Source organism: Diabrotica virgifera, chromosome 3 (assembly GCF_917563875.1).
Source record: "Diabrotica virgifera virgifera chromosome 3, PGI_DIABVI_V3a".
NCBI classification, from domain to species: domain Eukaryota; kingdom Metazoa; phylum Arthropoda; class Insecta; order Coleoptera; family Chrysomelidae; genus Diabrotica; species Diabrotica virgifera.
Window position 1 is genome coordinate 46,521,231 of NC_065445.1, and position 72,089 is coordinate 46,593,319.

Below are 72,089 nucleotides of genomic sequence, written 5' to 3' on the forward strand. Positions count from 1 at the left end.
ACGAAAATTCCGTACCCCTAATTATGAGTGATCAGTTTTTGGCGCCGTATCTCGCTTAGATTAAATGCAACCGACATTTAACAGTGCTCATTTGAAAGTTCCTTTTAAGCACAAAATGTTGTTAGCGTTATATATATGTAAAATCGATCATTTTTCTTTTATTTTAAGTTACAAAAAAACCATTCAAGCTCCAAGAATTGAAAATCACAACTCCAGCTCTTTTTAGCAATATTAACTTTGTTGGTTGCAGTTCTGAAAAATGGTATTGAACTACTCCTGTATCACTCCCTTAAATTTTGCAACCAGGATATTCTCCTGCATCCCACATTTCTCTTTCCCGACATTTTTCTTTTGGATTGTGAGACTTAGCAGGAGTACTTTTCCCCTCTTATTATGTGGCCTAGATATTCCAGTTATCTTGTTTGTATGGTTTTTATGACTTCGCATTCCTTCCCTCTCTTCAGCAAAACATCTTAATTTGTTACTCTCTCTTCATGGTATTTTCCCTATTCTACTATACTATATCAACACATCTCGAATGCCTCAATGTTTTTGATGTTTATCTCTTTTAGTGCCCAAGCTTCCATGCCGTACATCAGAGACAACGGAGAAAACATATCACCTTAACAATCTCGTTCTCAATTTCAAATTTATGTCTTGGCAGCATAGGAACATTTTCATTTTGATAAATGATTGTCTTCTATTCGCCACTTAATTTCTCTTGTTTGGTCATTCGTATCAGTGAAACAAACCCTTAAATATTTGTAGGACGTAACTCTTTCAACTTGAATATTATTTATGATTAACTTCACATTGGTGTATAGCTTCTTTGTTACAATCATAAATTTAGTCTTTTTGATGTTCAGTTTTAAACCATACTTGTTGGTATGAGTGTTTATGTTTTCCAGCAAATACTGTAAATTTGCTAGGTTATCTGTTATTATTAGCGTGTCATCAGTGTTTAATTCTCCGTTAATGTTCAATACCTAAAATTGGCAATTAGGATCCGCCTACTTCGCTGCTACGTGTTTTCGGTATTACTTTATGGTGTCGAGTACTGGAATGCGAATAAAATCGATCTAAATCACCTCGAGGCTTTTGAAATGTGGTGCTATAGAGGAATTTTAGGTTTCATGGGTGGAGAAGGTTCGAAACTCCACAATATTAGAACGTCTCAGCAAGACTACTGAGATTATAAAAAGCATCAAGAAAAGAAAGCTCGAGTATTTCGGATATGTAATGAGAGGTTCCAAATATAGGTTGCTGCAAAAATATTATGCAGGCAAGATAGCAGGCAAATGCAGTCCAGGACGAAGAAGAACCTCATGGTTGAAGAACTTGCGAGATTGGTATGGCGTTGATACAAGCATGCTATTTAGGATGGCAGTGAATAAAATTAAGATAGCTATGATGGTAACCAACGTGCTGAAAGGACGTGGTACATGAAGAAAAAGTTATTGTTCATACCAATGTTTTGCTCTAGGAGCGCTTCCTGACATATTGTTTCGCTCTATATTTATTAGTAGTGGAAAAAGCACACAACCCTGACGTACACCTCGATGAATCTCAATTTCTTCGGTTAACTCATTGTCAACCTTGATTTTGCTGTTTGCCCCCAGTACAACCTAGATATGATGTTAATGTCACGACTGTCGATGTTTTAGCTTTTTAAGATTTCATACTGTTTTTTATACTGTGAATGCCTTCTCAAAATCTATGAGACCTAAATAGAATTCTTGGTTTACATCCAAACATCTCTGCATTAACACACTCAGACCAAAAAAAGCTCCTCCCCGTCATTAATGATTCCCTTGAAAATGTCCCTAAACGATAGTGATATTATTTTCTCCATATTATTACCATTTTCTCGTAAACAACTATTTCCAGCAGCGGTAGCACAAACAAGATTAAATAAATTAGTACCGCCCCTGACCTTAACTTGAAGTGGTCGCTTCCTACACACCCTGTTGCGAAACATCATATCACAGTTATTATCTTATACAGGGGCGGCGCGTGGGGTAGCACAGAAGAGAGATGCCGCTCAGGTAAATCATTGTTTACTGAAGTGGTTTATCTTTTATCTTATACTTTTTTCGAAAATGGTCTGAAATGTGTTGGATTTATTTATTTATGCGAGTTCTTCTCTTACAATGGTATATTGCACCCACGGGTCTGCTGACGTTAAACACGTGTATTATTTTAAGACGTTTATACTTGCAGCAAGCCTATATGTAGTTATTACGAAAATATGTAATACGAATACATTTTAAACCGATATTTTATACTGAATTTCCTACATGTCCGATAATGAATTAATTTAATAAATACTCTGGTTTATTAAGTAAAAATATTTCCTGAAATCATTAGCCTTATCTTTGGCTCTCTCTCCCCCTAATTAGCGTCCGATTCGCTAATTTCATTTCTTTACAAAAATGTCCATCTTGGGTCTTACAAATAACAATCGTCTTTACCGAGATGTCTTGTCTTAGCGTCTCCCCCAGGACTTTTGGGGATGGAAAAAACCTACCGGTTATAACTTAAAACCGGTTTTTTTACTACGCAATAATCGGTTTTACCGGTTGTTTTTTTTGTCCCGGTTATAATCGGTTTTTTCATTTTAAAGTAATAACGGATGAAAAACCGGATAAGTGGAAAAAATAATGAATTCAGAAAAAAAATGGGAAAATTTTTAATTCCACACGCACGAATGAGAAATTTTAAGCTGACCGAAACCGATTTGACAACGTTAATGACTGATTTTTATACTGATATGAATTGACATCGATCAAAATGGAGTATCGCAAACTAAAGCTCAATATAAATGTAACCTATTGGGTATTGGCTATTGAGTAAAAAACCGAAAACCGGTTTTTGGAATAACCGGTTTTTTGACCGGTTATAACCGCCAGGTTAAACTGTAGGTGAAAAAAAAAACGGTATAACCCAAAACCGGTGTTTTGTCAACAACCGCCATCCCTACTTTTAGGTTTTCGTTTTCTATTCCCGACAACGACTTGCAAATCGCCCATTCTTTGTATGTAAAATTATCGTCTCAACTTTGAGCAGGTCCGAACCAACTTTTGCATTACTTCCATTTTTGCATTAACTTATGCCACTTCAATATTATCATTCTTAATTTTATCCTTTTCTGTCACTCCGCCCATCCATTCAAGCATTATCATTTCTACCACATGTGTTCGTTTTCTCTATTTTTTTAACTGCCCAAAATTCCGTTATCCAGTTTCTTACATCATAGCTAGTCTGATAGCAGTTTTTCTTTTGATTTTATTGGAATTTTCTGTTATACAACACACCGCTCGCTTCCTTTCACTTCATAAATCGCGCCCAAACCCTACTTCATGCAACTTATAATCATACCTTCTTTACAATTTTAATGTATTGTTATGTTCTACTTTCTATTACTTTTATTTTAATTGAGTATTTATTTAATTAATTATTGAATTGACACAAATCATACATAAACAATTAATAAAAAACCTCAGGGTGCCTTTTTGTCATAAAAATTAACTAAAATTAGCTTAGGTTATACTTATCCTTTCTCGTGGCTTCAGTATCTCTTAGTTGATCCTTATCGGGATAAAATAGGAAAAGGAAATAAATAGAAAAATCATAACTAAGCACATACAAATACTTTATTATCAAAAGCAATGCTCTGAAAATCTATCAATTAAATCCTGTGGGCATAATTGTCCAAATGAAACTTTTACCATATAATTAATCTAATTTAAACAAATATTTATCGCTTTGTTCCTGATACCATTTATAAAATAAGCTAAACAAACAAATTTAGGTATTTGCAAAACTACTTATACTTCCTATTAAATTATTGAAATGTTGGAACCTTAATTCATATGCTTTTACGCAAATATTTTAACTTCTGATTATAAAGAACATCTTTCACATAAGTTATTGACAGACCTTTTTGACTCACACACAATGATGTCTCCTCTTGACCCAAACAGCTCTTCCTTGTTGATTATGTTAGGCTACCAATCAAAGCCCTCTCCGTTCTCAGCATCAATCCAGCAGCATACCAGCAACTATTTCTCCGAAATACAAGCCAGGCCGCTTTTGACCAGTACTCGTTCAATAAACTCCAATACTCTCTCCTCTCTTTCTCTCAATAATAATCTCCTGAGACGCAAGTATCTTTTTTACTTGGTGTCACAAATAATTTTAATAACGATAATTCTTGTAACTTACTCTCCTGGACTTTACAGAATCAAAGAGGTATTTCTTCTCGATTTGATTTGTCTCTCGTTCCACTTTTCAGCTACTCTCCACTAACAAACAAACCACTAGTACTTGCTTCTGAACTATACGCTAAAACTTTCGACTGCCTTTCTCGGATACCGACCACACAATAATCTTTCTTTTCCAAACTGTCGGAACATTCAAAACCTCTCTTTTCCCCTTCCAAATTGCCAAGCCAATCAGAAACATTTCTCTTTTCCATTCGAAAAACCCAGGCATTCTTTCAAACAATACTTCTACTGAAACTAATCACTTTTCGGAAATTATACAAAAATTCTTGTGTTTAAACAAACAGACTTGAAATTCCAAATCTCTTTACCTTTATTTTTCTAAAAACTAATAATTAAAATTACCTGTGGGTTTTACCTTTCCCGTAACAAACAATCTTTTTTAAATTATAATCCGAAATAAATTGTTTTTCACTTCACTTATTTACAAATGTCTTTAATTCTTCAGGAAAAACTCATTAAGGAGAAACCCACTGCTTAAAAGCTACCTTCTAATAACTAGTTACAAATCAATATACAGGGTGTATCAAATTTATGTGCCCGCGTTAAATTAAAAAAAATTAATTTTTATTCTATCTTTGATTGATAAATTGATACAAAATAGTATATTATGTAAAACAGTAGGAGTAACAATACATTATACTGCTTTCTTATACCCCTAACAATATCTATCCCTTCTTATATTCCAATATAATTTTTTTATTATTTTGATGTCAGGGGTATCAACGTTCTTTGTTTTTAGAATGTTAATAGACTTGTCGTGTGGGATCCTGTCGAAAGGATTTGCAAATCATTGAAGAATCTCACTAGTACACAAGAAAAAGTATAAGATGATAGCTACTAGAATAGTAGTAAGCGAAACCAGATAGCCAGACCAGAAACCTTGAATGAAGCTGTGTGCCAGAAAATCATCTGTGAGGCTATAAATTTTATAACTCTTTATGATGCACTATGGAGTAATACATGAGGATTTTTTCGCAGGATTATTTGATAAAAATACTTACAATTTACTGGTCATATTGTCCGATACATTTTTGGGTACTCCAGTTGTCGGACGCACCTAAGTTTAGAAACCTCTATATTTACGAAACGCCTCCCTCCCGAAAATATTCCGAAATAGAAAAGTTATCCACCTCGACATGAATAACTGAATAAAAAAAGAATGTGTGTGTACTTTGTACGCAGGTAAGAAGTTATAATTCTATTATATGATTTCAACGAAATCAATATATTTACTTTAAACAATTTTTTTTGTATTGTATTTAAATATTAAACTAATCTTAGAAAGAACTAAAGGAATATCAAAAATTAAAAAAAAGGATATGAAATGTCCCGGATTTTAAAGCGGGACCTCTCGATCTCTAGGCAAGTGCTCTACCGATGAGCTACCAACGTTGTGTATACATACGATCATTTCTCGGACATAATTACAATCACGATGATAAATAGATCAATTGAATGAATATTTTCAATAATACTTATATTATCTTACTCCCGAGGAAGACAAATCAAAAGACACAAAAATTATAATTAATATATTTACTAAAAACACTAATACATTTTTTTCATACCTTACTTGCGCTGATACATATCTAACTTGAAAGATTAGCAACGAACTCCATACTGTCTGTGTGCGCATGCTCCCAGAATAATAAAAATTTACTCTCAATCGCGCCTAAAGAAGTATAACTTCTAAAAGTGTTATCATCATCGTTCCTTAACCTCTTGCATCCACTGTCGGATATAGGTATCCTCCATATTCTTCCATTGTTCTCTATTTGTGCCTTCGGTATTCAATTCCTCACTGTTTTTCTCCAAGAAGTCATCCATCCATCTTTTTGGTGGTCTAGATGTCTTTTATCTTCTCTAGGTCTCCATTTTATGAGACTTTTGGTCTATCATTTAAACGTGCTACATGTCCAGCCCATCTCCATTTGGCTTGTGCAATTTTTTATATGAGATCGGTCATTTTGGTACTCTCTCACACTATTCTATTTGGTACCATATCTCTTCTTGTTGTTCCCAACATTGCTCTTTTCATTTTTCTTTGGGTTATTCTCAATTTATTCGCAGAATGTTTAGTCAAAGTTATGGTTTTGGAACCACATGTTATTGCCGGCAGTATGCATTGGTTTTAAACTTTTTTCTTCAAGCAAATCTTGCATCTTGCCAAATGCTGCCCATCCCAAGCCTACACGACGCTGGATCTCACAAGTTTGATTGTTTTTCCTATTCTAATTTCATGCTCTAAATAGATATAGCTAAAAACCGGATGTACTTTGTACCTACCTACTCTCGTAACATCACTTGGAACTAAATTGGCCATGTATTTTGTTTTTTGAAAGTTTATGTTCAGGCCTACTTGTTCTATTGTCTGTTTTAGTACTTTCATTATTTTGTGAGCTTCATTTAAACTCTCGGCTATAATGAAAATGTCATCTGCAAAGCGCAAGTGGCTCAGATATTCACCATCAATATTTATTCCGCTTTTAGCCCAATCCAGTTTTTTAAATGCATATTCCAGAGCTGCAGTAAATAGTTGGGGGAAGACTGTCTAATTTCTCGCTCAATTCTATATTTAACGGGGAAGTCATGAAGTTTAGCAGATGCTGTTGCGTTGTTGTATAATATGTTTTATCAAACTTGCGCATCTATAGTCTATTCGGCTTTGTTCCAATGCTCTTAATACCGCCGGTAATTCCACCCAATTAACAGTAGTAATTGCACAAGAGATCTAAAATTATTGAATTTTTCCCGAGTGTCACTTTGACAGTTTTAATTTCACGAGCCGAACGCGAGTGAAATTATTTCAAAGTGTCACGATGGCAAAAATTATATATTAATTTTGAAGATCGAGTGCAATTTGTTGCGATTATTTCATGATTAAAACTGTTCAAAACCAAAATTTTATTGTAATTTATTTATGTAAGTACAGATTACTACAATTAAACACACAGTTGTTATAAATATTTCACGGTTGAAAGTCATCACTTTTATAATTTTTAAAACATTAATGCTTATTAATGTCACTGAATGTATTTATTCGTAGCAACGAAGGGCATCTGACGTAATATACTTGACGACGGGAAATTATCAAAAATTATCGATTTAATTTAGATTTATGTAGCTTCCTATTGGTCAGAATCTCCTATGAATGAAATAATCAAAAAAAGTGTCATGAGGGAGGTAATACATTTTTTTAAATGTGATCTCAAGGTCTAATAATAACTTAAGTTAATATATTAACCAAAAAATTCACAATAAATTATCATTTTTTGTAACACTAATTTTGATTATTTTATTATTAATAATAATAATATGGATAAATGTTTATCCTTACATTTCATGATCCCACTTCACATTGCATAAACGTAAAAACCCCTGAAGGATTCATGTAATTAACATTTATCTTCGCACATGTAAACACTTTCATAAACACTAGTATAAACAAAGCAAGTAGCGAACATCTTATTTAAGGCCGCTATAACCCTAACATAAACATAAAAACGTTTAAAAGTAACTGAGGTGTAATTTCATTATGTACAGTATGTAATTTACCTAACTTATCTGTGTATTTCTTACTCTCCGCTCTCTAATGTGATATAATATCGGTTATTTTAAATACGTTCTGCTTACCATGCAAATTTAATCATGGTCTTCGTAAATGTAGAAGCTGTTTTTCGTTTTCCTGAATTATGTGAGAGGTTACTCTGTAATTATCAAGTAAAGTCGACGTGCACCTGATGTATTAAGATGTTTAATTTATAAAATCGAGAAAAACGAGGAGAAATCATGCTAAATCCTTATATTTATATGTGAAGCAATTATCAGCCGCTTTATATATGTAATCAGATATACAATAAGTATAGATAATGAGTGATCCATACATAGTACACCACAAACTTTTATGTGAAACATCTGACGAAACACAATTATTAAACAACGAGTTAAATTTTTAAAAATTAAAAAAAAAATAGAATAGTAATTAGAAAATAGTTGCTAACAATCACCTCTTTGAAGGTTAATGTAAAAAAAAGAAGAAGGCAATACGCAAATGTTCATGTTAAATGTCCTTAAAACTAAACTTTTCACTAGCTCCTAGATGAGAAACCAAAGAGGAAGTGTTTTAGTGGAGTTACAGTGGAGTTGCAATAGGTTCAAATAACTATGAAAAGTTTTATTGCAAAAAATTTGCAACCAAAAATACCAATCGACGTGTTCAAGCATTTTTTTTTCAACAAGGCTCTATTTACTGATATCGTATTTATTCCATTTGGTTGTTCCATGTCGACCTACGGAAAGCCTACGATAGCGTTCCACTGAAGAAGCTGTGGCAATCAATGGAGAGCACGAATATTAATATAGAACTAATAAAAGCCGTCAAATGCTATATAGTCCTGTCGCCAGGGGGGGTACAACGGCCTCCTTAATTCAGATGGACTTACCCAAGTTTTTTTTATATATTTTGACCCGCAGAATACGAATTTTTTGGGTAACAGTTGATCCGGATGTCGATAAGATTGTTGTAGACAAAGAACTTGAGGAATTACATAACAGCGATTTCTCGCAAAACAAAACATCTTTTTGTATTTTTTGGGTCATCTTAAGCAAAAAATATTCCTACAAGTTTTTTCGTAGAATGCATAGTTTTCGATATAACCGCGGTTGAACTTTCAAAAAATCGAAAAATTGTAATTTTTGAACCCGAATAACTTTTGATTAAAAAATAAAGTAGCAATTCTGCTTACCGCATTTGAAAGTTTAAGTCAAATTATATCGGTTTTGAGTATTTGCATTGCTAGAAATTTATTATTTTATTGTTAAACAAAGCTATAAACACCTAGTATGTGAGTGATGTTTTCAATGATTTCTCATTTAAAATCGAACGAGTAGGTAGAGTAGCTACGAGTGCAAGCGAGGCAATTTCTACGTAGCATGCGTTAAAACGCATGTATTAGGCACGGGAAACACTATGTGTTTATAGATTAGTTTAACAATAAAAAAATAAATTTTTGGCAATGCAAATAATCAAAACCGATATAATTTGACTTAAACTTTCAAATGCGGTAAGCAGAATTGCTACTTTATTTTTAATCAAAAGTTATTCGGGTTCAAAAATTGCAATTTTTCGATTTTTTGAAAGTTCAACCGCGGTTATCTCGAAAACTATGCATTCTACGAAAAAACTTGTAGGAATATTTTTTGCTTAAAATGACCCAAAAAATACAAAAAGATGTTTTGTTCTGCGAGAAATCGCTGTTATGTAATTCCTCAAGTTCTTTGTCTATAACAATCTTATCGACATCCGGATCAACTGTTACCCAAAAAATTCGTATTCTACGGGTCAAAATATATAAAAAAAACTTGGGTAAGTCCATCTGAATTAAGGAGGCCGTTGTACCCCCCCTGGCGACAGGACTAATACAATCAACCCATAATAAAAATAAGGACACAAATAACAACAGGATTTGTAACATCAAAAGGATTAAAGGAAGGATGTTGCCTGTCCCGCACTTTATTTAAAATATACCTCGTACGTGCTTTAAAAAGATGGAAACAAAAATTTAGAACAATGGGGATAATACTCACCAACACTATGGTATATACGCTCAAATTTGCAGACGATCAAGTATTAATGGCTCCAGATTATGACGATTTAAACTATATGGCACGAAAATTAATTGAAGAGTGTGATAGATGGGGGTCTAGAAGTAAATAAAAAGAAAACCGAATACTTGTGCATTGGAGGAGAACAAAAAGGACTATGGCTACAAATATATAGGTATCAATATTTCGCATGATGTTACATTAGACAAAGCCATAAAAGAAAGAAATACGTCAGGTAGAACAGTCATCACAATGTTAAACAGCATTTTATTGTACCAATCCATTCGCAAAGAAAATTAAAATATGATATATGAGACTATAGTGAAAGTAAGTAGGGAGGTATACAGTTGTGAGGTATAGCCACTTGAGAAAAAAAGGACATATACAGGGTGTTAGTAAATAAGTATTAAAATCTTTAAGGAGTAATTCTACATGGAAAAATAATGACAGTTTGCTCGATAAACGTATGTCCGCAAATGCTTCGTTTCCAAGATACGGGGTGTTGAAATTTTTTCTTCAAACTGCGAATTTCTTTATTGCTCTAAGGCCTTTAATGCTATGAAAATTAAATTTGGTGGATTACAAGAGGTAGTTATTGCGCATTTTTTGGCAAACAAATAACAATTTGGTATGGTCTAAATTTTTTTAAAGAAACAAATAGTACGCCACTGAGATATTTCAAATTAAAAATTATTTTTGTATTCCAAGTTTAATTTATGATAAAGAACCTTTCCTGTCTTTTTTCATATGGTGCACCGTTTTTATGTAAAAAAATAAAACATCTTCGCGCCTAATTTTCATTTCGTAGCACATTATCAAGAACTCTCCTATATAATAATGCCAAACTAGAACAATAACACAAAATATTTCTAAAAAGATTTTAACTATGTGCAAAGATACAAGAAATGTTCAAAATTACCTCCTTTGGTGACACAGTAATTTTATATTCACCATTTGCGCGCGTACGGGTAATGGCCCGAATTTTTTAAAGAAAAAAATAGTACGTCACAGAAATATGTCAAACTAGAAATAATTTTTGAATTTCTCGTTTAATTTACGACAAAAAATTGTTTTTGTCTTTTTTTCATAGGAGGTGCCGTTTTTATGCAAAAGAATAAAATATCTTAACGTTTACAAAGTATTGGAAATAAGTTCTATGCATGGAATCTACCTCAAATAATTTAAAAGCGTTAAGATGTTTTATTTTTTTGTATAAAAACGATTTCAAAACGAGGAATTCCAAAATGATTTTTAATTTGACTTTTCTCAGCGGCGTACTATTTTTTTTTTCTTTAAAAAATTCAGACCATTACCTGTACTTGCCAATGGTGAATATAAAATTATTCTGTCACCTTTAAAGGAGGTAATTTTGAACATTTGTTGTAGCTTTGCACCTAGTTAAAATCTTTTTAGTAATATTTTCTGTTATTGTTCTACTTTGATATTATTATATTGGAGAGTTCTTGATAATGTATTAAGAAATGAAAAATACGCTCGAAGGTGTTTTATTTTTTCGCATAAAAAAGGTGCACCATAGGAAAAAAAATACAAGAAATGCTCTTTTCATAAATTAAACGTGGAATACAAAAATAATTTTTAATTTGAAATATCTCAGTGGCGTACCATTTTTTTCTTTAAAAAAATCAGACCATTTCATATCTCAATCTGTCTTGGAGCAATAAAAAAATTGGCAGTTTGAAATAAGAATTTCAACACCCTATATCTCGGAAACAAAAGTATTTGCGGGCACACGTTTATAGAGCAAACTGCCATTATTTTTTCATGTAAAATTATCCCTTAAAAGGGATACTTATTTACGAACACCCTGTATACAAATAATGGATGAACAACAAATAAAAAAGGAAATACTAAAATGACCACCAGAAGAAAAGCCCGAGAAAAAGTTAGAGCGAAGGAATAGACAAAGAGCTGAGAGAATGAGACATAGAAGAGAACCTATGGAACAACGTTAGACAACGTTATAAACCGACATCTAGTAGTAGGATGCTCCATCCTGTATAACGATTTGTTCATACGCTTCTTGATAACAACCAGAACTCCAAATCAGGTTTTAGATGAAACTTATTTGATGCCCTACTAATCATATAACCAAGGATTATTTATTTAGTGTTTTTAGAAAATTTTCAAATTACTTGATAATCGCACCATATCTACATCTCCATCTCGTTTAAACAACCCCGAGCATACATTACGTGCTATAGATGAGTTGTATTTAACCATAATCCCGCACGTTAATGTCTTAAACGATTTATGCCCCATAAAAACTTCGTGGAGTTTAATAGAGGCATTAAATACATTGTGTCTTTTATATTCCTAAATAATAGTTGGGTTGTTTATCTATCACCTACAGCAAACTATCAATATTTCATGTAATGTGCCATGGTCTGTATGGAACTAATACTCCATGGCTAAGAATACAACACGTATGATTAGAGTTTATTCGTATTTGAATTGTTGCTGAAGCTTTATATAAAACAATGTAAGCTGTAAGCTAAAACAATTAAACGATTAAAAACTACGTTTATAAACGGTACCTGTCTAAATAAACAGTAAAATTTAAAGAGCTGAAGAATTCTTTACGAAAGTTGCATTTACTATATTGTTCTAAGCTGTACTTTGTTGTCAGCTTTAATTAAAAAGAGTGAAAATAAAACACAGTATTTATGACAGATTGTCAGGAAAATAATAGGTACTGAAAGTGCAAATTATTTAAAAATACCAGGAGCCTCCAGCACACTAAGTAATGTTTTGAATAATAATAAAATTTGAATAATGTTAAATAACTCACTGTAATAATAGTCTGTGTGTGTGTTTATGTTTTATTGGCACTGGTTTAAGCAACCAACTGGCCAGTCAATGATAATAATAGTCTAAGATACGATATAAGGTCGATTTGCACCGATCTGTTTAATGGATAAAAATTATTGGATATGTCACTATTGGATAAAATTATGTACATAATTTAGCATATTAACAATTACAAAAAACAAGTGTTGCCCGATCTAATCTTGTTTAGAGGCGGCTTTACCTATTGTGCAGGGTGTGCGTTGCACACGGGCGCCGGGATGTTGGGGGCGCCGAGCACCAAAGAGCAGGTCCTATACTTTGTTTCAACATAAAATATGCTTTAAAACGATTAATAAAAAATTTCATTGGCACTTAAGCGCGATTTATAGATTGCCACTCGCCCTTCTGTCCGTCCAACGGACAGGTGGCAACATTTTGCTTGGTTTGAAGACATACCGACAATTGATTCCGAAATCGGTTCTGGAATCTACATGCTTGGGACTTTCTGGCCATTTTCAAAGGCGTTTTTACACGTGTCGCGGGGTATTACCTATTAGATACCGCAATTACTAAGTTTGAAAAACGCTTCGAAATTTTAAAGCAGAATAATGACACTTTTTTGTTCCGTCAAAAATTAACACGCTAGAAGAATTTAGAGCTAGACACAAAAAGAGCATAGAGTCTCTTCAGACGTAGACAGGTTTGAGCTCTTTAATGAAATATAATTATTACCACTGTTTATTGATGATTCTACCATGGGCGCCCATATAAAAATTTGTAGGATTACAATATATAGTTTGAAGCACCCGACAAGCCAGGGGACCCACGGCCCCCCTACCCCTGTGTATGGGCGCCTATGGATTCTACTACACCTTTGGACATTTTAAATTATTTGTATACAAATAAATTACTTTCAGTGCTCCCAATTTTGTTCACTGCCCATGTGTATGGGCGCCTATGGATTCTACTACACCTTTGGACATTTTAAATTACTTGTATACAAATAAATTAGTTTCAGTGCTCCCAATTTTGTTCACTGTTCTTAGAATTTACCTCACATTGCCAGTGACAGTAGCGCAGAGTTAAAGATCATTTTCTAAATTGAGAATAATTAAAAATTATCTAAGGTCAACATTGTCGCAAAGTCTATTGACAAATTTATCACTATTAGTAAGTATTGAACATGAAATAAAAATTGAAGTAAGTGATATTATTCAAGATTTTGCTAATTCAAAAACACGAAAAGTATCCTTTTTATAATTATATGTTGTAGTATGTGCATCCTGTAATAATTCGTTAATAAATTATTATTTTTTTAAATAATCACAAAGTTGTACTTTTTTATTCATCTAACCAATTCCTTCATAAAAGTACTATTTACTCGTGTACCCAAACCTGTCAAATTTCCTCAACCAATTTTAAACTTTACCTCATAAATAAAAAAGTTCATTTTTAATTAAATATTTTTAACAGATTTGGGTAGGTTGTTCTGACGCCGTGAATCGCTATTGGCTCCCGACATAAATTAGTATTGCACTATTTGCATCTGGATTTTTGTTTACATTATAAGCGTACCTAATATCCTCTAATACCTTATGTACTAGTACTAGGTAGGAACCTATTCGACTATTCCATTTTGACTGCGCGTCTACCAAAGGGCGCCAGGGCATCGACTGCACACGGGCGCTACATGGGCTAGAGCCGCCTCTGATCTTGTTCTAACTATAATTAATTAATAATAAAAAAATTACATTTTTTTATAAATTAAAATAAAAATATTTCGACCCGGGCAGATATTATTTCAGATATTTTTTAGGTCATTCTAAACAAAAAACGGAGTTCTGTAATTTTTCACTAAAGTTGATCGTTTTCTAGTTATAAAAAATTTAAAACTGAAAAAAGAACGAAAGATGACGATTTTCAAGGCTCAAAAACATATTGGGAGACTATAAAATATCAAAGTAAGTTATCAATCGAAGTAGCACAGAAAACGACAATAAATCGACGCTGCCAAGCCAAAACGGCATAAACGCCAAAATGGCCACTTTTTAGTTAGCTGCACTAAAAAATAGGATTTTAATTTCCGCACCAGACAGTCAACGCGGAATAACCGCAGAAAAAGTGAAATGGGTGTAATATAGGTTTAAAATTTTTATAAACGCCAGTCTAGTCACGCACGTGAACACCGACGTGAACACCGATTGACATAATCGCCAGTGCCCGTAAGATTATCATTGTGTATATTTCGGTCCAGTAATAATACTAAAGGTATGTATTTTTACAATTTTTATGGATAAGTAAAATGGGATTATCTACCTTTGCAATATTTTCAATTTGTATTGATTTTTGAAGCGTAAACACACTGAATTTCTTTAAAAACTATGAGGCGTTTATGCCAAAACCACATATTTACATCGTGGTTGACACAAGTGCCATTCCTCAATGGTATTCTTATGCAGGTTTCTTATTAAAAAATTGCGCAAATAAAAAGTTTATTTTAAAATATTCTATTGTAACTTTGTACTAGTGTGATGAACAATTCATTTTGTATTACAGCATATAGTTCAAATAAATTTTATATAGCTAAAAATGGCGATCGATTTTTGGCGTTTATGCCATTTTTTTGTTGCACATGAATAGCAGAAGTAAAAAAAGAATGGCCTTACCAAATGAAAATAATAAAACATATACCGAATCAGTACAAAATGATATACTGACTGACAATAATCCCCCTATATTTCCCTTAGAGGTTTATGACAGTTATAATGCCAACATTGCCGAAGCTTTTAGCAATGACATTATCATCTTTGAGGAACCACCAGACGTTGCAGTAGAAGAAGAAATATTTAGTCACGATCTCACATCATGTTTCAACTTAGCAGCAGATAATGGTTTGGATGCCGGTATAAGTAGTGATCAAAATAAGGAAAATACAAGCAATCAAATCAATAAGGATGTTTAACCAAATATTGACAGTGATTATGAATTCGAATCCACTACTTATTATTAGATATCCACTTTTAAGTATTTCATATTTACTTTTAAGTATTTCATCCTAGCACCAAAACATGTTTAAAGAATTTAAGGTTTTGTTTTTAACTTAGAATGTATTTTTGATTAATAAAAAATAAACCCTATCAAAAATCTTCGTAATTTCATCATTTTTCTTGTTGGCATAAACGACAATTTTTGATTTTCGTTTCTTTTTTCATTAATGGCATATATCCCTTTTAAGCGCCATATTGACTAACCTTACAACGATGCGATCGACACAAACGCCAGAGGTAAGTTTGGCATATTCACCAATGTTATATCTTGATTGGACATAAGCGCAATTTTATAGTTTTTAATTTATTTCAGACAGTATTTTCAGCCACATTAATGTTCACAATATATTAAAATTTGAAAAAAAAATCACCAATTTTTTTGAATCACTGTGCAGATAAGCAGAATTGGTAAAAATAAAAATAAAATAAGTTTTTTGTGTTTCCTGAAAAATCTAGTTAATGTCGTTTATGCCGTTTTGGCTTGACATCGTCGAAATATCGTCTCCGTACCACCAGATTGACAACAGGTGGAATACTTTCTTTGGTTACACCTCCTGAGATTTTCAAAATTTATAAATCAAACAGGATGCCGAGGAAATTAAGATGAGAGAATTTTAAATAATTCACAACTCATCTGCTCAGCGTGGTAAGTTCCAACAAGAAAGATTCCTTAATAGTTCAGAGAAATAAGGAAAAAAAATATCATGTTGGTGACACAACCCCCTCCAGGCCGAAACCAAATCTTTTGAGTAGTATGGACATCTATATTAATAACATATATGTTTCCTGCATCCGATTTTGATGATATACATAGTTATAAACAAATGAAGATCAAAACACGGTAAATTTTCGCTTTTTCCGCCTATAACCAAAAAATTAAGTCTTTTAAACAAATTTGAGAGTAAGAAACTCATAAATTATATAAAAAGCTTCAATATGGCCTTCGCTGAATATGTCTATCCTTATTGGTTGCTTAGAAAATTGCAAAATAAATCATAAATTTTGAGTTTTTATGAATATTCATCACTTACGTAAAGATTAATTTAGAACGTTCTTATTACACGAAATGCTGAGACTTCGGTTGCTTAAATCACACCCTAAATTTCAAAGCAATTGGTCAAATAGTTTAAAAGGTATTTAATTTGTTTTTCCCAAATTAATTTTTTTTGCAACGCTATAAGTCAGAAAATGATGACGTTACACTAATACTTTGGATGGTTTATGAAAGAAGAAGATTTATACTATTAACTCAATAAAAAAAAATGACAAAAATAATTCTAAATACTGCAAAATTATTTTGCAAAAACATGTGAATTAAAAAAAAGGGGGGCTAACTTCGTCCCTAATTATCTTAAGACAATTGTTTTCTTTCTAAATGTGTATAAAAATTCAGTCTTTCCAAATATGAAAAAATATTTTTTTTACGGGTAACGGTTAAAAAGTTATTCTAATTGTTTATAAGTAAGCAAAAAATCGACGTGGTTTGCAAAATAATTTTACACTGTTTAAAATTACTTTTTGTCATTTTTTTTTAATTAAGTCAATAGTATAAATGTTCTTCCATAAACTGTCAGAAGCCTTACTGTAACCTCATAATTTTCTGACTTACTCAAAAAAAATGAATTTGGGATAAACAAATTAAATATCATTTAAACTATTTGACCAATTGCTTTGAAATTTAAAATATAATTTAAGCACCAGAAGTCTCAGTAATTCGTGTAATAAGAAGGTTCTAAGTTAATTTTTACATAAGTTATGAATATTTATATAAACTCAAAATTTATGATTTATTTTGCAATTTTCTAGGCAACCAATAAGGATAGACATATTCAGCGATATTGAAATTTTTTAGACGATTTATGAGTTTCTTACTCTCAAATTTGTTTAAAATGCTTATCTTTTTGGTTATAGACGAAAAAAGCGAAAATTTACCGTTTTTTGATCTTCATTTGTTTATAACTATGTATATCATCAAAATTGGCTGCAGGAAACATAGATGTCCATTAGGGTGGAGTGAAAATGAGATATATATTTTTTTTCAAAATTTCATTTTGCAATACCCGCAAAAAGTTGCCTTATAATATCCTAAAAATAAAAGGTAAATGATGTTTTTAATTATTTTAACATCTTTGGCCCTCTACTATCCCTTAAAGGGGTAATAATTTTTTTTTCAAAATTTCACTTTGCAATACCCGCAAAAAGTTGCCTTATAATATCCTAAAAATAAAAGGTAAATGATGTTTTGAATTATTTTAACATCTTGGGCCCTCTACCATCCCTTAAAGGAGTAATAATTTTTTTTTCAAAATTTCACTTTGCCATACCCGCAAAAAGTTACCTTATATTATCCTAAAAATAAAAGGTAAATGATGTTTTGAAATATTTTAACATATTTGGCCCTCTACCGCCCGTTGAAATGGTATTAGGGCATTTAATATGTTTCCAAAGTTTCAATTTGGAACTATTACATAATATATGTCATATAAGATAAAAAGTAAAGTAGAAAAAGGATTTATTATTATACTAAAAAACCATACAAACACAGCAGAGACGGACATTTGAACAATAATACTTTTTAAATAAAGAGCTGTAATAGCCATTATAGTCAGTTATAGCCACCATTCAATCACTACATCACCTTATAATCTTTTTTCGTTTCGAACGAGGGCATGGTGCTCCTAGATTTAATTTTTGCTCTTATGAAGCCATCTCTAGCCGATTCACCAATCACCGACATAGACGCTTCAGTCACCATCTTAACACACCGTTCCACTGCCTGAGTATGACAGGGGAACTGAACGAAGTCCAAATCTGCCTCGGTATTATTGATGCATTGTTGGAGTGTTTGATTCAAAACGCCAGCTAAAATTGGAGGTGGGGTTACTTCACACGTCTGCCAGTTGATAACATCAATGTAGTCTAAGACATGGAAGTTCAGTTGTGGAATATGGAATTCTCTGACTTCTGTGGGAACAGAGACCATTTCTCTAGCTTTCAAAATTCTTCGCAAAGCTAGTTCTCTGATATACCTTCGTTCATCAGTTAGCATGGCTCATAGCACGTTTTCGGGGTGGCAATAATAAGCATTCCGTTGAATGACAGGATCAATAATATTTTTAAGATCATCACTTAAATAACGAGATGATGATATTATCTTAAATATATGCCTTGCTTCATTCGCGCACGAAGGTTCTTTCTTTATCTGGAACCAAACTGGGGTATATTCCTTTACTATGTACTCAGCCAGAATTTTTAAATTTGCAGATGGACTTTCGGTCGCAATATAAAGTCTTAGCATTCTGTTTGCGGCTGTAAGCCATCTAGCGTGTGATAGTTTTCCTGGATTGCGAGTACTTAGATTTAAGGAGCACTGACCAGCCGAAATTGCAAGACATATTTCGTACATGTATTTCTGGTCGGTACTCAGATCACTATATTCCAATTCGGGCACAATGCAAGTAATTGCCTCAAATTGTACAGGCGGCAGTGCCTCGCAGTTTTCAAGCAATTTACCTATAGGTCCCTAATACTCACGAGGACCGCTTGTTGCACCATCAAGGAATGCGAATAAGTGACGCAGAGGCAGCTCATTCGCATGCAGTAGGCAGATTATCCATTGCAAAGGACGTCCCAATTTATTCTGTAAATTCGCAATAACACCGTTTTTTCTTCCGGTATTTATGGCTGTACCATCACAACCAACAGCTAAAACTTCGTTGAAGTTTAATCCATTTTTAATACAAAAATCATAGATTGCTGTCGCTATGTGCATCCCAGTTCCAGAACTCGGCGTCACATGTCCCAAATAAAGAGAATTTGGTTCTTCTATCATAGATATATGTTCTTCGCTGATCGTTTTTTTATGATATCTGTCGCCAACTATTTCCTGTGAGAGCGTTTTGTCTTTTCTGCCATCAAAAAATATACTTTTCAAGCCTCCTCCACTTCCATTTTGCAAATTTATGAGTAATGCACGTGTTTTCTGGCGCTCTCTTCGAACCTTGCTCCTATCAACAACTTTAGAACAATCATCCATTGTTACAATACCGATGTCCTGTAACGTTGCTGAAGCAATTGCTGCAGCACATCTATCAGAAATACCATATTGGTCACAGACCCGTGAGAGTGTTGGAAGTGTGAACCTTATTTGTCCAACTTCTGATGTTGATGGCTCCGTTGCAGAGAATGTATCATTACTACTTTTTTTGAGTTCTGGAACTGCAACAATGTTAATAAATTGACCCTCATTACCATCGTCAATACTATCATCCATTATTTTAGCACTTTGACTACAGTCCCCTTCTTGCCATTGACGAAAGCGTTCTTCACGTTCGATTTCTGCTTTGTGTCTTTCAAGTTTCTTTCTTAATTTATTAGTCTCAATTATATCGACAGTTCCAATCCCCATTTTTCTATTTGATCTCTGGTCCAAAAGGAAAGACCGTTCTTCAGTTGGAACCTTACGTGACTTGACACAACAACAAGAAGTAATTATTGGGCATTTACAGGCTTCGATATCAAACAGCTTCGTTGATTCGTGTTTAAAAGTTTTTACTTTTATGGTGTAGTTTTCATTACGTTTTTTTTTTTTTGTGGATATCTGATAAGGCTACGATATGTATTATAATGCTTACCAATCAGTTGACGGATACGTTCGTGTGATACTGTGGGAATCGAAGCTCTTTGCCAAATTTCTTCTATTTGATGTCCTAACTGTTTGGATATTTCCGAAACGCTTGGCTCTTGGCCGGATCGTTCATGGATTAATTTATGTTTAATATACAAATAACCTTTTATAGTGTCTCCAATAGTTGGCAAAACGGTACTTTTAAGTTCTGAAGGGGCACCAAAAATGGGACATTCACTTGTACTTCTGGTTACAACTCTTCCAGTCACACCGTCAGCCATTATTACCAACGCTGTAATTAAAATATTCTACTAATATTGCAAAACAGAGCATTAAAAAAAATAATACCTGTTGCTAGGCAGGATAATCGCTGTAATTCTTCAAATGTCACTTGTGAATTAATAATGAAACGAAAGTCTAATATAAACACCAAAATATCCAAAAAGAGGTTAAATAGTGGCACTTCGTACTTACTAAACACAAATAACAGACACCATGTAACGCGTTCGAATATTAAAATCGTATGAAGGCAGAATCAGGTGATCAGATGATTCTGCATCATAACAATAAGACCGCCCTCCCTCCTTACTTAGCTACGGTGTTGTTTCCTTGGCAACGGCACGATCGTAGGGTCTATTTAGAAAATTATCGTAGTTATGTATTCCATAGGCGTAGTATGCAAATTAATTAATTAGGAAACAAATTATAAATTTTTTGCCTTGCTCAAAACAAACGATTTTTTTCATTTTTGGAGAAAAACAAGCGTTGGTAGAGGGCCCAAGCAGTTGTTCGAATTTGTTCATATTTTGCAAGTGCTTTTTACTTATCAATAGGCAACTTTTGGCGGGTATTGCGAAACAAGATTTTAACTTTCATGTTTTCGCTCCACCCTAATGTCCATACTACTCAAAAAATTTGGTTTCGGTCTGGAGGGGGATGTGTCACGAGGAAAATCTTATTTCTTTGGACTATAATACTCCTACAAAAGAGTAAATGAATTAAACATGTATAAACATTTTCAATTTCTTTGCAACACGAAAATGCAGCAGCTGCATAATACTCTGGTTAAATCGGAGAGTGCAGGAAGAGTCTATACCGGTTTCGGAGGTCTTTTCCCCCTCATCAGTAGTCCCATATCCTCTTCTCTCCGACTTATCCACGTATCATACTTTGGGCCTTTCCGAATTGCAAAGAAAGAAATGTCACGGATGAACTAGAGCCATCTACTGAAAAACAAAGTAAGTTATCAATCGAAGTAGCACAGAAAACGACAATAAATATCGTCTCCATACCGTCTCCATACAAAGAACTGGTCGAAATACTACATTCTACGCTTTTCGTTGTGTACTCCATGACACGATAAATATATGTATAGGTACACCAAATTTTTTTTTTTTTTTAGTTCCACACCCACTGTTTAAAATCCCCACTAAAATGACCACTGAAGTTCAAAATTATTTCTTGATAAACTAGAACCTCTATAGATTTGCGGCATGTATATTTTACCAACGCTTCCCATTCTTCGTGTAATCGTTTCTGCCCTTTTCCGATTAAAGATGAATAACAACCTACTAAATAAAGCATCTCTGCAACGAGGCCACGGCGGCGTCTTCCACTTTTTTCAGGAGCTGTGTCCTTTTTTCTCTGAATCCAATAAGGACATATTATGTAAAACTTCATTATATTGCCCCTACGATTTACCAGAGCTGCCTCGTTTTTGCACTAATCTATAGACGCCTTTTACTCTGGGCTAATTAGCAAAATACAAGGAAAAGTTATTTACCAACAATTTTATTGCTGGAATCGAATCTTATTATTGTATGTATTAATAATATAGATATGCAAAGTCCGCAGATAGTGTGCTACTTTTTTTATAAACAAAATGGCGCCCGAAAATCGTGTTTTTTTCAATTTTTGCTCTATAACTCCAAAGATTTTAACTTTATGCCAAAAACACTCAAATAAAAATTCACCGCAATTAAATTCTGCATAGAGGCGTGTTTTTCCCGATTCACTTCGCCGAAAACTTTCACCGTAAAAAGCGGGTTTTTCCAACAAAATCTTTAATTTTCAACTAAAATTTTAGATAAGTAATTGTTAATCAATAATTAAATAACTTGGTTATGTAAAAGCCCTTTTTGTATAGATTATAATTCCAGAAGCAGATGGAAATTGAATGAACGGTTTAGTAACAATTGACATGTTAATTAAAAATTTACGGTCGCTATAATAACGACAATAATTATGACGCATAAGAATAACTATGACTTTTTCATAAAAAGACACTATACCTATCTAATGCACTTTACAGAATTGAAATTGGACTATTTAGGCGGCCTCAGGAATATTTTAAAATTATAAACAATTTTTTGGCTTATAAACAATTAGAATATCTCAGGAAATATTAAACCAAATTAAATTCTAAAAACGGCATTAGAAAAACAGCGGTAGGTAGCTTCTTTTAAAAGAAAAAATGTTTAATTATGATGAGCAGTTCCTGAGATACAGCCAGTCAAAGTTGACCAGAATTAACGGCAAAGATATAAACAATAGGATCATAATTTTCAAACCGTCACCTTTTTATTTTTGTCCTCTTCCTTCACACCAATTTTCATATCCTTAAAATACTCATAACATATATTATTATAATAAAAACTATCGATAGTACGTGTGAAAATTGTCAAAAGTAGCAAAATTCCAATCAAAAATATGGTTGAAGAAACTGTAACCCTCAAAGTTCAAAATCGGTATACGTTAAAAAATGCATTTTCTCGGCTTCCCATGGAGCAATTTCCTTCACTCTTTTTTGTTCCCAAGTAACTCGAGTAGAGCCATCGAACTAACGCATTACTAAATGTCAGATTTGCTTTTGTTTTGTTATAATAGATTAATTTATTTATAACAACAGAAAACTACATATTTTTTCCAGTTGTAGGCTTTTTTTTACATAAACTTACTACAAGTATACCTTTTAAAGTTAAAAACATAAATGTTCTCATTTGAAAGCTGTATAATTATTTAAACAATTTTTATTTAAACAAATTAAAATTTTGTGTTATAATAAATAAATTAATTAATTATAACAAAACAAAAGCAAGTCTGACATTTAATAATGCGTTAGTTCGATGGCTCTACTCGAGTTACTTGGGAACAAAAAAAGAATGAAGGAAATTGCTGCACGGAAAGCCGAGAAAATGCATTTTTTTAACGTATACCGATTTTGAACTTTGAGGGTTACATTTTCTCCAACCTAATTTTTGATTGGAATTTTGCTATTTTTGGCAATTTTCACACTTATTATCGATAGTTTTTATTATAATAATATATGTTATGAATATTTTAAGGATATGAAAATTGGTGTGGAGAAAGGGGAAAAAAATAAAAAGGTGATGGTTTGAAAATTATGATCCTATTGTTTATATATTTGCCGTAAATTTCGGTCAACTTTGACCGGTTGTATCTCAGGAACTACTCATCATAATTAAACATTTTTTCTTTTAAAAGAAGCTTCCTGTCGCTGTTTTTCGAATGCCGTTTTTATAATTTAATTTAGTTTAATATTTCCCGAGATATTCTATTTGTTTATAGGCCAAAAAATTGTTTATAATTTTAAAATATTCCTGAGGCCGCCTAAATAGTCCAATTTCAATTCTGTAAAGTAAATTAGATAGGCATAGTGTCTTTTTATGAAAAAATCATAGTTATTCGTATGCATCATAATTATTGTTGTTATTATAGCGACCGTAAATTTTTAATTAACAATTCAATTGTTGCTAAACTGTTTATTTAATTTCCATCGGCTTCTGGAATTATAATCTATACAAAAGGGGCTTTTTCATTACCAAGTTATTTAATTATTAATTAACAATTACTTATCTAAAATTTTAGTTGAATATTAAAGATTTTGTTGGAAAAACCCGCTTTTTACGAGGAGAGTTTTCGTCGAAGTGAATCGGGAAAAGCAAGTCTCTACGTAGAATTTAATTGCGGTGAATTTTTATTTGAGTGTTTTTGGTGTAAAGTTAAAATCTTTGGAGTTATAGAGCAAATATTGAAAAAAACACGATTTTCGGGCGCCATTTTGTTTATAAAAAAAGTAGCACACTATCTGCGGACTTTGCATACCTATATTATTAATACATACAATAATAAGATTCGATTCCAGCAATAAAATTGCTGGTAAATAACTTTTCCCAAAAATGGCCTATTCTCCGATAATGAGCCCAGACTATTTGAATTAGGAGATTAAATATACTTATTTTTTTTGTTTTAATTTTATTTGTGCTGTGTTTACACCTATGTAAGATTTACAGAAATGTATCAAGTATGACGTATTTAAATCCGCTAATTTGAAAATTGTCCAAAATAGGCTACTAGTCATAGACGGAAACTTTGCTGGTGGCAAGTATTTAGGTTTTCTAAAAATAACCAGTTCATTCCTGCTGTGCTTCAACGGATGGCCAGTACCACAACATTGTTGGTTTCAACAAGATGGGCGCTTCTCCACTACCTATTATCGAGGGGTTAGCAATTTTTTAATGCGAATTTTCCAGATTAATGGATTGAACGTAGAGGATTCATAGAGTGGCCTACCCGTTCTCCAGACCATAATCCGTTAGATGTTTTTTTTGGGGTTATCTAAAATCACGTGTTTACATTAGGCGATCAACTTGTTTACAGGATTGAAAACAAAGAATTATTGATGAATGTAAACTGATACGTAGAGAAGTGTTAGAAAGATTAACTTTCGAATTTAATAATAAGCTTACACATTGTCATAAGATAAACGTAGAGCATTTTAAACATTTAAAGGGATTTTTTTTTAAATTAATATTGTCATTCTTCATAGTAAATAAATTTACGTATTCTTTAGCTGTAAAGTGATTTATTTCTTGTTTTAACAAAATTTTTCTACCAAATTTTATTTGTATGAATTGGAGTAACAAGATCTTTTAAAATCTGCAAAAAATTTAGAAGGTGTCCTATTTAAACTAAATAAGTTTGGGCTATCTCTGGCGAAACCGTAAATGGAGTAGTAACAAAGAATGTATCGTTAGATACGTTATGTATCATTGTACTTGCATGTACAGTTTCGTGAATGGCGCCTTTTTTGTTTCAAATATATTTGGTTTGCTCCATATTTTATAGGGACTCTGTATATATAAAGGTGCATAATTTAAGGTCACAAAACATGCATAAATAATAATTATTTAAACTGACAAATGAAGATAATTGAGCAAAGAAATCAGAGAAAACGGCAACGTAATATCCGTAAATATTGTATAATTAGATAGTTTTCACTGCCTGCATTACTTACTTGCCATATTTACAAAATCTACGCCTACCATTCTTTTCTCAAATCTACAGTGCTTTAAAATACGCATTATAATGAAACTGTTTCTATATTCGAATAAATAGTTACTTCCAGACAGAGGTTCAATTTTGTCGGTAAGATTATTAATTAATATCTCCTAGGTGGGTGTATCAGCACACTGGGTACCTATGGGTACCTACGTATGTTGATTAGTGTTTTTTATTCTTACGATTATTAATAGTAATGCACAGCTTCCTTATAAATGATTAACGGCAAGAGGTCTTACGTATGGTGAATAAGATAAATAATGATAGCGTTGGCAGAATTCTCCAAAAAATGTATTTGCTGGTTGTGTCTTTTATGTACATACTTGAGTAATTTTTGTTAATTCAAACTTAAAAAGGAAAACAGGTGGTTCTCTGCATTTAAGTTTTTCAGAGGATGTGTTGGATGCTAGCTGGGTAGGGTATAGTCGTACAAAATTGGCAATTTTTTCTAGCTTATCCATTGAAAATAACAATGCAATTTGCCACTTATGCATAATATGCATATTATTCAATTTGCCACTTTTAGTATTTTCACATATTTAATTTTCACATATTTAATTGGCACAAGATTCGTATGACATGGAATTCATGTTAACCCGCCTGTATTCAACCTACAAAAAATGGGGATTAAATATAAATATAGAAAAAACAGAATATCTAGTCGTGAATTCTGACGCCCACTTTGAAATCCTAATAACAGAGAACACATCAATTAAACAGGTTGAAGAATTCAAATATCTGGGAGCTGTAATAAACAGAGAAGGCCTAGGCAACAAAGAAATTCAAAGGCGAGTTGAACAAAGTAGGAAGGTAGTAGGTTGCTTGAATTCCGTGTGGTGGGATAAAAATATATGCAGAACTACAAAATTAAGAATAGGGAAGACATTTGTGGAATCGGTACTCATGTATGGAAGCGAAGTCTGGACATTAACAGCAGAGTGCAGAAGAAGGATCAATGCTGTGGAAATGGACTGTAGAAGTGCTGGAATCTCCCGATTGGACAGAATACGTAACGAAGAAATAAGAAGAAGGATGCAGGCACACGATACAGCGGTAGACAGGCTCGAGAGAAGAAGTCTAAAATGGTTCGGTCACTTACTTAGAATGAACGACCAACGATGGCCACAGAAACTCCTGAAATGGAAACCCCCAGGTAGGAAGAAAAGGGGAAGACCAAGACTATCCTGGAATGACACGATAAGGAAGGCCATGGAACACCGAGATTTGGAAGAGGAAGATGCCCAGGATAGAAATAGATGGCGGTTAGGTGTGGGGATGCGGCGTCAGCCGATATGACACCCCGTATATATATATATATATATATATATATATATATACATATTTAATTTGTATTTGCCAGTTATTACAACAAATATGGATCCTTAACTAAATATGACCTTTGATTCATACGGGGTAAAAATGTACATAAAAATCGATAGAGCTTCTGATAACGGATTTACAGGCAAAAAAATTGAAGACAGAGGTGCCTATATGGGCAAAAGCTCTTAAAAATCCAGAAATCCTAAAACGTATAGGCAAAATTTATATGTATTAACTCACTTTTTCTTCTTTTCCGTCAGCTTTTTCCTTTTCAGTGGTCGATATTCCTTACTCTTCTTCGCCTTCATCTGCTCATCGGTTTGCCTTTATCTCTCCTTCCATCAACTTCTAACAGCTCTATCCTTAGTCCAATATAGTTTTAATTTCTACGTTGGGCGTGACCAAGCTATTGCAGTCTTTGTTCTTGGATCTTGTTTGAGACTGCGGTTACCTTGACTTTCCCCTAATCAAGTCGATCAGGATCCTTCCTATTCTAGTCCTTCTAGTTCTAGTCTTCCTAAATTCCCTTTTAGTCTTATAGATAGATATAATTGGAGAATATTTCAGGGCGAATAGTAAATCTGGCTTAATTTGTAATTATTCGGAAAATGTCCCGTTAAAAACATTGGATAAAAATGAAAAATCACCGTTGTCAAATTAATTAGTTGATCATTACTTTCAGGTCTCATTTAATTTTTGATTTTAAATTATCTAATAATTTTACTGACACATTTTACCTTATGTCTTACTAATAAGTTAATTGTGGTAACCTTAAATTTATAATTTTTATTAGATAATAATATGCGAGTTGCTGTTTCAGGTTAGGATTTTTTAATACTCAGTGAGGACGTGTAGGTTCGAATAAATTCGTTTTCTCGAGAATGGGCGACTTTGAAATAAATCCCGAAACAGGTCTATTTTTATTTTTAAATTAAAATTTTTTGTAACCAGTAACTAGTACTAGTAACGTCATCCATCTGGGCGTGATAACGTAGTCGATAATTTTTTTAAATGAAAATAGGGTTCGCGTGATAGCTCATTTGAAAGGTTATTCAATTATCTATTAAGCAATATAAACATTAACATAATTCTTTATACAAGATGTCCAAAAAAGTTTTAAACTAAATTAATTGAGACCAAAATAAGAATGGATGTAATTTATTTAATTCAAAATACATTTTACTGCTGTCACACAATAGAAAAAAATGTTTATTTGACAAATAAATATTACTTTTCGCTTAAATTCAATGTTAAAGTTGTCAACCACCTGCCTCTTATCTGTTTGAACATTTAATTTAATTCAAGTGAGAAGGCATGTTTATTGTGCAAATAATTTTTTTTTCTAACAGTAGTCAAAATTACGTAGGTTTTGTGATAATTAATTCAATTACATTTTTTTTGACACCCTGTATAAATAATTGTATTAAGTTTATATCACTGAACAGAGAATTGAAGAACTTTTCAAATACGCTCTCACACGACCCCTATTTTCATTTAAAAAATCATAAATAACGTTATTGCACCCGGATGGATTACGTCACTAGTATGATATAATATATGCCAAAAAAACGTAATTTAAAAATAAAAATCGACCTTCTTCGCGATTTATCTCAAAAATCACCCATTCTCGGGAAAATTAATTTATTCCAACCTACACGTCCTATATGTTTTTTGCTTCTCGAATGGCTTCGGAAATATGATTATCAAATTCTGAAATTACTATTTTAACAATAAGTTCTGATATTTTTTTTCAATAAATATTAAAAAAATTCAATAAAGTAGTTTTTGATATCGAATTGAGGAAAATTCTTTGATCAAATATCATTCTAACAAATATAATTTATAGTTGTGGTTCATTAACCATAAAACGGCCCTAAATGTAATCTCAAGCAGCATTTTAAAATAATTTACCATCCAGCAGAGAACATTCTTATTCTAAGAGCATCTCTAGCGACGCATTTCACGACGGTACCAACAGTAGCCGTAATAAAAAACACATTAAAAAACCCGAGAAGAAATATTTAAAAAGAGATAAACCCAGTATGAGCTACAATTTAAGGCTGCGGGGGTGTCCTACTAAGAAATTGGTCATCTCATCTTTATATTATGGAAATTTTTTTAGATATGATGAGTCTAGTATTTTTTATAAGAAAAGTATAAAGTACTTGCACTTTAATTTAATGTACAGTAAAGTGTACAGTAATGAGCGCCTTAATAACCGACAAAATAACGCAAAAGATGGAAAACATAATACATTGTGAAATAAAAAAATGAAGCTAGTAGAGGCGGAAATTATCGATACAAACCTTTAAATTAACATTATATTACATAGTTACCTACAGTCGGAAAAATGAAAGAATACCCATGAACGAACATATAAAACACGCTGTATTTTCCTGTCACCGTATCACAAAGAAAATTGTCCAGTGCAAGTACATGTAACAATAATTATTACATGTACTTGCACTGGAAAATTTTCGTTGTGACTCGGTGACAGGAAAATACAGCGTGTTTTATATGTTCGTTCATGGGTATTCTTTCATTTTTCCTACTGTACATAACTTTAGACGTCTGCGACAGGAATATTTTATAAAATTCTCCTGTCACAGTGACACTTATCATACTCCTTCGATACGTATAATAGGTCTGGATCCGGCGTATGAAAAAAAAGTTGATTAATAGCAAGCTGAAAATTTGTTAATAGATTAAGGGTGTCTAGTCGGATAAACTTTGATATATGAGAACACTGGAACAGGGGCAGTTTTAATTGTGGAACAGGTTGAAAATTTGGAACGGTCAGACCACGAAAACGGCACATTTATTTTGTCCGACAGAACAGACTTAAACTCTCCGAAATGAGATTAAACTCTCATGCAAAAATCAGACTGCTATTTACCACCTGTCATAATTCCTGTCATTTGACATATTCTACATGTTCGACTCATTATAGTGCCCATTTAGTGATAAATAGCAGTCTGATTTTTGTATGAGAGTTTACTATCTGTTCGGAGAGTTTAAGTCTGTTCTGTCGGACAAAATACATGTGCCGTTTTCGTGGTCTGACCGTTCCAAATTTTTAACCTGTTCCGCAATTAAAACTGCCCCTGTTCCAGTGTTCCCATATATCAAAGTTTGTCCGACTAGACACCCTTAAGCTATTAACAAATTTTCAGCTTGCTATTAATCAACTTTTTTTTCATACGCGGGATCCAGACCTATAAAGGTGGGAAACTAAGTAATGTAATGTTAATTTATACGTTTATATCGATAATTTCCACCTCCACTAGTTTCATCTCATTTTACTTCACAATATATTAGGTTTTCGATCTTCTGCGTTATTTTGCCAGTTATTAGCGCGCTTATCACTGTATATTACAGCTAAATAGTAAAATTTAATATACTCTCACTCTCATATGTGATACACTCACCAACGACACCAGAAATATTTCAGAATTTTTAATATTTAGTATATCAGTAAACATACAATGGCGGCAAGTAGTGTTCTTTTCTTGTTAGATGTGATTGACAGTTCATCTGAGGATGTGAGATGCTCTATTTTGCCCTTTTAACAAAACACAACTAATCACAACAAACCGCACTTCGTTTTGGTAGACTGAAAAGTAAGGAGTATAGAGGAAAACAAAATATGTCCTAATGTAATCACTATAAAATATAGCTCGATTTAATAAATAGGCATATTCGAGATATACTATAATATATTAGCCCGATCAAAGAACAATCTGACCCAAAAAAAAAATAAAGGAAGGATGAAAATTTGGGAATAGGTAGTTGAAATTGTCTATTATTATATAAAAAAAAGTTTACAATTCTACATGAAGAAGATGTAAAAGAAAGATGAAAAAATTCATTCAAAATAAGACTGGAATTAGATAAAATGACTAATTCTAAACAACTTTTCTTCTATTGAGTTTTTTCACTAAGTCAATACTTTTCGAGTTATTTCTTAGTAAATATGTTCATGTTTAACAAAAGTAAGTAGAGATAACTCAAAAAGTAAGTATTTTAGCGATAAAAATATTCTTAGCAAAAATATAGCCCATAAAAAATTGAAAAAAATGGTGTATACATGAGGTCTATAGATTCAGTAAGAAGCAAAGTTGCAGCTTATGAAAAATAGGTTCTTCTTCGTCAAATTTCAAATCGAATATTTCAATGTGAAATAACCCAAAACGGAGCACTTTTAGGGGAAATATCATTTCAACTTTTTTAAAGTGTTTAAAAAAAGGTTCATTTTTGTTTTTTTTAAACTTGTAATATTAAAAGTAAGTTAATTCCGCTCAAAATATTGTTGGTCCCTTTTATTTTTTGGTCAAAAATCGCGAAAATCACCTCCTAATTAGCATCACATATAAATTTTAACATTATCGCTTCACAAGTTACTTTATCTATGTATTATTTATATGATATGTAAGTTTCATCAGTCCAAAGTGCTTAGTTTTAAAATAGCTGTAGTTAAAATGGCTTGAACGAGTAACTGATCACGAGTTTAGGCAAATTTTGAACAGCCATAGCATAACCAATTTTTGTCTAAGAAGAAAACAAAAAATCAAAAATTTTCAGAAAAGCAAAGCGTACATTTTATTACTCTTTGAGATTTTTGGTATTCCTAATTGTTTTTAAGTTAATTCCATAAACAATTAGGTACAATTCTTTTCAAAATAAAAGGAATGTTTTATTTTAAACCCAATTTTTTTTTAAACTGAGCACTTAGAACCAATGAAACTTATAGATAATATAAAAAATACATAAGAAAAGTAACTTGTAAAGCGGCAACGATTAATTTTATTTGAGAAGCCAATTAAGGGGCGATTTTCGCCATTTTTTCACTAAAAAATAAAAGGGACCAACAATATTTTGAGTGTAACTCACTTACTTTTAATGGTAGAAGTTTAAAAATCAAAACAAAAAAAAACTTTTTTTTAAACACTTTAAAAAGTTGAAATTAATTTTTCACAGAAGTGCTCTGTTTTTTGGTTATTTCACATTAAAATATTCGATTTGGAATTTGACGAAGAAGAACCTACATTTCATTAGCTGCAACTCTGCTTCTACTGGGTCTGCAGACCTCACGCATACACCATTTTTTATAAGCTATATTTTTACTAAGAATATTTTTTTCGCTAAAATACTTACTTTTTGAGTTATCTCCGGAAAACCGTCCAAAAACATTTTTTTTTGTTTAAAAATGAACACATATTCACTCGCAAATAACTCGAAAAGTATTGACTTAGTAAAAAAACTCTATAGAACAAAAGTTACTTAGAATTAATCATTTTATCCAATTCCGGACTTATTTTGAACGTATATTTTTTCACCCCCAAGAAAAAAAATTTCACCTCGTATTTTCCAATTTTTGTAAAATGAAGGGGGTGTAGAATTGTAAACTTTTTCTTATATAACAATAGACAATTTCAACTACCTATTCCCAAATTTTCATCCTTTCGTTCCAACAATTATTATCAAAGACAAAGAAAGTTGGTGGCAATTGGTGATTGTAAGTTAAAACCTCTCTTAGTTTATCACCAATAAAATCCAAGAAAATAGAATAGAATATAGAAAACATTATTAGCCTACTGTGAAGAAATTTTTTGAAAGAAAAAAATTCTTTGAGTCATGATACTATTTTTTTTTAGATATTATGAAGCCTTCTATATTTTTTAGCTGCTACGCCGTCCCGATTAAAAATAATTTTTAAACACACCGGGATTTACTCAGGAAAATTAAGGGAACTTAATGCACAGAAGTTATTATTTATGTCCTTTATGTGTTTTGGGTTTACCTTTTTTATGTATTTTGGTTAGTGTATTCATCGGAAGTTCCCTCCTATGGCCTTTCCCTCTAAGGCAAACGTCTAGATCCGCCACTGATATCTCACATTTATTAAAAGTAATGATTACATTAATATCTTCATAATATACATATACAAATACGGATTATTTTCACCATTACCTTAAGCACTATTATTTTATAAGCTTTCTTAGAATTTCCGCCTCAACGGTATATTATCTTCATTCAATTTTTCCTGCAAACTCCGTGGTTTCTTTTTATTATCCACCGGGTCGCGAGTCGTACTTAAGCCGAAAGCCATACTTTTTGTTTTTATCTATGAATAGTACTTGTAGTACGTGAGACACAGTGCAGACAATTAAGCCGTAATCATATTCAGGGATCACAAACGACAATACAAACTCACGTAAAGCCATTTTCTATTTGACGGCGAATAACAAGCGCCTTTGGAGCGCCTATTGCCGCTTTGTGTACGACAACGACGGTACAAGAAGAGGCGGGAATTTACGTGTTAGATAGGCCAAATAAACGAAAAATCGGGAGGCTAATAAACTCTTAAAGTTTAGTAGGTTTTGAGTCGTTTTGACTCGCATTTAAACATTTCTACCGCGATATAGAAACGTCAAATTGGCCAACGATGTTGTAAAGTTAAAATGTTAAAGATAAATGCATTTGACCTTTTTAAGAGGTAGTTATTGTATTATAAACACAAACGTAAGCAAAGGTTAGATTATTTTTGAAGGAACTCTAAATAGACCAATCATCAGCATTAAAAAACTGTAAAACCGTGGAATTTTGAGAATCAACACCGATTTTAATGACAATTTGGGTTTAAGCTCTGTTAACACGCTTCTTCAAAATCTACCCTATTCCGAACTGCGCTTTTGTCCTGGGGGTGAAAACAACCCCATCTAGGGGATGAAAATTTTATAATCAAAATAACTATGGAAATCGATAGAGTGATTAATTCTGAGTAAATTTTGTTCTGTATTTTTTTTGCAAAATTGACACTTTTCAAGTTATTTGCGATTGAAACTATGCATTTTTCATTGAAGAAACTTACGTTTTATAACTGTTTCTCATGAATAACTTAAAAAAAATTTATAGAAAAAATCATTAAGAACAAAATTGTGGCCAATAAAAAAATAAAGAGATTCGCGTCGGAAAGACCTAGGTGAACCCAATAAAGACTGAGTTATTGCTCTTTAAAGCATGGTTATTTTCGAAGAACCTCGAAATGGAGAACCTTCAATCTCAAATAACTCGAATGTGGTGCAATTTTTTGGGAAAACTTAACAGACATCGTTTAAAGTTCATTAACAAATCTTTGAAATAGGCTGTGACAAAAGCTTTTGCATAAGAGGTGACTGACTTATGACGAAAATAAAGTCGCTCTCTGCTTTTTTCTTTTTGAAATGTAAAAATTAAACCCTCGTCGTTACAATCCTAATAGAAATCAATAGCTTCCCACTTGAAATTAACTATATTTAGGTATAATTGGTACGATACATGTGATTCGACCGGTTTGGAATCCTTACTTTAGAAAAAATAGTTGATTAAATAGAAAATGACATTATTATATAGTCCGTCTAGAAAGTATTCGGAATTTTATATTTTTCCTAATTTTAATAGATTTCCTTTTTGTAACATTTTAAGGCAAAAGTAATGCATCAAGTAGGTTGTACCGATAGTAGGTTATGGACAAAATCGCATGACAACACCATCTGTCAAATATTGTTGTTTGTAAACAGACTTAAGGTTTGTGAAATAATATCGCAAGTAGAAAAAAAAACTGGTGGAATATTTGTAGAGAAAGGGTGTCCGAAACGTTAAAAAATTAGTGCAATTGACTGAACTCGGAAAAAGTGCAGTGTATGACACAATAAAGAGGATAAAAAATGGCATAGATATGAGACATAGACCTAGACCAGTTTCGGGTAGACCGCGTAAGATGCGCGGAAACAATTTAAATGCTTTAGTGGCTTTAGGACGACAAAATCCGGTTTTAGGTTGTTGTGGCTTTAGGTTTCGAAAATTAGCGAACAGATTTGGAAATCAACGAAGAATAAAAGTGTGCCCAGAAACTGTCCGCATGTTACTGAAAAAGCAAGTCTACATATCAATGAATCCAAAAAAAATCCCTACAATGACAGCTCTGCAAAGGCAACGAAGAATAGATCTTTGTCAACGTTTTCGAGAAGATAATTTTAATAATGTCTTTATATCTGATGAAAATTGTTTCCAGCTTGGTGTAAATCATCTAAAAGTCATATCAAGAGAAAATGTTACCTTTAGAATTTCCAAATTTCCCACTTACGTAATGGTTTGGGGAGCAATATCTCAGCGTGGTGCTACACCTCTACACCCCTACACCCCCGGAAGAGGGGTGGGGGTTACTTTAAAATCTTAAATGGGAGCCCCCATTTTTTATTGCAGATTTGGATTCTGTGTATAAAATTAAACAACTTTTATTCGAAACATTTTTTCGAATTATGGATAGATGGCGCTATAATCGGAAAAAACGATTAAAGGAAATGGATAATTAAATTAAAAAATGGAAAGTCCCCACTAAAATGGAAAATTTTACTAAACTTTTTTTGGTTTTAGGACCTAATAATCACAACCCAATAGGTCCCCAAAGCGCTCGAGTGACTGCACATTTAGCATACTTTGCTCCCCTACCATTAAATCAACCTAAAAGTATTCATGATATAAAAACAAAAAAAAAAAACAAAATTTTCGTATATAATATCACAAGAGAAAAATTTTGCCGGCAATATTTTCGACTGGTATAAAAGTTTGTTGCCTGGCAATTTTCGCGAATTAAATTTTGACTTAATTTTGAAAATTTCATTAGCGAAAATTACCAAAAGGCAACGAAGGAGAAAATTTTGCCGGTAAATAATTTTCTCTCGAATGATATTCGACAAGACTATTTCACGAGACAGTTAATGCACCATATCAACGAAATATAATCTTTATTTATTTGTTATTACCAGACACTTTCGTGACGGGTCTGTCATAATTTTGTCGCTGAAAAATCACGTCACTAAGGAGTTTTGTCAGTAGGAAACGATGCGTTGCTATCAGTTTTATCAGTTAGAAACAGTCTAGTGAAATAGTCACTAAAATAAATTCTACAATTGATATTTGAAATATTTTTTCATATTCACTTTCAAAAATTCACTTTTTTTAATTTTAAAAATGTCATTTTTGATTTAATCAACTATTTTTTCTAAACTAAGCATTCCAGACCGGTTAAATCAGATGGATCGTATCAATTATACCTAACTAAAGTTAATTTCAAGTGAAAAGCTATGCATTGCTATTAGGATTGTAACGACGAGGGTTTAATTGTTACATTTCAAAAAGAAAAAACCAAAGAGCGACTTTACTTTCGTCATAAGTCAGTCAGTTCTTATGAAAAAAAGTCAGTTAGTTCTTTTGTCAGAGCTTATTTGAAAAGTTTTTTAATAAGCTTTAAAAGATGTCTCTTAAGTTTTCTCAAAAAATTGCAACACATTCGAGTTATTTGAAATCTAATGTTCTCAATTTCAAGGTTCTTCAAAAATAACCATCATTTAAAGAGCAATAACTCAGACGTTATTGGGCTTACATATAGATCTTTCAGACGCGAATCTCTTTGTTTTTCTATTTGCTACAATTTTGTTTTTAACGAGTTTTTTTATAAAATTAAATTTTGTTAAGTTATTTATGAAAAACGGTTATAAAACGTGAGTTTTTTCAATGAATTATGCATAGTTTCAATTGCAAATAACCTGGAAACTGTCAATTCTGCAAAAAAATTTTATAGAACAAAATTTATAGAACAGGGCAAAAGCGCAGTTCGGCATAGGGTAGATTTTTAAAAGGTTATAATTACTACCTAAATCCAAATTTTCAAAGATATCGACCTTGGTTCTCAAAATTCCACGAGAAAAGGGCTGTTGATTGGACTAAAAACATGTTTTATTAAAATCGTATTTCATACATTAAACCATGAAATATTCTTCACATGCGTCCCTTTATGGGACACATGTGAAAAATAGTGAATGTCACGGAGAAAAAAGACAAGGGGAAGACCCCAACGCGATGGACCGACGACCTTAAGAATTGTGACCAATTGGACAGCAGAAGCAAAGAACAGAAGAAGATGGAAATATCCTGAGGAGTCTTATCTTCAACAATGGACAAATTATAGCTAATTGATGATGATGATTCTGAAGGGTGTCCGGACAAATAATCCCTGGACAAAAAATCCCTGGACAAAAAATCCCCACAAACAATCCCGACAAATAATCCTCTCAAATAATCCCCGGACAAATAATCCCCGGAAAAAAATCACCATAAAAAATCCCGGATAAATAAACCCCACAAATTTTTTGGACAAAATATCCCAAGAAATATTTTGCTGCCGAATAGTAGTTAGTGCTGCCTCTAAAATAAAATAAAATGGTTTCATTGGCTTTCATTTAGCAGATGCCGCTACGTACCTACTACCTTCACGTCAGTTGCAATAGGGGACTAATATGTTAAAAAATTTTTACCAGGATTAGAGAAAGCCGCCTATGTATTCTCTGAAGAGTCTCTAACAAGAGGTGAAATCGTCGATAAGAATGATGGCTGCACTCTCTAATCTAAGTAAAAATTAAGACGGTTTTGTCTTCGCATTGCAACTGAATAAAAATGGTATACATTTTTATTAGTTCTCTAAAAGTTTTTCCGTAAATGCAATCGACGCAAATCAGCCTCAGTGCACGAGAGCTGATAATATATTAGTATAAGATTTTGTATGTATCGAAACAATTGAAATTTCCATTAATTTCAATTTCAATTCCAATCCCATAACAACGCATCGCGAGGAAAGTTATACAAAGCTTTTCGATTATTTTGACTTTTTTGGTGCTTTTGGGAACAAACTGGGCATAACTATTCGATATGCGGTTTTTAAAGAACGTAATTAAGCATATGTGTGCATCCATAAATCCATAAAGAAACTTTTAAAATTAGCTGCTCGAGGAGAGGCCAGATAGGAGAAGGTCTGTAGGATGGCCTAGAAAAAGGTGGAAAGATGCAGTCAGAGAAGATCTGGACAACAAGGGAGTGACGCAATGGGACGCCATTGAAGATGATGCTGAGTACATATTTTTGACGTTAAATTACCAAAAAGGAACAGGTCTTTTTGCATTACAATCAAGAATATCGTTTTCAGGACAAGCAGCTATCATCACGAAGAGGCAATGTTTTAAACAGAGTTATCCAAAGCAGAGCGAGCAAAAGATTTAAGAGAATAATTACAATATGATTCCCACAGCCAAAAAACTCACAATTAGAATTAAAAATTTGGTAATCGAAATTACAATTCATGCTTAATTTTAATTGCTAATTATTATTTTCGTGCTGAAAAGAGGTTTCATGGCGATTGCTATAACTCTCATGCATTTACATGCACGGAAAAGCTTTTAGAGAAGTATTCGACAGCAAATATTATTTCTTGGAGATTTTTTGTCCGGAATTTTTTGTGAGGATATTCTGTCCAAAAAAAAAATTGTGGGGATTATTTTTCCGGGATTTTTTTTGGAAAGTTTTTGTCCGGGGATTATTTGTCCGGAGATTTTTTGTGGAGATTATTTGTGGGGATTATTTGGGGGGATTTGTTGTCTGGGGATTTTTTGTCTGGGGCTTTTTGGCTGGGGATTTTTTGTCTAGGGATAATTTGTGGGAATATTTTGTCCGGGATTATTTGTCCGGAGATTATTTGTCCTAGCTTCTGATGAAGTCATGTTATGAAGATCTTCGGACGAGTAACACATAGCAGAATATACTCGATATTGGAGAAACGAATTAACAATACTCAATTCGGTATTAGGATTGGCTTGGGTACGGGATAAGCCTTTGTCCAGTGTCCAAGTACTAACACATAGATACAGAGCTATAGAGATATAAATCAAAATGTATACAAAATCCACAAGAAAAAGAAATAATTTTTCCTGTTAGACCGGACAGTATCGTCGCCCTCGCTAGCGAAATTATTCCGATTCGATTTCTTTGCAGAAACTTACTCAAAAAGAGGTCCTTATAACATATCCACAGGGTACCGGGCGGTGCCGTGGTCGAAAAATTGTTTACTCGCAATCGGTTAGTAATTTATGGATTTCTAACCTTTGAAGTAATCAGGAAGCGACTTATTACTTACTTTACTTTCCCAGCTAGCCGGGAAAGTACTTTCCCGGCTAGCATCTCTCACTTTTCTACCTGCAAATGTCAATGTCATTTTTGATTAAAAGATGGTTTAGAAAGAATAGAATCCACTCAACATTTATTTAATTAAAAAACAACAACAACAATAACAAAAAGAAAATTATTTGGAATTATAAATATTAATAGGTGCATTGGAATTATGATTACTATTAACGGTTAAAGTAAGACCGTGTTGCTCAAAATTATGAGTATCAGAAATAGATGATGACGCCGACGTTTCTGGATTTTCTACATGAGACAACATATTATTATTATTTATTATTGGTAGAGTGTGAGTATTAGAAATCCATAGACTACTAACCGATTGTGAGTAAAATAGTATACAAACCTCGCGGGAACTCATTCTAGCCTCGCGTCTGTAGTTTACCTCGGTGCTTCGCACCTCGGTAAACTACCTTGCCGCTCGGCTGAAATAGAGTACTTTCCCGCTAGATATATAATATACTATTAGGTAAACAATTTTTTTTAGACAAATTCACAAAAATAATTTGTTCATTTCGAACAAACTTTTTTTTAGATAAATTGGCTTATTCTGAGCAAAAAAGGTTTCCTGTCATTTTTTTTTCTAAAATTGATTGTTGTCGAGTTATATGCGATTAAAAATTTGAAAAATGCGAAAATAGCCTTCAAGGCTTAATAACTCGAGTAAACATTATTATCCTGAAATTCAAAAAGTGACTAAATCAAGTTTCAAACCCCTTCTTCAAGATCCTGAAGAGATCTTTGTCATTATTTTATTACAAAGCTGTTATTTTTAATTATTATCAATTAGCGCTATAGTCCAGGATGTATCCGTCGCCCCCGTTAGTGAAATTATTATTCCGATTCCATTTTTTTGCAGAAACTTACTCAAAACGAGGTCCTTATAATATATCCCCGGGCGGTGCCGTGGTCGAAAAATTGTTTAAACAATTTTTTTAAACAAATTCACAAAAATATTTTTTTATTACGAACGATTTTTTTAGATAATTTGGGTTATTCTGAGCAATAAGGTCTGTTGTGATTTTTCTCTAAAATTTATTGTTGTCGAGTTATATGGCCATTTTCGCATTTTTCAAATTATAAATCGCGTATAATTCGACAACAATCAATTTTAAAAAAAAATCACAAGAGACATTTTTTGCTCAGAATGTACCAAAGTATCTAAAAAAATTTGTTCGAAGTGAAAAAATTATTTTTGTGAATTTGTTTAAAAAAAATTCTTTAAACAATTTTTCGACCACGTCACCGCCCGGCACCCTGTGGATGTGTTATAAGGACCTGGTTTTGAGTAAGTTTCTGCAAAAAAATTGAATCGGAATAATTTCACTAACGGGGGCGACGATAAATCCTGGACTATAGCGCTAATTGTTAATAATTAAAAATAACAGCTTTCTAATAAAATAGTGACAAAAATCTCTTCAGGACCTTGAAGAAGGGATTTGAAACTTGATTTGGTGACTTTTTGAATTTCATAATAATAATGTTTAATCGAGTTATTAAGCCTTGAAAATGGCCATTTTCGCCTTTTTCAAATTTTTAATCGCATATAACTCGACAAAAATCAATTTTAGAAAAAAATGAAGAGAGACCTTTTTTGCTCAGAATAAGCCAGTTTATCTAAAAAAAAATTTGTTCGAAATGAAAAAATTATTTTTGTGAATTTGTTTAACAAAAATTGTTTAAACAATTTTTAGACCATGGCACCGTCCGGCACCCAGTGGATATGTTATAAGGACCTCTTTTTGAGTAAGTTTGTGCAAAAAATCGAATCAGAATAATTTCGCTAGCGGGGGCGACGATACTGCCCGGTCTATGTAGCTTGCTGTTACCATCAATCACAAAAATTTAATGAAAAATCCTTAGACATAAATCCTAAAAACACAGTATTTATTTATACATATTTATTTATTTAAAATACCAGTATACTCAAACAAGGAATAGAATAAAAATATACGAATATTTTCGATATATAATAGTAGAGTCAATAAAGCTTGGTGATGTTTGCGAAAAATAAAGATGCGTAAAGATTTTTCAAATGCCATTGAAAGAGATATATGTTCAAACCTTTAAAATATTTTGACTCCTTGTCATTGCTAAGTCCTCCATAAACTTCATGAAATATAAGCTCCATATTAAATTATAAAAGGTTGAATAAAATTTGATAATTAAAACATTAATTATGTTTTATACCGTCGTAAAAATTTCATTGTGACGCATAATTATTAATATACTTCATGCTTCTCAATATTACTAAATACTGCGATTGAGTTTTTATATGAATATAAAAAATATTTATGAACAGAACGTTAATATATTTCGGTGTAGGTTACTAAATAACCAGTCGTTCTGATACTTAGTATCCAGTTACATATAAATACCAAAATGGGGATGTATCCGCTAGTACTAAAAAATTTTAATTAAAGAAAGTACATAATATGCAAAATCATTAAAAACACACATCTGTGCAATTTGTTACCTATTCGCGAACATTTTGTCAGAACACAATTAGCCCAGTAAATGATATTCTAAGTTTGGATATCAACATGGCAATTCGTATTTTACTATTCCTCTTCTTCTTCTTCTTCTTCTTCTTCTTCTTCTTCTTCTTCTTCTTCTTCTTCTTCTTCTTCTACGGCATTACAGCCCAAATTAAGCCTTGGCCTCCTTTATTTTTTCCCTTCACCCTTGCTTCCACACTTGCTTTTCTGCGGCTGCTCTTCTCCAAATAGTTGGTTAGAGCTCAGACTAAACCATTCCCTTAGATTTCGTAACTAGGAGATTCGTCTTTTTCCATTGAGTATTAACTGCAGCATCCTGTATCTGCTACCTCTCATTATATGCCCCAGATATTCAAGCTTTCTCTTTTTTATCATCTTCATTAAGTCACCTTCGCCTTGACCTACTCTAAGACTTCTCTGTTTGAAATGCGTTGAACCCAAGATATTCTGAGCATTCTACGATAAGACCACATCTCAAAGGCTTCTAATTTGTTTATCATGTTAACCTTCATGATCCAGGTTTCACATCCATATAGTAATACAGGATACACATAACATTTTAGGAACTTGATTCTTAGTTGTAAGTTCAGCTGAGAGTTGCTCAGAATAGATCTAAGTTTCATAAATGCTCCTCTTGCAATTTCTATACGAGTTTTAATTTCTTCATCCGGATTTAGTGTCTCGTTTATCCAACATCCTAGGTATTTAAAATGGTTAACTTTTGTTATTGATTCATCATTGACAATTAGTTGCATAGGGCCGACGTCTTGTTTACTAACCACAAGTAACTTTGTCTTTGTTGCATTTATGTTAAGTCCGTTATTGGAGCATTCCCTAGTGACTCGATCTATAAGGAATTGAAGATCTTCGATATTTTCAGCCATGATCGCGGTGTCGTCTGCATATCTGATGTTGTTAATAGTTTCTCCCCCGATTCGAACTCCACATTGTCCTTCCAAGGCTTCATTAAAAATTATTTCTGAGTATACGTTAAACAAAGTTGGGGATAACACACAAACACGTCTGACACCTCTTTGAATGCAAATTTTGTCTGTTTCTTTGCCGTCTACCAGAATAGAAGCTTCTTGATACCAATATAGATGTTGTAAAAGTCTCAGATCTTTATCGTCTATTCCAATCATTTCTAGATATTCAAACAACCTATTATGTTGAACTCTATCAAACGCCTTCTCAAAATCTATAAAGTCAAAATCTGTCTTTTTCCTACATCTCTTTTACCTTATATTTTGCACTCTATAATCAAACGCAGCAGACTATAACGATGACATCTTATTATATGAAAAAAAAAATACTCAAGCTCCCGCATCTTATAGACTTGAGAACTTATAGAACAGAGACCCTTATAGAACAAAAAAGTTGATTAATAGAAAGCTGAAAATTTGTTAAATAGCTTAACGGTGTCTAGTCGGACAAACTTTGATATATGGGAACACTGGAACAGAAAAAGTTTTAATTGTGCAACAGGTTAAAAATTTGGAAAGTCAGGCTACGAAAACGGTCCATGTATGTTGTCAAACAGAACTTCCAACTGATTTGTTGCCATTTCATTAAACTCTCATGCAAAAATCAGACTGGTGTTTATCACCAACTGGGCATTTTAATGAGTGGAACACGAAGAACATGTCAAATGACAGAAATTGTATTGGTGATAAATAGCAATCTGATTTTTGCATGAGAGTTTAATGAAACGGTAACAAATCAATTGGAAGTTCTGTCCGACAAAATACATGGGTCGTTTTCGTAATCTCACGTTCCAAATTTTTAAACTGTTCCATAATTAAAACTTCCCCTGTTCCAGTGTTCCCGTACATCAAAGTTTATCCGACTAGACACCGTTAAGCTATTAACAATTATTCAGCTTAATATTAATCAACTTTTTTTTGGTACGCGGGATCCAGTCCTATTAATTGCCTATATTTCTATATATTTTTTTCCTCTATTAACCCTATCAAGGACTTCAATATTGCTAATTTTGTCTAACCATGATATTCGTAGCATTCTTCGATGACACCAACGCTCAAAAGCTTCCAATTTCTTGATCTCTAATAGCTTCAATGTCCAGGCCTGAAATCCGTAAAGCAAAGTTCTAAAAACGTAGCAGCGCAACAACCTTATCCTTAAATTCATTCTTAGGTCTCTACTACAAAATAGATGCTTCATTTCACAAATTTTGCCGTTACTATTTCTATACGGCTTTTAATCTCTTATAATTAACTGTTTAGATTTGAAATAAGCCACAAGTAAATTGAAAAAATAATTTTATTAACGTTTCATGTGTTTTTATTATGGATTTATTTATTTATTTATTTATTTACTATGGAATCTCTAACGCGAGGATTTTACTGTCACCGTTGCATTTGGTTGTCTTTTTAAAGACATACCACATTACCACATGCTATGATTTTTTTATGGCGGATATTCTTGAGTTGGGGTTGATTTCATGTAATAGGACGGACTATCTTTCAGTAAAGTCGTCCCAAGAACGCAACTCATAATATTGGCAATATCATTTTAAAGTTTTCTACATTAAAATGTATAATATATGTCTGATTTGCCTATATAAATGAGTCAGATTAAATAAATTATTAGAAGAATTTTTACTAAGCAACAACATTTTTGTTTATTTTAGTAGTATTTTGTATTTTGCCAACGACACCCGATTTGGGCGTCGAAACGGTAATAAAATTATTTTTTCAATTTAATTTTGGCTTATTTCCCATCTAAATAGTTATAAAAATGCCACAAGGAAATAGCTGCAGAACAACATTTTAATCTCTTGTGTCTGTTCTTCGTTTTGACTAACCAATGGTCCTAGATATTTCTATGTATCGACCTTTTCTATCTGGATATTATTAATATGGAGCGTCACGCTATATTTTGGATGTCTGTAATGGCCATGAATTTTGTTTTCTTTCAATTTATTTTACTTCCTTATAACGTACACTTTTCGTTCAGCCGTTCCAGTATGTTTGTCAGACTTTGTAGAGCTAAAGTGAATATTGCAATGTCATCGGAATATCTTATATTGTTAAGGATTTCACTATTTATGATCATCCCATCCTTAGACTCTCATAAGGCTTTGCCATATGTATATTACATAGCAGTGAAAAATATATAGCCCTGTCTTACACCCCGAAGAATTTCTATTGCTACCCACATAATTTGATCCTCAATGCTTTCTTTGACTCTCTGGTTTCAGTAGAGGTTTGAAATTATTCCGATATCGTAGCTGTGAATGTTTTTCAGTTTTAAGATAATAATAATTAGTTTATCGTGCTTTATAGAAAGAGTAAACTTATTTTATTAATTTTTTTTTTAAAAGATGTAGATATTTATTTTGACAAATTTAGGAAATACAAAAAAAAAACAAACACACGGCCCCACATAAGAACTATTAATACTAATAATAATCAATCATATTTAGTTCAAACATGGAATTATTTAACCTACACATCTTTGTTTATTTTTTGCTTTTTGTTAATGAAATATTAATTATTTATCTGTATAATATTAAGTCACACAATAAACATTGTTTAGCTAAAACAAGAGGGAAAATACAACCAATGTAAAACATTGAAGCAGACATAATAATATGTAATTTTCTTTATTTTTATAACCTAAAAGAGACAGCATACCTAATCATAAAAAAATTGTATTACGGAAAAGTATTATTAGTTTACATCTTAAGTCATTTAATACACATTAACTAATTCACAGTTTTTAGCAATAAAATTTCTTAACCATTAAAATATTTCTTTTAGGCTAACTGATTTCTTTATCACAAATAAATTAACAGAAAACATCCTCAGCGTTGCACCCGCCATGTTTGATATAGCGTTGCATTGTATATTTTTATAGAAGACGACACATTCAAGAAACATATTATAGTTGATACGTAAGTATATACTTTTTAAAAAGTTACTTACATGTACAAAGTTCTAACATTTCTGGAAGGTCTCGCAGTTGGTTAATAGCTCATTTCTTAATATTGTTCTCAAGCTATATATTAGATCATTCTGTCCCAGCTTTAAATTGTGGCTTATTTCCCAGTTAGAATAATAAGCTCCTTTCTTTCAGAGTTGTCGACCATTACACCTAAAAATCATGTAAAGATACTATTATGTTTCTTTTATAACCATTCGGATACGCAACAATATTATTATTACATCTTAAATTACTCAATTTACTTTTATTTAATACCTATATGTATATTATGTAAGTACCTTCAAAATATCCGTTAATTTTTAAAGAACACCAACAAATCCAAAATCCATCTATATGAACATGAACTAATATCACGCCATCTTGACAAACACTGACGATTAAATCATAAATAGATAATCTGCGCAATTCTTTTGTGAAAGAAAATATATTTGCAATTAAGATTTCGGCTTAATGATGAAGTTTGTATTTTATAACCACAGTTACTACAGAGGGTCATCATCATCATCAACCCGTACGCGTCCACTGTTGGACATAGGTCTCCCTCAGCTCTTTCCATTTATCTCTATTTTGTGCGGCTTGCATCCAGTTACCGATAACATGTTAGAAACATGTTAACATTACTTCAGAAATACTCACTACACAGGGTATTTCTGAAGAATTATTTCTTGTCGGTTAAAATATTTATTTGACTGCAAGAAAATTTCTTATTCAAAAACATAAATATAGATTAACTTAACATATATTACTTATACTGAAAAATTATTTGCAGTTTTCAATTTAAGAAAAAACCTTTAGGATAAGAGAATAAAAATGTAACGATTAATGCATTCCTTAGCATTGAAGAAATTATCTGTAAGAAATTATTGAGTTCTGTTTAAAAAACTCGTTCCTTTATACGTGTACCGGTATGTTTAAGGTTAATATGATATATTAAATTATAAGAAAGATGGCTCAAAGAAATCAGTGTTTTAGGAGAAAAGAAATTTTTCTCTCGGTGTACTCTCGGTGTAATCTGTTACAGGTCTTGGTTCGTTTCTACATTTCTTTGCATGAGCACATTTATACTGTATAATGCTGCTGTAGTTCCCATGCCATTTCTAAAATCTAATTGCTTATCATTAATTTCATCATCCAGCTTTCTGTATATTCTCTTGTGGATTACTAGTAGAAATACTTTTAAAGCATGGCTCATTAATGCCATTGTACGGTGTTCTGAGCATTCTTTTGCAATTTGCTTCTTAGGAATAATTACGAATGTGGATACTAACCATTCTTTTGGTAAAATACTTGATTGATAAATATAATCTGTAAATGTCTTGTTACTTAGTAAAGTCAACTTCATTGTCGTTACAAAGAGACGCTTATTGTATGCGAACATCTGCGATCCCTCAGGTGAGTATCAATCCCAATTCGCTGTGTGCAAGTACTTGGAGGGGATACGATAAACGATCGTGCGAGAGCAGCGGAGAAATTTTGCAACTTTTTTAACATCATCATCAACCCGTAATCGTCCACTGCTGGACATAGGTCTTTCGACGGTGTCCGTTGTTTTTGTTCTACGACGTATTTCTTTGTTTGGGATTCGGTCCCTCAGGGAGACACCCAAGATCTGGAGCTCCATAGCCCTCTGAGTTATGCGAATCTTGTCTACTACCTTTTTTGTGAGTGTTAATAGGCGCGTTCCAAGTGACATGAAAACCGTCCTTCGTACTGCCCTCGTCATGCGCATTATAAAAAATGCGTTCCAAGCGAACATTAACGATGATTTGTATCGTACACTGTGCTGTTCCAAGCGATCCATGTACCGTTTCGAAATCGGTAACTGAACGGTCCTTTTGATACATGCCTTCAAGCAGAAACTATTTGTACTGACTTGCGCAGTTAGGATTGTTTTCATTTTTACTGGTCACTGCTATGAGATCAGCTGATGATTCAATCAAAATAATCCACAATCCACGCTATTAGTACCTGTGAATCTTGATTTTCGTTTAAATAATTATTAATTCTTTTTTTTTTTCAAATTAATCTTAAAAATATGGATAATTTATTATTTTTTTTTTCATGAAAGAGAGCGATTTGTCAGATATCGATTCTGAGGAAGATTTTGAAGTGATGTTTAATGAACATGTTAGAAATGACAATTTCTACCATCTAGCAAACTACTAGTGGTACTCTTACTGAAAATGGCTCAGGCGCAACTCGAACTTGAAATGGTACACAAATACGTTCCAAGAGGTTTACGTACGGGTAATCGGTTCGGTAAATAAAACCGTTCAAGGGCGATTTTGCGCATTAAAACAGTCCAATCGATTTCGTGACGGCTCAAGGGATCGTAAAAATGTGTCGACTTGGAACGAACCTTATGTTTCCGCTCCATAAGTGCGTACAGGCAATACACACTGGTCAAAGATTTTCCTTTTCAGGCATATGGGTAAGTCCGATTTAAATACATAGCTCTCAGTTTACCAAACGCTTCCCAGGCTAATCCTATGCGACTTGGGAGCTCGCACGTCTGGTTATCTCTTCCCAACCGAAATTTATGTCCCAAGTACTTATAAGATGCAGTCTGCTCAATATCCATTCCACCAACAACAATATTACGATTTAGCACCAGATTAGTCATTATTTGCGTCTTGTTGATATAAATCTTTAGTCCGACCTCTAAGGAAGCGTCATATAACTTGTTTAATATTATTATTGTATCATCCATACCATCGGCAATAAGGACGATGTCATCTGCGAATCTCAAATGACTGAGCTTCTCTCCATTTATATTGATACCATATTCGTTCAGATCTGCCTACTTAAAGTGTGTTCTAAAAGGGTTGTGAACAGCTTTGGTGAGATGGTGTCTCCTTGTCGTACTCCTCGCTACATACAAAATTTATTAGTTTGTTGATCAGAGAGTCTTACGCTAGCCGTTCCATTTTGGTAGATATATTTTATCATATTAGTGTAGTGATGGTCTATTCTGCATTCTGTCAATGCTTTTAACATTTTCTGCTGGTTCATGGTATCGAACGCTTTCTCGTAGTCCACGAATATCAGTGCCAATGGTTTGTTTTATTCCGCCGACTCTCTATCTCTTTTAAGTTTTTTATTACCAGTAAGTGGTCGTTAGTGCTATATCCGGATCTAAACCCAGCTTGTTCTCTAGGCTGATAAAAGTCTAACTTAGCCTCCATTCTTTTTTTGATAATTTTTGTGAAAAGTTTATATATGTGTGATAGCAGACTGATAGGACGGTAGTTTTTTGAATCTATTATGTCACCTTTCTTGTGCAATAAAACAATGACTGCCTTGTTCCATTGAGAAGGGGCTTTTCCTTGGTAAATGCATTCGGTGAAAAGTTTGGCCAAAACCTGGAAAATTTTATTACCACCTTGTTTGATTGCCTCGATCACTACTCCGTCATCGCCAGGGGATTTATTATTTTTCATTTCTGAAAGTGTCTTTTTAACTTCGTATGGTGTTACTTCTGGCATTAATTCTGATCCCTGGTTTGTGATTTTGGGCAGGGGCTGATCTTGCCTTGCGTTGGTGCTCTCATACATTTCGCGATAAAACGATTCGACAACCTTCAGGATTTCGGCTCTATCCGTAGCAATGTTGTTGTCTTTGTTTCTTATTCTGTACATATTTTTGTTGCCAATGTTATTCGTATTTCGCCACAAAACTTTTAAACTTTTGTTTTCTTGAATTATTTGAGATATTTCTCTTGTATTGTTTTCTCTTATGTCTTTTCGGATTGATCGGTGGATATCTTTATTTAATTTCTTCAGTGTTGTGTAGTTGGAGTTGTATTTTTCCGTCAGTTGTCTTCTTTTACTTATTAACTCTTTGGTATTTTGGGTTAATGTTTCTTTATGGGTAAAGACCGTCGGGCAGCACTCCCTTTCGGTTTCTTTTAGTGCCTTCGTTATGAGATTATTTGCTAGCTCGATGTCTCCTATTTGGTTTTCGAAGACTTGTATACGTCTGGTTAGTATATCTTCATAGGGGTCGTTGTTTTCTGGGGGAATCCATTTCTTCTTTCGTGTTTTAAAGATCATCTTTGTTCTTTCCAAGTTGACATTTATTTGTATCCTTGCTCGGATTAATCTGTGGTCGCTTCCTATCGAAAAATTGTTAAGTACTTCAACATCTTTAATTATTTCTTTTCTATTCGTTATGATAAAATCTATCTCATTTTTGACTCTGCCATCTGGGCTTATCCATGTCCATTTACGCTGAGGCTTTTTATCGAAAAAAGAGTTCATCATTGATAAATTTTCCTGGTGTAAGGAGTTGAGCAGTCTTTGTCCTCGTTTATTTCTTTCGTCTTACCCATACTTGCCCTTTGCTACTTCTGCATCATCTTGTTTAAAGCCCATTTTCGCATTAAAGTCGCCCATAATAATTATTGTGTAATATGCTGGTGTAGTATGCAATGCTGTTTGTAGGTCATCATAAAATTTTTCAATTTCTTCATCAGAGTGGCTAGTCGTTGGAGCATATTTATATCTGGATTATCTTAAAGTTAAATCTTGAATTGAGTTTGAAGATGAGGTACACAATTCTGGGACTTATGCTATTAATTTTAGTTATATTTTGTGCGTGCTTTCTATGCATAATGAATGTGTCTCCACCACTTGAAGTGTCTTCTTCTGCTCTAAAATGAAATAAGTGTCCCGATTTAAGAATAATTTGGGCTTCTCCTCTTCGTCTGATTTCGCTGAGGCCGATGATATCCCATTTTATTGTTTTTAGCTCTTGCTCCAGTTTCATCATCTTCTCGTCCGATATAAGAGTTCTAACATTGTATGAGGTGATATGCATTTGTCGTTCTTTGTGGTAGCCTGATCTTTTCCGGGGATCTTAGCACCCTCTGCTCCAAACATTTTCCACCCACTACCTTAGCTGGGGGTGTTGGAGCCGCCGGAGACTGAGGGCCGTTCAGTAGTTTCGTCTTTCATGGAAATTTGCCTTTGGGGTTTTCAGCCATTAAAACTCCACGCTTGGCTAGTGCGTGTTGGCGAGTTGGTTAGGATGTGGAGGGAGTAAAGGGTGGAGATGGGAATGCTTTGGGTTTGGACATGGTTTCCCCGGTAAAGGGATGCTGGGGAAATCCATGAGCTCGCGTAGGGCAGGTGAGCTATTCCTGAAGTAGATCTATTCCCTGCCGGGATCGCAGACGTATCTACCCGCTACCGCTATTTCTTAACATATTTCTTAAATAATTCATATTGTTAATTGAAATCGTCAAATTGACGTATATTTCATACTTACTGTCATTAAAGAGAATGGGATTTCGCAAATAATGTGTTATAAATTGTAAAAAATATATATTGCTCCACAATATTGATATGATATGCAATTATTAAAGTGAATTTAATTAATGGTTTTTTGTTTGTAGTACAATGTTTACCTTTTAATAACATAACCTCAATCTTTTTTTCTTTTAATTCTTTTTTGGGATATGGCCTTGACAATTATCCAGTAACCAGGAATAATATATTTGGCCAATATAATTATTAAAAGTGGTAAAAATTTTGCTGAGCTATGAAACCAGATGTCGCTCTTCCGAACTTGCACGGCCCCAATAGAAATTTGTTTGCCCCAATGTGCCTCCTGCTGAGAGACTAATAAGTTTCGAACCCGGTAGAGGTGCATGCTGCACTCTCTGATGGAACTGGAATAATGATGCGGCTGTAGTTTCGTGTTGCAATGTTTACTCTGGTTGGAGCACGAAGGGCACCCATTCACGTTGGAACTTTACCGCGCTGAGCAGATGGGACGTGAATTATAAATTGTAAAATTCCCTCATCTTCCTTAGTCTCAGCATCTGTTATGACTTACAAATTGTAGAAGCTGGAGAAGTGTTACCAGAGAAGGTTCCCATTGTTTTCAGTCTGGTAGGATGTAGAATAAAATTTTTGGGTGCTGTTTTATGTGCTATTAGATTGAAAACTTAGTTTTTGCTAGTAGTTGCTGCTAGGGCATCCCTGCCTTTTCGTTCGTTGCAATCCGTGACTGCACGCCGAGGTTTGTCCTAGTTGGGTCAGAGAGAGCAGCATATGTGCCTTCTGATGAGAGACTAATAAGTTTCGAAACCGGTAGAGGTGCTTGCTGGACTCTCTGATTGAACTGGAATAATGATGCGGCTGTAGTTTCGTGTTGCAACAAAATTGAAAATGGTTATTCATTTTTGACAATTTTTTTTTCTTTAAATAATTTTTTTTAATAATTGAAAAGCTTCCTACCTAGCTGGGATTCGAACTGATGGGTAATTACTTTTTAATAAAACATTAAGGTAAGAGTTAAACATTATACACCTCACAAATCGGGTTTTTCTGTACTAATTACGTATTACAAAGTATTATAATTATGTAAGAATTTACGTCTTCATTTTGTAAAGATTCTTCAATAAGTTTACCGCGTATAATCTTAGATTCCATATAGAAATTAGTCATACGAAATTCTTGTTAGCAAATACCGGCAAACAAAAAAAAATAGGTGAATTAAAAGTAGTTTTACCTCAAGAGATAGGGGCAATTACGTTTACATTTATGTAATATTTCTTTCAACATGTAGGACTACCTGTCTAAATTCCTCTTCGAGATTGATTGACAAGTTGCCTATTAATAAGTTCGGTTCCAATGATTTATGTGGTGCCTTATTTGTATTTGTGTCAATTATTTTCGTTTCAGTCGGCGCTGCCATGCCGGTGCAATTTGTTATAATCTCGCGTATAATTTCAATGTTACCAATAAAAGGTAATCTAATTAACGATATTGCATGATACGCTTTGGCAAAATCTTATTAGAACAGAAACTGTTCATTGTATTTCAATGGGATATTTAACAGGTTAAGTGCCAGGCGTTTTTTATGTAAACTTAAAATTTTATGCCTGGATCCCGCGTGTCAAAAAAGTTTATTATTAGCAAGTTGAAAATTTGTTAATAGCTTAACAGTGTCTAGTCGGACAAACTTTGATGTAGCGAACACTGGAACAGTTTACAGGTTTTAATTGTGGAACAGGTTACAGGCTTCGAACGTCAAAGTACGAAAACGTCCCATGTATTTTGTCGGACAGAAATTCCAATTGATTTGTTACCCTTTCATTAAACTTTCATGCAAAAATCAGACTAGACTGCTGTTTATCACCAATATAATCCCTGTCATTTGACAAATTCTACGTGTCGGACTTATTAAAATGCCCAACATATTTGTAGGACAAAGACTTTTTCATCTATTTATAAAGTTTTCTAATGAATAAACTTAAAAACAAGCTGCTAGTTTTGTGGGACCACTGTTCCAGTGTTCCCATATATCAAAGTTTGTCCGACTAGACACCGTTAAGGTATTAACAAATTTTCAGCTTGATAATAATAAACTTTTTTTTAACGCGGATCCAGGCCTATTAGGTGCCATCATAAAATTGCCGTTAGTACTTGTAACGTTACTAGACCATTTTTAAATCTTGAATTATTTTTATAATTATTTTCTCTTAATTTCTTAATTAATTTCTCTAATTTTCTCGTAATTAACTATTTATAATTATTATCTTCTCTTATATTTTAAAATATTGATTTTAATAACGTCACCACTAAACAAACTTAAAACTATCTTTTTGGATTTGTTGGTTTGGTAGCGGCCCTCTGGTGATGAATAACATTACAGTGGAACCCCGATAAGTCGGCCCCCGATAAGCCGGAAGTCCGGCTAACCCGTACCGATTTCATAAGACAAAACGAAACATTGTTTTCAGTTTGACTGAGTTTCTTACCAGAAATGAACAATACTGTATACAACTGTACGTAATTTAGATGTATTGTGCATATGTTTTTCATGTTTTTGGAATTATAATGGAGTTTATCTGTAAGTAAACAGTATTTTATTTAATTTTTACCATATTTTCCGTCTAACCCGGATTTTCGATAACCCGGATCGGCCGTGGTCCCGATTAATCCGACTTATCGAAGTTCCACTGTACTTCGTGTTCTGAGGTCGTCCTTGTGAAAGACGAAAAAATCTGACTTGACTTTTGGTTGGAAATTATTCCGAGTGGCATGTGGCACATTTAGGTCCAGTTTAGAGGTTAATAATACCTAGTTTCAGTTAAAATATTTGAATTTCGAAATATGGAGCATAAAATTTATTCAGGAAGAAACCTAGGAATCAATCCAATGAGGTTTTCTGCATAAAATCATCGTCACATGGTAACTATATTTTTTTAATATTTAACCTTTATAGCAGCCATGTTCTCAGTCCGTTTTATTGTGCCATATTTCCTGTTAAATCTTTCAGTAAGTTTATTAAGTGAATTTAGTATCTTTTAATCAATTCTATAAGTATTATTCATTCAGAGAAAATCCTAATCTTAATTTTTCTTGGTTATATTAAAGTCACCTCACTGTTTTGACTAACTTATCGTTGGCTATTTTTGCAAATACATAATCTAATCCTTTGAAAGCTTTTAAGGAGATACCTCTTTAGTGCTACCATAAAATGTGGTAAAATCTGTTTATTCTATATAAATATCTCGTTTAAAAAAGTTACCGAAAAGTATGCCGTTAAGTCAAGTAAAATTCTGTCTCTTTAGACCACCCATAAAACACCAAGTAACGGTACTCTTCCGTATTTAAATATTTTTCTATAAAACGGCATACGATTTCAGTTTTAATGTAGGTATTATCTGCTTTGCATTAAGAAGTAAGAGACGTTCGACTTGTGCTTCAAAACCCCTGTCTAAGGGTAACATGTTTTTTATACCTTTAGTTTCACTAAATTTGTACCTTTTGCTTCTTCACATATTTGACTTTGTGTTTTATCTATCTAGTTAGGTTCCAGGCTATTCAAATGGTAATCCATTTTTATCATACTAGGAGTCCCAGGTTATTTCATCGCCTCATCGGGAATCTATTTTTATCCCATTGAGTCCCACGTTGTCCCAGGTTTTACTGTTGAGAATCCAGTCCAAATTTTACTCTAAATGGGAAATCCAGTTCCCATAATCTATGTACAGAGCCGTATTTTATTCAATATTCGGCTGGTGCGGAAGTCGACATCCAGTTGATCTGATTACCAGCTTTATCTAATTTATTATAAGACGTTTTCCATTCTATTTTCTTTTTTTTTTTGTTTTGTTTTCTCTTTTTTATTCCCACCCGATTTGTGTGATGCTACTTTCGAGTCAAAAAAGTTCATACAATAGTGCAAGAGACTGACTGAGGTATCTATATAATAAAATGTAATACATATTTAAAATCTTTTGGTATATAATTATTATTTTAGTCCCTATTTTATTATTAAGTACATATTTAAGATTAATTCATATTTTTGTACAGTCTCCATTGTAAACATGATTAAATCGAAATCATCATCATTCTCTTTGCCTTATCCTTATGCGGGGTCGGCTTCCCTAATTGCATTTCTCCACACAATTCTATCTTGGGTCATATCAATGTCAATCCCCTTTACCAACATGTCCTGCCTTATCGTCTCCCCCCAGGTCCTCTTTGATCTTCCTCCCCTACTCCTTCCAGGAACCTGCACTTTAACTATTCTTAGTATTGGGTGATTAACGTCCCGACGTTGAACATGACCAAACCATCTTAACCTATGCTCTCTCATTTTGGCATCAATTGGTGCCACACCTAGACTTCCCCTAATATACTCATTTCTAATTTTATCCTTCTTTTTCACTCCACTCATCCATCTAAGCATTCTCATTTCCGCCACATACATTCGTTCTTCCTCTTTCTTCTTCACTGCCCAACATTCAGTTCCGTATATCATAGCCGGTCTTATGGCTGTTTTATAGAATTTTCCCTTCAGCTTCATTGGAATTTTTCTGTTACACAATACACCACTCGCTTATTTCCACTTTATCCATCCAGCCCTAATTCTACTGCATGCATCTCCATCTATTTCTCCATTACTCTGTAATACCGATCCTAGGTACTTAAAACTATTGCTTTTCACAATCATTTCACCATCCAAAGATACCATTTTATTTGTAGTAGCTCCATCTTTAAATGAACATTCCAAATACACGGTTTTTGTCCTACTAAGTTTTAAACATTTTCCTCCAGAGCTTGCCTCCACTGTTCCAGTTTTTGTTCTAAGTCTCTTTCACTATTTCCTACTAACACGACATCATCAGCATATACTAAGCACCATGGAATGTTACCCTGAAGTTTCGCTGTTTTCTAGTCCAAAACGAATGAGAATAAATACGGACTAAGCACAGAGCCTTGTTGCAATCCTACTTTCACATCAAATTTATCAGTCTATCCCACACCTGTCCTAATACTAGTCGTTACTTCCTTATACATATCCCTCACAATCTTTACATATTCACTAGGGACTCCTTTCTTATTGAGTGCCCACCAGAGAATCTCTCGAGGAACTATATCATATGCTTTCTCAAGATCAATGAATACAATATGAGCGTTTGTTGCTTTACTCCTGTATTTTTCCATCAACTGCCTTATAATGAAAATTGCATCTGTTGTTGATCTGCCCTGCATAAAGCCAAATTGATTCTCGGATATTTCGGTCTCTTCACGTATCCGTCTATCAATTACTCTTTCCCATGTTTTCAAGGTATGGCTAAGCAGTTTTATAGCCCCGTAGTTTGTACATTGTTCTATATCTCCCTTGTTTTTGTAAACAGGTACCAGTATACTGCTTCTCCATTCGTCTGGCATTTGTCCAACTTCCATAATTCTATTAAATAGACCTGGTAGCCACCTTGTTCCTGTCTCTCCCAATGCTCTCCATACTTCCCCAGGAATATCATCTGGTCCTACCGCTTTTCCTTTCTTTATTTTTTTAAGCGCTTGAGCCACTTCCTCGTTTGTTATTTTGGTGACCATTGCTGCTACTGTCTCCTTTGACTCTACAGGCTGTCAAATTCTTCATTTAATAAGCTGTCAAAGTACTTTCTTCATCTCTTTTTGACATCCCTTTCGTGAATTAGTATTTTATTATTTTCATCTCGAAAACATCCAATCTGATTAAAATCTTTTGCTTTGCTCTCTGTTTGGCTATTTTATATATCTTCGTTTCTCCTTCCCTGGTATCAAGTTGATCGTATAGGTTTGAATACGCTTCTGCTTTGGCTTTGACTACTGCTACTTTCGCTTACTTTTTCGCCACCACATATTTTTGAAGATCTGTGTCAGATCTGGTTTCTTGCCAATTTTTATATAATTTCCTCTTCTCTTTTATTTTTCCTTGTACTTCGTTTGATCACCACCAAATCTCTTTATCCTTAAACTTTTTTCCTGACCTTTTCCCAAGTATTTCAATAGCAATCTCTCTAATACTACTGGCCATTTTTCTCCAGCATGATTAAATTGAAATGGCTCAATACTCAATATTTTTTTGTTGCATATTTAAATTTCTTTGTGTTCAATATACAGTTAACCCATTGCAAAAAGGTTAGTTCTCATGTTTTCGTGTGGTATATTGTCTATGGATTTTGATTTATTCTTTCTTTCTCTTTACTACACATTTTATTTTTACGTCGATGTTCTGGTTGGGTAGTCTGGAATATTAATGATTTTAAGTTCATAAAATTTGGTTAACAGATAAATTCTAATCTACCTAATTTACCATTTATAAACTAACTTAAAAATTTTTTGGTTGATTTATCTGAGATACAAGATAAGCCAAATTTCACATACCTTCTAATCTCGTCTTAAGGAACTGGTGTCAGTGTTATCATAGTAGAAAGTCAAAATCAATAAATTATGCATTATAGGCAACACCCATGTAGTTCGGTAGATAACTGGTTGTCACCAGTCATTAGTGACCGTACTGTACCCAATTATTATTTAAGTAATACGGACGAGTTAAGAAATTGGAATTTTAAGGAAACAGACGAATGATATTAGCCTATCAAAAACAAATCAGTCATCGATATAAGAATCTACAACTTTTCTTTATCAGTGCATTTTAGTATTACCAACGTTTAAGATATACTGCTGCAATCAAAATAACCTGTGTCGATAAATCTGACGTTCGAATCAATCCGTTAGAGATAAAGCTAATTTTAATACTAACTGGCTCGATTAAATTATTGGTTGTGGCTAGAATGTCGAAACTCGGCTCTGTTAATTATTTTGTGTAAAAAAAATAAAAATTGACTATATTAGGACGCTGTTTAGTTCTGACGTCTATTCCATCCAGAATACGATAAAAGAAAGCTATTTAGGCAACACAATTTAAAAAATCTAATATGCAAATATACATAGCAAAATATATTTTTTGGTAAACACCGGTGTGAATAAAAAAAGGTGTGCCTAAATAGATAGAAGGACAAATTAATAAAAACACAATAAGATAAAAATAACAATAAAACAAGAAAACAAGCAAATCTTTTATATTCTTAGACTAAGAATGGGAATTTTATATTCTCTGCGGGCGCCTTCTCCAATAGGGAACTTGCATCAAATTTTAAATTCGAAAAAAATGGTATAAATCACATAACAGAACATAATTTAGAACCTGTATCAAAAATAAAAAATTTTGTTTGTCTTTCGTTTGGCCCCTAAACACGACTAAAAATTCAACTTTTACCAGCCACCCCAAAACGCGTCGTGAGATCACGGGGTTGTATGTTTACATTCTACACCAATTTATATATAATAATTTTAAATTAGACATTATAAACGTCAGTAGAAAATACAGTTATGTAACATTACAAATGTTTTGGATCGTTTGAACTATTCATAGAAAATATGTACTTTTACAAAATGGTTTTATTTTTAATAGTAAACCTTCCTTCCTTTCTTTCAAAAACTGTATCACACTGCAATCTCAACAAACTGGTATATTTTATTACAAGGACATACGATAAGTGTCATTAGAATATAAATATTTTTCCTTTATTCCCCGACGACGATCTGGCTAAATACCCAAGTAGCTGGAGACCAATAAACTAAAAAATAAGAAGAAGAATATACGTAAATATAACCATAAACTGAACTACATAGTTAAACTCTGTGACGTCAAGGGTGTTTGAACTATTTTAAGATAAAGAAGACTTTAAATTTGTACTTCTAAGTTATTATGAGTTTTTGAAGCGTGAAATTTTGGAAGTCTCATTTTTATACAAAACTGAACATTATTATGTAATAAAAAAAATGTGCAACTTCCCTATTATGGAAGTGCCGAAGCGATCCTTTTTATTTTATTTTGGCTCGACTATAACTCTGAGTCTTGGTCTAGTTTATTGTTTTTCTCCATTCTTGCCGATCTTGTTATTCTATCCGATATTCTATAGGTGTACCCTATCTAAGATCGAGACATATTTATTTAATTCTTAAATGTCCTAGAAACAAAACCAAAACATACACATTTGTTTACAATTAAGTAGGTCACCTAGATTTGTTAGAAATACCAGTCGGCAATAATGCATCGTCAACTAATCAATATTTTCGTAAGTCATGGCAAAAGCTGAGTCGACAATATAAACATACTACATGTTACAAGTTTGTTTATATATACAGCAAGGCATCGTGATTCATTCTAATTCATTCGTTTATCAATTATCATTCTTAATTCAGATGCACCCGTAGATGGTTTTACCGTGAGCACATCAACTATTTACTGTGGTCTTTATAGTTGGTAATAAACAAGTAGTTATCAATAGTGTTTAATTCATCAACCCCTATTGATCGGGGGTAACTACCCCCAAACTACCCTAAGATGTTTCCCGAGGGTGGATACTCGCATACTATCTTAGCTCCCTGGGTGACGAAGCCATTTGTTAATTCTGGTTGAGCTTTCCTAACTGCGTGTCCTAAAGCAAAGTTGAATAAAAAAGGGGAAATTGGATTGCTGTGTCTTAGGCTTGTTTCAATTTGAAACTCATCTGATGTACTGATGTCAATTCTGAAATGTGTATATAAATTCACACACATCTGGGAGAATCCTATCAGCTTTCTGGATATTCCCATTTCCACCATTATTTCCATAGTGTGTCTCTGTTTACATAGTTATACCCTTGTTTAATAACTACAAAAATTTGATGTACTTCTTGGCGGTATTCCCAATTCTTTTATAAAATTTGGCGCAAGATAAAAATCTGGTTTTGAGGATGTTTTCGGTCGAAATCGATACGGGTAATGAGCTATTATTTCTTCTGCATAATATGGAATTAATCTGGGCCCAGGCCTTAGTTTATTACTTAGTGCCGATAGTACTGCCTTTATTTCCTCAAGCCCTGGTAACGTCATTTCAGGTTCTGCTGAATGCTAGGTACTGTTTTCTTCGTATGTAGTTATTAATTTATCAGTACTTTATCCTGCATTAATATTTGAGTCCATTCCAAGGTTTTTTAACTAAGACAATTATTTTCTTCCTACACTTCTATAGGCTTCTATTTTAACTATAAGGATCAGTTGTAGCATTCTATATCGATTTCCACTGAGTACAAATATGTCTCACATAAGATATTTTCTGGTTTTGAACAGTCTTAAATAATTTTCTATATTTTTTGATCCTACCTGTTACAGTGGAACACCGATAAATCGGCCTCCGATAACCTGGAAGTCTGCCTAACCCGGACCGATTTTCATCAGACAAAACAAACGTTTTTTCACTTTGACTGAGTTTTTGCCAAGAAATAAACAATACTGTATACAACTGTACGTAATTTAGATATACTGTGCGTGCATATGTATTTCATGTTTTTACAATTATAATGGAGTTTATCTGTAAGTATACCGTATTTTATTAATTTTTACCATCTTCGCCGGCTAACTCGGATTTTCGATAACCCGGATCTTCCGCGGTCCCGATTAATAAGACTTATCTAGGTTCCACTGTACTTCTTAATTAGTTTTTCTTGTTGTCCAAGAGCTTCAAGATGAGTCAATTAATGCAAATTTCCAATTCTTTAATTGTGTTCATGATTGATACTTTTACTGTCCACACTTCTATACCACACAAAATTGAAACCGAATATAGCACTTAATCATTCTTTGTCTTAGTTCTAAAGTGAGATGATTATTGCAAATAAATGTCTTCATTTTTATAAAAGCAGTTTCAGTCATTGCTATTCTACGTTTTGTTTTGTTTGAATCTAGTTAGGAGGTTGTTACAGTTCCCAAATATGTAATTTTGTGAACTAGAACCTGGAATTAATTTACTTGAAGCTTTGAGTCTTAATGTCAGTTACGACTAAAGACTAAAAGTTTGGTTTTGTTTGAGCTTATTTTAATGTAAATATCCTCTCCTACTTCATAAATACGATCAAGCAGAATTTGGATATATTTTGGACTTCAATATATTTTGAAACAATTACTATATTGTCCACGTAGATATCTAATTACATTAAATAATAGTCTCCCATTAATTTCTATCCCATATGGCTGTCCCTTAAGTCCATTTTTGAATAACTGATCCGAGTAAACATTGAACAATGTTGGAGACAAAATACTTTTCGGACTCCTCGTTATTTGGAGATTTCGTCTGTGAAATTACTAATTATCTCCAATTTTTACAATAGCAGTTTGATTCCACTACAAATTTTTACTGCCACGAATACCTTTGTCATCTATTCCTATATTTTTTAGCATCTGCATTAATTGTACATCCTGTACTTTATCAAATGCCTTTTCAAGTCCACGATGCATGCAAATACGTATTTTCTTTGACTACGGTATTTTTGTAATAGAATATTTATTGCACGAATTGCCTTTCTAGTTCCCATAGCATTTCTAAAACCAAATTGGGTATCTTAGAGACTTACTAAAATACTTTATAAAAGGTATAGGTATAATTTATTAATAAAAGTCCGTTAAAGGGCTACCTCACAATTATTGTAGAACGTTTTCGATTTATATGCATCATCATCAGTGCTGACCAGGATGTTCATATGCTAAGCCACCAAAATTAAAAATAAAAGGGTAAAAAACCTTTAAAATATTACAATAATGGGAAAATTTACATTGTTGCTTTTAAATAACACGGATGTTTCAAATTATTATAGATTTAGAGACAGGGCGAATATGTTCCGTAATTGGGATGTAGCCCATTAAGGTACTTTTATTAATAAATTACATACATTTTATAAAAAAATTTAATAAATAGATTTTTTTATATGTACCTACCTATTAGGTATACAGCCAGCTACAGGAAATCTTTTTCCTTGAGAATTTTAATAAAATAAATGTGATATGGACAAGTAACCATAATGAGATAAAATAAGAATAATTATTATTAATCTACGTCAATAAGGCTTCGATATTTTATTGAAAAAGTAACGGCAGAGAAAAAGAATGTCAATTTATTGGTTGGTAGCTATAGGTTTGAGGTTTATTATCTCCAATAAAATTTAAATGTGGAAGAATTATAACGAGAGTTTAACAACCTCCTATTTTTCCGAACTACGTGAAACCTTAAAACTCTTAATTGGAGGAATTAACCCAAAAGGCACGTGTTTAAGTATTTATTAGTGTCTTATCGGGTCCAGGATCTTTCGGTTCTGGTAATAACGAGCTTCTGATGATCGCAGGTGAAAAATATTTTTACTGGCGATTACACGAAATCGAACCGTATCTATGTAATTAAGAAATGCCACAAGAAATTGTGTACACAAAATAAAAATACAATTTTACATTGTTAGTATTATCTATGTAAGGCGAATATATTATATAAAAAAACATAGATTCAAATAGTGTCAAATGTGGAAGTTGAAGTTACTATCTTCTTCTTAAGGTGCCTATCTGTTCCGGATGTTGGCGATCGGCATGGCTATCCTAACTTTGCTTGCTGCTATTCTGAATAGTCCGGTTGTCGATGTATTAAACCACGTTCTCAGGTTTTGAAGCCAAGGTATTTTTCTTCTCCCTGGTCCTCTTTTCCAAATATCTTGCCTGGAAGAATAAGTTGCAACAAGCCATATCTCTGTTCATTTCTCATAACATGGCCAAGATATTCTAGTTTGCGCTCTTTGATTCTGTTAATAATCTCGCATTCCTTGCCTATTCTACGTATAACCTCAACATTAGTCACAGGATCCACCCACGAAATTCTCAAAATGCGCCTGTAACACCACATCTCGAATGCCTCGAGTTTTCTCAAAGAAGCCTCGGAAAGTGTCCAGGTCTCTACTCCGTATAATAACGTAGAAAATACATAGCATCTGATGATAGAGATTTTTGTAGCAAGAGGTAAATCGTGGCTTCTGAAAAGAGACTTCATCATTATGAACGCTGATCTCGCTTTTCCTATGCGTTGTTTTATTTCACTATAGTGGTCCCATTGACTGTTTATATTGTATGTGTAGCTGTCCACCCCGTAAATTAGTTGTTGGTTAACCAAAAGCTGTGTATTTAATATTTCGCGCTTACTGACTAACATGTACTTTGTTTTTTTCGTATTGAGATCAAGTCCGTATTCTCTGCTTATATCTGATATGCGCGGTATTATTCTTTGCAAACCATCGACTGTCTGCAAAAACTACAGCGTCGTCGGCATATCTAATGTTGTTCAGACGCACTCCATTGACTACGCCTTCCTGTAGTTCCCCCAGCGCTTGCTCGAAGATACATTCAGAGTATATATTAAACAGCACCGGGGACAGGATGCATCCTTGCCTCACTCCTCTATCTATGGAGACTGCCTCTGTCAATTGGTCATCCACTTTAATATTGGCAGTTTGGTTGTAATACAAATTATATATGATTCTCAAGTCTTTATCATCTACTTCCGCTTCTTTCAAGATGTTTATGAGTTTATCATGTTTTACTTTATCAATCGCTTTTTGTAGTCGATAAAGTAAATATACACGTCACAGTCAACATAGCTGCATCTTTGCATAAGCACTTGGACAGCGAATGGAGCCTCTCGGGTGCCTAAGATATCGCGGAATCCAAACTGCGTCCATGATACCTGTTCTTCGCATTTTTTATATATTCTGCCGTATATCACTCAGAAACGTTTTGAGTAAGTGGCTCATTAGGCTAATTGAGGAGCAGACTTTCTATATGCATTTTGTCCATGTTTTCAAATTTTCAACTAAAGATGGCATCGCAAACTATACGTATAGTGCCACCATTTTGTGTCACGAAAGAATTTCTAAATGCATTCTGTTGTCTGAAAATTAAATAAACAAAATACCTTGGATTTTCTATGTGCTGTATGTCCATTGATGGTAGACAAACTAACCGAAGTTTGTCCGTGCGCTATGGACTAATTGCGATTTGTTTGTCATTGAAGTCATTGCCGTTGTATACTTGGTGTCTGTACTGTTAAGTTTGTTTTATGTGCGTTTGTTTTTCCAATTTTCAACAAAACAATATAAAATAATGGATGTAGTTGTGACAGAGGATCATGTAGTTGGTGATACGGACCGTGGTAGCAGAAAAAGAAAAAAACATCTAACTGGTAAAAATAAACTGATAAAAAGAAAAATTCAATCTGGCAGTGGTATTGTTGAGAAGCGTGGAGGGGACAAACGGTCTTTCAAGAATGTTCAAAAATTTGAAGCTGTTAAAAAATTTATAGCCAGTTTGTAAGGACATGAAAGTCATTACGGGCGTGCTAAATCTCGGAGCATTTATTTATCATCTGAAAATAATATTACTATTTTATGGAATCTGTACAATCAGAGTACTGCTGGGAATTTGAAAGTAAATTATAAGTATTTTAGTAGGATCTTTAATACTCGTTGTAATAATGTATTTGGAAGCAATGCTACTTTTGTGGCTTTTGTGTCAGGACCCAAACTTCTATTAGCCTTTGCAAAGACAAAACTGAAATAGAGAAACTAGGAACTTCTCTACGTGTACATAAAATATGGGCTAAACAATTTTTTAAACTAATGAATGAAAAAACGGAACACACTGTTTCCTACTGTTTTGAACTTCAGCGTCTTACCGAAAGTGCCTATTCAAGATGCATTTTATGCCCAGCAGTTGTCTTTTTATTGTTTTTGTGTAACGGACGTGGATATTTAAAAGCTTTCTACACCTAGATGGAACATCAAGCAAAAAGGGGATCTACAGAAACAAGTTCTGCTCTACGTGATTTTCTTAATAAATCTAAATTTGGATCAGATATAAAACAGTCAAGACTATTCGCAGAGCAGATGGTTGTGCGGTTCAGAATAAAAATGCACACATGATTCATCTACATCCAAATTCACATCCAAACAATTCCAAACATTATTGAAACGTGGAAAGAAGCTTTCGACTTTAAACTTACCTACTGTAGAACTTCAAAACCAAATTAAACCAAAAAATCTCCAGAGCCTCTCGTAACTATTAGTGGAACTATCAGGAACGAATTAGGTCAACGATCCTGAGCTAACATGGTTAAAACCAATTCTTTCTGACACTGGTGAGCAAAATGGTAATCAAGCTATCCTTTTTGAAACTGAGGATGATGATGTTATTGAAGGAGCTAAGTGCTGTGATTGCAATGATGATCACAATGGGGACCTTTATGACATGTAAAATACCATTATTGTTCCATTCATTTTTAAACAATATTTTGTATTTAAAAATAAAATACTATTTTTATGAAGTTACTTGAGCTTTATTACATCGTTACTACCAAAAGTCAGTCATACCGCTTTGTGTAGACAATCAAAATGCGTTTTGTCCAAGGATGACAATCTAAATGCAGTTTGTCCAACAGTTTTTTCAAGTTTTTTGGGATATTATTAATACTATGTTTTTGGCATATAGGGATAATTTGTATGATTTTTTAACCATTTTTTAGGTATATCAGTTTTTCGTTTAATTTCTTGAAAAACGGGTAGCAGTTTTTCTCTGCCAAAATTACAAAAAATGGATAAAATGCATTTAGAAAATCTGCTCCTCAATAATTGTTCTGTAGTCTTCACATGTTTTGGCATTTACTTTTTTGGGTAAACTTACGAAGGTCGACTTAAACCAGCTTTGGGGTATTTTTCCAGTTACGTATATAATATAGTTACTATAGTTACTATAAATATCGGAAATGAAGCGAAAATCATATTAACTATCAAAAGACGGAAACTTGACTGAGGGCACACATCAAAAAAACCTGAAACGTTTAACATGAAACGTGAAGTATGAAACATGAAACAAATAAATTGTGAAAACGTAACCATGTCCTGTAATATACTAATCGAAGAAACAGAAATTAAAATTTTTATAGTCGACAATGGAAAGTGATGACGAGGTCGTTGCTGTCGTGGCAAGTCTGTTATTACCGACATCAAAGAAACGTGAAACATAAAACATGAAACGCGAAACACGAAACAGATAAATTGTGAAAAACGAAACCGTTTCATGTTGTATAGTAAATAAAAAACAAAAATAAAATTTGTATAGTCAACAATGGAAAGTGCTAATGACGAGGTAGTTGTTGTGGCAACTCTTTTATTACTGCCTAAAAACAAAAAGAATTAAAACGTTGTTACTGGGTGCATCCATACAATGATATTATTATAACGAGAAAAGTTTTATGCTTTTGCATATTATAATGAGAGGATCTAAATATTGCTTATTTCGGTTGATCATTCAGGGCAAAATAGAAGGAAAGCGCTGGTTTGGAAAAAAACACCTGACCTGGCTGCGTAACAATAGACAATGGAAAAGGTCAAACGGTCAAGGAATTGTTTCACGTAGGTGCTGACCGAGAAAAATTTCATCAGCTTGTTAATACGACGATAGCCAACGCTTGAATACAAGCCCGGCACTCAAAGAAGAAGATACAATGGTATAAAATCATAACATAAATATAGTACATATTATTTGGATGCCTGCCAAATCCTGCTAAATTTCAATCATTTTATAAAATGAGTATATGTACAAATATTTACAACATTATGCATTTTCTTGGTATTGTCTATTCGATTACCTCTTCGGGTTATACAATGTACAACTCTTCGTTGTGTTTTATCACAGAAATTAATACATATAGTAAATTTCAAGATATTAATAAATTATGTTCAATTTCCCTAAAAAGTCTAATTCAAACTACCAAACTATCACTCTGTTTATACAGGTTTTGGTTCTAATTTCAGATTTAGAATTAGAATTAGAAGCAAAACCAAAGTGAAAGACGCAGGAGAATATGCTGCCAAATAAAAATGGAGCTTCGCAGGACACAATGCCCGACTGAAGGATAAAAGATGGAATCACGAAATATAACAATGGAGATCATGGGGACCATAGGAAGGAGAAGCAGAGGAAGGCCACAAATGAGATGGGCTGATGACATTATTTTCAGATTTGAGGACACAACTGAAAGTAAGTGGCGCAAAATCGAAAACACTGGATTGAATTTGGGGAGGTCTATGTCCAAAGTTGGATTACTTAAGTATGAAGAACAAGAAGAAGAAGAAGAAGAAGATATGCAGGATGTTTGTAAACTATTATGACAAACTTTAAGAGATACTTCTACATAAAACATAATGGTAGTTTGCTCGGTAAAAATATGCCCGTAATTGATTCTTTGCTGAGATACGGACTGTTGAAATTTTTCTGATTATTTACTCTAACTGATTATTTATTTATTACAGGTAAACAGGGAGAATGGTACTTTTGGAGTATGTAAAATAATTAATTCCTAGCTGAGCGCTTTCGGCTTATAAAGTCATCTTCATAGCTATGGTCAAAAAGTTCAAAATACCACTATGAAGAGAGATGGATCCCATGCACGATATAACGATACTTCTATTTCTTATGCAGTTTTTTAATGATGGAAAAAACCTTGTCTCTCTGTTGAAAAAATTGCTGAATTTTGCTGTTGGTTTTTTTGTAGCCGGAAAAATTAAAAACATCAAATACGAGCACAAAGGACTTTCACACAAAAAATAACATTACATATAACGAATATTTGATCATGGTAAGGTCACGAAACCCTACCATCTGAAGTGTACAGTGTCAGCATGCAGAATTTCAGTTTATTTATTCATTTCATTCAGTTCATTTATTTATTTATTGCTCAAAATCCGGTTGAGATATGCAAATGAAATTTGGTTAATTTTAAGAGATAGGTAGTTATTGTTCCTTACTGATAATCAAATAGTTATTGTGATAATTACTTTTTCTTTGCTTTAGAAAGAACTTAAAAAGTTGTGACGAAGAACTTGAAAAGTTGTGACTGGCTGAATCGCAAATGCCTGTGACAAAAACAGAGATTTATTGCACATTTTTTTTATGTACAGTTAAGAGTTTTATATTCACCATTGGCATGCGTACGGGTAATGGCCCGAAATTTATTAAAGGAACAAATAGTACTACAATAAGATATTTCAAAACAAAAAACATTTTTAAATGCCTCGTTCAATTTATGACAAAAAAATTATCATCAAGTATATTCAAATGGGAAATAAGCCACAATTTTACCTAAAAATGATTTTATTAACGTTTCGACTTTAATAAAATCGAAACATTTTATAATAATCGAAATAACGTTAATAAAATCATTTTTAGGTAAAATTGTGGCTTATTTCCCATTTGAATATTCTTGATTATAAAAATGCCACAAGAAAATAGCTTCAGAACAACATTAAAAAAATTATCTTCCCTTTTTTTATATAACGCTTCGTTTTCATGTAAATATAGTATATTGTACAACAAGTGAGAAAAATACATATTTCTCACGAGCGCAGAAGTTTGTTGGCACGAGCCGAGGCACATCGCAAATCAAGCGACAGTTTCCTTTGCCATTCAGACAAAGTCGCCTACCCCTTCACATTATGTACACTGAAAGGAAGTAGTGCCTGACCTACAAAACATAGAAATAATTTTGTCTACCATTTTTTTAACATATCTATCTTCAAAACAAATAAATTTGTATAAAAACATTGCAAAGATAAAAAAGTCAAAAATCTACATTGAGAAAAAATATTACCGTAACTTGGCAATGTAACTTTGTTACAAATGTTTGACGACGTTTTTTGATAGTTCAAAAAGCAAAAAAAAACAAGTAATATACGTACACTCTCTATTTATAGGACAATTGAACAATATAAAACAATCACCAAAATAATAAAACACACTATTTTTTATAAAAAATTAAAAGTTTGTAAAACAGTGGAGAACCTTCTCGAAAATGCAACAGGTGACAGATGGCATCAATTAGAAGTTGTCAGAAATCGGTATTAATAAAAATGTAAGTTAACTATTGCCATCTACGGACAGTTTTATGTTATTAGTACAAAATGTAAATAACAGAAGGCGCCTCGAGTCACCTAGAACTCACCTAGGACCTAAAATGAAAATGTTACAAATGTGTTACATTGTCAAGAAAATCAAGAAAATGGTTAAACAATTTCGGATCATTACCCGTACGCACGCCAAAGGTGAATATAAAATTCTTAATTGTATGTTAAAAAATGCGCAATAACTACCTTTTAAAACTCACCAAATTTAATTTACATATCTCAACCGATTTTAGAGCAATAAATAAATCGTCAGTTTGTAAGAAAAATGTCAGCACCCCGTATCCCGAAAACGAAGCATTTGCGGATATATTTTTATCGACCAAACAGCCATTATTTTTTCATGTAGAGTGGGGAGCCCTTTTATTAGAGCCCTAAAAAGTTTGTCATAGTTATTAACAAACACCCTGTATATCATACTGTAAATAGAAAAGTATAATTTATCTCAAAATAAGGATATTCTTTACTTCCTTATTGTTTAGGTACCCACGTTAGTTTAAAACAAATATAAAAGTTCCTATATAGTCTAATGTATGCTCTTTGATTCCTCCACAGAGGCACCTCTTGTCTCTCATATTAATAAGATTTTAATCTTCGTATGCGTGTTTCATCAAGTGCGTAGATATCTATACGGGTGAAATCAAAGATATATTCCAAATATGGACAAATAAGAATACGAATATGGAAAGTGGGTCAGAAGTGGCGACCGTTCTCCGACAATTCCAAAAATGATTTCTTACTATGGCAATACTATTTACATATTCATTATTTTGGCATTTGGAATAAACGACATTCTATCAATAAATAGTAGAAATTTCGTCATTTTAATTAAAATTATTGTGTGCTGCTTGAACTAAGTTGAGTCGGGGCCTCGACATGTCAATAAAGCCACAACAAAACATCATAATGGTGGATACTCGTATTTAAAAAATGTTGCGGCCGTTGGTATTGACAGCCAATTACGTGCTATTCACAATTAAAAAAGAATAAAATTCTCACAAACCATTACCAGTGTACAAAGAACTTTTAAAGTACTGCGAAACGTTTTTCTTATATAAACATAAAATCATATTTTAATATGTCTTGAAGCTATCACAAAAGGATTCTACATTTATTGATTAAAAACGTTGTATATCCTATAACTTAAAATGAAGTTTAATTATTTTATAAGGAGCCGAAGATAAAATTTATGATGAAACAAAAAAGTAACAGGATGGCACAACAAAAAATACTTATAAAGAAACGTTTAAAAAAACTATAGAGAAAAACGAATTAAACTTAGGTCACTGATAAACCAGTATTTGTTACTTTTTCTAATTTATCTGATACCAAGTACACGAGCGGGACACCCTCAAAAAGCGCTTAGTTTTCGAGATACTGAGCACGGAGGGGTGAATGGCTAATTTTATTCATACTTTATATTTTCGAGTGTGTTAAAGTATCGCGTTTCGAGATACTTACCATGGGTGGTGAATGGCTAATTTTGGTCTTAGATTATGTTTTTGACCGTGACAAAAACGAAAATGAAATTTATTTTAAATTTTAGGTGGGAGAATATCGTCAAAATTGCAATTGTACCCTACAAATAAAAAAAAATGAAATCACGTTTTTTTGCGTTTAGCTCGTTACAACTCTGGTCCGTTTTAATATTGTTTTCTAAACTTTTTAGACTATATATCGCTCACATTTCTGAAGACAATGGTTTCTCCTTTAAGCTTTTAGTCTTATTCTAGTGAAAGTTATGAATATTTTAAAGTACAAGGTGCAGATTCGTGAATTGCAAAGTTTAATTGCAAGATTTGACTGACAAAATTTAAAATATAGATATTAAATCGAATTCAAAAATAAAACATGAGTACAAAGAAGTTTTCTGGAAAGTTTTGGATCAAAATGTTTTATAAAAAATAAATGGTGCAGCGTTTAACATTTACGTTATAAATCCCCAAAATAACGCAAATTTTTCGAGATACTGATCATTGGTGGTGAATGGCTAATTTTGGTCTTACTTTATGTTTTTGATGGTGCTGAAAACGAAAATCAAGTTTATTTTGAATTTTAGGTGGGAGAACATTGTCAAAATCGCAATTTTGCTATAAAAATAAAAAAAAAGTTAAACCACGTTTTTCTTAAAATTAAAAGTTGCACCATATTTTTTCTATAACACATCTAGACCTAAAACTCCCCATAAAACTTCTTTGAACTCTATGGTTTAACATGAATGAAATCAAATAAATAAATTTTAAATTTTGTCACTTAATTTTTGCGATTGCAATTCACGAATCTGTACCTTTTATTTTTAAAAATTCATAACTTTTATAAAAAAAAAAGACTGAAAAACTACAGTTACCTTCATTGTCTTTACAAAGGTGAGAAATATATGCTGTAGAAGTTTTAGAAAAAAATATTAAAATGGAACAGAGTTGTAGTGAGCTAAACGTAAAAATTTGTGACTTCACTTTTTTTTTCATTTTTAGGTTAAAATTGCGATTTTGACAATGTTTCCTCACATAAAATTCAAAATAAACCACTTTTTCATTGTCAGCACCATCGAAAATATAAAATAAGACCATTCACCTCCCATGGTCAGTATTTTGAATAATAAGTGTTATTTTGGGAATGTATAACGTCTATATTAAAAGTTACGCCATTTTTTTTAATAAACATTTGTAACTAAAACTTTCCAGAAAACTTCTTTGTACTCTATGTTTTTACATAAACGCGATTAATAAGATAAATTTTTAATTTTGCCTCTCAACTTTTGCGATGAAACTTTGCAATTCACGAATCTGCATCTTATACTTTAAAAAATTCATAACTTTTACTAGAATAAGAATAAAATCTTAAAGCAGATACCGTGGTCTTCAAAAAAGTGAGCAACATATAGTGAACAGACCTTAGAAAAAATATTAAAATGGACCCGAGTTGTAGCAAGTTAAACGCAAATCGTGATTTCACTTTTTTCTATTTTGATCCTAAAATTGAGGTTTTGAAAATATTCCCCCACCTAAAATTTAAAATAAATTTCATTTTCGTTTTGAGCGCCATCAGAAACATAATCTAAGACCAAAATTAGCCATTCACCACCCATGGTCAGTATCTCGAAAAATAACCGTTATATTGGGGATTTTTAATGCCGACAATAAAAGTTGCACTATTTTTTGTTCTATAAAACATTTTGATCTAAAACTTTCCAAAAAACTTCCTTGTACTCTATAATTTAACATACACGTAATTAAAAAGCTAAATTTCCAACGTCGTCGCTCAACTTTTGCGATTAAACTTTGCAAATCAGAAATCTGCACCTTTCACTTTAAAAAATTCATAACTTTTATTAAAATAAGACTGAAAGCTTGAAGTCGT